At 37.2% G+C, this 65,000-nt stretch overlaps 3 protein-coding genes across 7 annotated transcripts; all 3 read right to left on the reverse strand.

Moving 5' to 3' along the window:
• Positions 1-14,468: 14,468 nt before the first annotated feature.
• LOC144970801 (large ribosomal subunit protein eL31-like) lies at positions 14,469-40,258 on the reverse strand. Of its 2 annotated transcripts, none has more exons than XM_078910825.1 (5): positions 40,230-40,258; positions 21,218-21,319; positions 19,911-20,036; positions 15,796-15,908; positions 14,469-14,522 (listed from the first exon to the last, which is right to left on the reverse strand). In XM_078910825.1, exons 2-5 carry the CDS (start codon positions 21,316-21,318, stop codon positions 14,491-14,493), a joined length of 372 nt encoding a protein of 123 aa, XP_078766951.1. In that variant the 5' UTR covers position 21,319; positions 40,230-40,258; the 3' UTR covers positions 14,469-14,490. The 2 variants fall into 2 exon arrangements, with proteins under 2 accessions (XP_078766951.1, XP_078766950.1); XM_078910824.1 differs by lacking the exon at positions 40,230-40,258 and adding an exon at positions 23,655-23,689.
• LOC144970799 (uncharacterized) lies at positions 24,042-29,615 on the reverse strand. The gene is made up of 3 exons (XM_078910819.1): positions 28,930-29,615; positions 27,901-28,061; positions 24,042-27,548 (listed from the first exon to the last, which is right to left on the reverse strand). The coding sequence occupies exon 3, from the start codon at positions 27,453-27,455 to the stop codon at positions 24,582-24,584; it is 2,874 nt and encodes a 957-aa protein (XP_078766945.1). The 5' UTR covers positions 27,456-27,548; positions 27,901-28,061; positions 28,930-29,615; the 3' UTR covers positions 24,042-24,581.
• A 12,967-nt stretch (positions 40,259-53,225) lies between the features above and the next one.
• LOC144970800 (uncharacterized) lies at positions 53,226-61,793 on the reverse strand. Of its 4 annotated transcripts, none has more exons than XM_078910822.1 (2): positions 61,705-61,793; positions 53,226-54,883 (listed from the first exon to the last, which is right to left on the reverse strand). In XM_078910822.1, exon 2 carries the CDS (start codon positions 54,869-54,871, stop codon positions 54,197-54,199), a length of 675 nt encoding a protein of 224 aa, XP_078766948.1. In that variant the 5' UTR covers positions 54,872-54,883; positions 61,705-61,793; the 3' UTR covers positions 53,226-54,196. The 4 variants fall into 4 exon arrangements, with proteins under 4 accessions (XP_078766948.1, XP_078766946.1, XP_078766947.1 ...); XM_078910820.1 differs by lacking the exon at positions 61,705-61,793 and adding an exon at positions 60,811-60,991; XM_078910821.1 differs by lacking the exon at positions 61,705-61,793 and adding an exon at positions 60,674-60,801.
• Between the last annotated feature and the right edge of the window lie 3,207 nt (positions 61,794-65,000).

Genomic DNA, 65,000 nt, shown 5'->3' on the forward strand with positions numbered 1-65,000 from the left:
TTTAAAAGTCGTATCAACTTTTTAATTGCCTTGTTTATTTTGCATTTTTTCAATACTATTATTTACAATATCTGACGTTTAAATTGGATAACATTGTTTAGATTGAATAAGTTCGTGTTCAATTTTTATTCTTGATTCTTGGAGGGTGGGGGGGGGGGGGGGGGAAGGAGAATTGTGCTTCTCCAGCTGACTGTTGTGTTCCACGTCCGTTCTCATCTTTCCTATTTCTTTATTTTTCCCGGATGGGGTCTTCTGACCTCCCATGGTGGAAAGAGAGGTCACTCACTGTGTCTTTTATCTCTTATCTCTTTCCCTTTCCATGTTGCTCTCTCATGGTGAACAGGTCACTTGCTGTGTCTTCTATCCCCTATACATATAGTTTTTATGAGTTGCTTTCTGTCCTTGCCTTTGTCTTGGAATGGGTTCACTTGGTTCTGTCCTGATCCTCTCCGGAATCCTTGGCTGAGAGGGAAATAGTCAAAAGTATGCAAGGATTTTCATTGTAAATCCTCTCTCTTCTATGTACTGATCGTTACATTTTTTTGTTGAAAATATCTTTTACACATTTGAATGAGACTTTTAGGTACATTGATGGTATGCTTTTGGAATTTCTTGGATACTTTAATTTTTTCACTATCCCATTTCTTTCCTTTTTTTTTTTATTACTGGCGCTGATATAACCTAAATGTTTTGCAAGCGCCATGAAACCTTTTTTCTGGATTGAGATTGCTTGGTGTTTTTTTCCCTGGTTATGTCCGAAATCTTTAGCTGGGAGGGAGACTGTCAAATGTATAGTACCCTTTTAAAGAGATATTTTATTCCATTGTTAATCATCTAACTGTTATTGTTGTGTGGTCCTATCATTAGTTTTGGATGGTTGGCTAGGTGGTCTTCAGATTGGAAGGCACAGGGCTCGATTCCTACTGTGAGCGGCGTATAGTTGAATCCTTAGAAGAGCTCTCTACTCACATTCTCTCACCGTACTCAGGTGTACAATGAGTACATGGCTCTTAACAACGTTGTTTCTGTCCTAAATAATTGTATTAATGCCTAACCGGCGTTATATATCGTCCTACTTGTTGCTGTTGGCAAGGGACCCATTATAAAGCCCTTAGAGCGTGCTTAATGGATACTGCGCTGTTATAGTATAATAATATAGTGTGGTCAGAAGTAATTTTATTTTGTCGACCCCAGGAATGTCTTGGTGGATTTCGTTCCATGCCATGAGTAGCATTATGTGTATATTAACATGCTATGATAGGGACACGATATTATGGTGTATACATCTACTGATAATTTGCATAAGACATCTTTTTTTCCTTTAATAATCATTGTGTTAACCATTAAAACTCTGAAAAAACCATGAATTCAAAAAGTTGGCCAGAAAACTGGTCCTTCAAATATCGATCGATTTAAATGAATTCTTTTGGCAAAAACTCTCAAACCTGGGACCTCACATGGGTCCTTTAAATCGATGAATATGTGAAGGAAGAGTTTTCTGGCCAAATTTTTAAAAGCATGTTTTACTAGAGGTAGAAAGTTAATTGGTTAACAAAATACCATAGGAACCATCAGCTCAACGAGCAAAATGTAACTATTACGATCAGAACAATCGTATTTATTTTTAGACATATCAGCTGGTAATCTGTGTGCTCAACTGTTTTAAAATAAATGAAGTAACAAAATTCGACTTTTGCCTTTTGATCAAAGGTAAAATCAATAAGGACAATACAATGCTGATTTGTATTTTCAAATTATTCAATTTAAAAAATCAAATAACAACAGAAAGAAAAGAAAAAAAAACATTAAACGTTCAAAGCATGACATCTATTATATAGGTATTATATATATATATATATATATATATATATATATATATATATATATATATATATATATATATATATATATATATATATATATATATATATATATATATATATATATATATATATATATATATATATATTTTTTTTTTTTTTTTTTTTTTTTTAATTTTTTTTTTTAATTATATAGATTCATGTAACTCGGAAACAGACCTCGTTATTCCCGAGTTACACTGTATTATTATGATGTATAGATGTACTTGGAAATATAATAATAATAATAATAATAATAATAATAATAATAATAATAATAATAATAATAATAATAATAATAATAATAATAATAATAATAATAATAATAATAATAATAATAATAATAATAATAATTTTAATGATATAATAATAATAATAATAATAATAATAATAATAATAATAATAATAATAATAATAATAATAATAATAATAATAATAATATAATGATAATAATAATATTTAAAAAAATTTATGAGCTTTTCTACCACATAAATGTTAGGAATCCATGCATTTGTATAAAAGTGTTGTTTTTTGGGGTTTTTTCAAAATCTCCTGGTGGCATCCCATCCCCTACTGTATATACCTGGCATATTTCTTTTCTGGGTATGCAATGTCAATATCAATGTAATTTAATGTACACAATACTGTATACGTGCGGCTATGTGGTCTGGTGGTATGACACTCGCTTTCGGATCCAAAGGTCCTGGGTTCAAGCCTCGCGCTCGGCGCATAGTTGAGTCCTTGGAAAAGGCTCTTTACTCACATTCTCTCACTGTACTCAGGTGTAAAATGAGTACCTGGCCGTTAACAGCGTTGTCTTTGTCCGAAAAATTGTAATATCGCCTAACAGCCGTCATGTCCCGTCCTACATGTTAAATGTTGCTGTTTGTTAAAAGTATGTTATTAAAATATATATATGTATTATTAATATTATACAATGTTATAACCTCAACTTTGTATTACTTGCTCCTTTATATATTATTATAATATGTTCCTTGTTATTAATCATGCGAATTTGATTTGTCACGAATGTTTTGGTTCCATCAATAAAACAAGGGACTTAACTCTATCCTGTCTCAACCCTTGCAGGAAAACTAAAACACAGACTTCATTTTTATTGTGCTCCTATATATATCGTCATTCATCAAAATTAATATCCTCCAGCCACCCAAATAAGAACCGATTCTTAACAGGTTATGGGCCCAGAAACCTTGGAGAAGTTATATTTTCAACAATAGAATGGCAGGTAACCTATCAAAATAAATACAAATCAATTAAAGACAAACAAACCTATCAACGACAACCATAACAATGGCTCTCAGAATACCAATATTTTCGGGCGACGGACGTCAATATGAGTTATGGGAGATTAAATTTCTGGGTATGATGAGGATCAAGAAACTCCACACAATATTTGAAAATGATTCTGGTCCAACAACGGAAGAAAACGCCGAGGCCTTTGCTGAACTGGTACAGTGCTTGGACGACAGATCCCTATCACTCATTATCCGAGAGGCAAAAGATAAAGGGAAAGAAGCACTTACAATACTAAGAAATCATTACCAGCCTAAGGGAAAATCAACCATTATCTCGCTTTATCAACAATTGACCTCGCTCACATTGGCCCATAATGAAACCGTTACCGACTTCATCATCAGGGCAGAGACAGCAACCACCGCCCTAAGACAGGAGAGAGACCATCTCTGACTCGCTTTTGATATCAATGATATTAAAAGGTCTACCAAACACCTATCAATCCTTTGTTACTGTTACCACACAAAGAGAATCTCCACAAACATTTCTTGAGTTTAAAGAAAGCTTGAGAAATCAAGAAGAGTCTGTTAATAAAGACAACTCATCAACTGTAATGTCGTTTTACCAAAACAACCACAAATGGTGCTCGCACTGCAAGAGCACAACACACACAACGGATAAATGCTTTAAAAGGCAATCTGCAAGCAACACCAACCCCGGTTCAGGTAAAAATCCAAAAGCAAATGAAATGTTTTGTTCAAAATGCAAAACACGCTCACACACCACATCTTCATGCAAGCGCTATTGTGACATCCATAAAACGGATACACATTGGACAAGTCAATGTCGAAGCAGAAACCAACCAACTCATCATCATGCCAAACAGGCAAATCTAAATGACTCCACACACAGCGGCTTCGCATTTTCGTTAAAACACACATTCAACAGTGATAACAGTGCTATCAATTCACTAGAACTAAAAACAAAACATTCAGGAAGTCTTCTAATCGACAGTGGTGCTTCTATACATATCATCACCCAACGTCACTTATTCACTAATCTAAATAGCGCCTCCACACAAAACCATTCAATCGAATTAGCTGACGGTGGCAGGACTCAGGGTGTTGTTGAAGGACATGGTGACGCAATCGTCGAATTGACCGACACAAATGGAAATTCCAGACCGGTACTCCTCAAAAATGCACTCCTGGTACCAACATTCCGACAGAACATATTCTCAGTATCTGCTGCTACATTAAGCGGTGCTACAGTAAACTTCACTAAAGAATCTGGAACACTTCAAATTAATGGTCACACGTTTGACATACAGAAATCAAAAAACTTGTACTACATAAACACCATAAAGAAAACTTCTGCTCCATCTAAAACTCTTGAAAAGTGGCACAACATCTTAGGTCACTGCAATATCAACGACATCAAGAAACTCGCAGAAAACGGCGACATTACCATTTCAGATAGTAATTCAACACTACAATGCGAAGTATGCCTTCTTGGAAAGATGTGTAATGAAAGGAACCGACAGCCTGATGAAAGGGCACCCTCGCGACTTAGCAAAGTTCATTTGGACTTAGCTGGACCCATAGAACCAGCTACCAAAGACGGATTTCGATATGTGCTCATCTGCAATGATGATTTCTCTGGAGCCTCTTGCGTGTATCTTCTAAGGAATAAAAGCGATACACCGAAAGCATTTAGAAAATATCTCGCTGACATTTCCACCCTTGGTGTTGTAAAATGTGTTCGTACGGATGGTGGTGGAGAATTTATTTCAGGAGAGTTTCAAGATATTCTGCTGTCAAATAAAATCAAACACGAAAAATCAGCGCCGTACAGCCCGCACCAAAACGGAACAGCTGAGAGAGCATGGAGAACATTATTTGAGATGGCCAGATGCCTCCTAATCAATTCAAAACTACCTAAATCATTATGGTGCTATGCTTTGTTTATGTCTGTGTATATTCGCAATAGATGCTATAACAGAAGATTGGCAAGGACTCCCCTCGAAGCTCTTACAGGCAAGAAACCTGATTTTGAAAATTTAAAAGAATTTGGCCAAACATGTTTTGCCTATGTACAAAACCCAAGAAAATTAGATGCAAGAGCTGAAAAGGGAATTTTTGTCGGATATGATAGAGATAGTCCAGCTTATATGATCTACTTTCCTGAAACTGATATCATAAAGAAAGTAAGAAATGTTAAATTCCAAACCACTGATCAGAATCCAAATACTAATTCAAATTCAAATGATTTCATATATGTTGATGATAAACAAAATAAACCTGATCAAGAACAATATCCATTATTAACACCTCCATATGATGATAATTCACATGAGGACATTATTTATCTTCCTCAAGCTCATTCAGATGAAAATAGAGATAATGAGATAAATACAAATGATGATGAGACAAACTCTAATGATGAAGAATTAAACCTTGAAACAGAATCACAAAATATTTCTAACAAAAGAACAAGAAACAAACCTAAACGTTTCAATGATTATTACATGTATAATGACAATGACTCGTTGAATTATGTTCATTTTTGCTATAATGTTTCAAATGTTATTCCTTTGCCAATGTCTTATGATGATGCTATTACATGCAATGATGCACATAAATGGAAAAAGGCAATGGACGATGAAATGCATGCTTTGGGAGAGAACAATACCTTTGAATTAACTCACCTCCCTGAAAACAGAACACCAATTGGTGGACGTTGGGTGTTTACAACTAAAAATGGACCCAATGATGAAGTCCAATATAAAGCTAGATACGTAGCGAAAGGATACTCACAAAATCATGGTATTGACTACCAAGAAACCTTCTCCCCCACAGCACGCATAACATCTGTCCGAACAATGGCTCAAATTGCTGCTCAAAAGAAAATGGTAATCCACCAGCTGGATGTAAAATCGGCTTATCTCAACGCTCCAATAGATTGTGAGCTGTATGTCGAACAACCGAAAGGTTACGAAATGAAAAGTAAGTCTGGTAAGAAACTAGTATGTAAATTGAATAAGTCACTGTATGGTCTTAAACAAAGTGGCCGAAATTGGAACAATTTGCTCCATTCATTTCTATCCGACTTAGGATTTCAGCAATCTCAAGCAGACCCATGTGTTTACACTAAACTTTCAAATAATGAATTCACTATCATCTTATGCTATGTAGATGATTTATTGCTAATGTCAAAATCAAACACAATGATTACTTTCATTAAAGATAAACTTAAAGAAAGATTTAACATGAAAGACCTTGGAAGAGTATCAAACTTCCTAGGAATCGATTTCATTCATAGAGATGATATGATAATAATGAGCCAGGCAAACTACCTGAAGAAATTACTTGTAAAATTTGACATGCATAATTGCAAACGCAAATTCACCCCCAGTGAATTAAATGTTAATAAATTTGAAAGTGAAGAAGAAGTTGATGAAGCTGATGCTACTAGATACAGGGAAATAGTCGGCGGACTAATCTACGCCATGACATGCACAAGACCTGATTTGAGTTTTATTGTAACCAAACTTTCCCAGCATATGTCCAGACCAAATTCGAACCATATGGTAATGGCAAAACATGCCTTAAGGTATGTAAAGGCAACACTTGAAAGGCCATTGATTTTCAAGCGATCCGAAAACCCTCTAAAATTACTTGGCTTTTGCGATGCAGATTGGGCCAATTCATTTGACAGAAAAAGTGTCACTGGTTTTACTTATCAGTTATCAATTGAGGGACCTCTGATTGCTTGGAAATCGAAGAAGCAAAATAGTGTTGCATTATCTACATGTGAAGCTGAATATATTTCTATGTCCACAGCTGCACAAGAGGGTGTATTTCTGTTATCACTTCTCAATGACATGTCCCCTAATTCATTCCCTTCATTTCTTATGAATTCTGATAATCAATCTGCTATATCTTTAGCCAAAAATCCTGTGCAAAACCAGAGAAGCAAACATATTGACATAAGATATCATTATGTAAGAGATGTAATCAATGATGGTTTCATGGAAGTTTGTTATGTTCCATCAGAGCATAACATTGCTGATGCATTAACAAAGCCTATGACTAGAGTCAAGATTGAGCGTTTTAAATCCCTTGCTATGGGATAGATAAGATAATAATTATAATGTATCAATATTTCCTTACCTAATTTTATTTTAGTACTATAACTATAACAGAAACTTTTTTTTTTAAATATATTTTCTTTAAACTACAAAGCTGAGTTTAAGGGGGAGTGTTAAAAGTATGTTATTAAAATATATATATGTATTATTAATATTATACAATGTTATAACCTCAACTTTGTATTACTTGCTCCTTTATATATTATTATAATATGTTCCTTGTTATTAATCATGCGAATTTGATTTGTCACGAATGTTTTGGTTCCATCAATAAAACAAGGGACTTAACTCTATCCTGTCTCAACCCTTGCAGGAAAACTAAAACACAGACTTCATTTTTATTGTGCTCCTATATATATCGTCATTCATCAAAATTAATATCCTCCAGCCACCCAAATAACAACCGATTCTTAACACTGTTGACCAGGGACCCCTTGTAAAGCGCTTTGAGCACATTTAGTGGATATTGCGCTATATAAAGCTCAATTATTATTTTATCAATAATACATACCAACTAAAATTGGTGGACTGTACTTGTCATAGAACTAAAGCAAGAATAAATTATTGTGCGCTGTTTATTCTGTCATCTGCATTTTTTGCGGCCGCAAATATCAGGGCGATCCGCAAATTTTGGCAAATTTCCCAAAATTGGCAAATCGTGGCAAATTTTGGGAAAATTGGCAAATCGCGTGGCAAATTTTGGGGGAAAAAAAGAAGCGAAAACAAAATAACGAAAGAAAAAAAAGGGCGATACTTGAGAAATGTTGCAGCTTTGCCTGGGCCCAAACCAAGGGAAGCTACTCTCTACGGATAATGATCCTTTGATATCTTTGCAGTGATGCCAAAACTCCGGTCTGGAGCAAAAAATTCCGGTCTCCGGGCAACTTCCGTCAAATTCCGGTGAGGTCAATTTGTTCCAAGGATACCCCCCCCCCCCCCCCCTCCAACCACCACATCATCATCATTGCCACTAGTATTACAACCATCATCACTACCACTACTACTGCAACCACCACCACATCATTATCACTACCACTACTACTACAACCACCACCACTACATCTCACTACCACTACTACTACAACCACCTCCACCACATCATCATTACCACAACTACTACAACCACCACCACCACATCACTACCACAACCACCACCACCACATCATCATTACTACCACTACTGTAACCACTACCACCACCACATCATCATTACTACCACTACCACAACTACCATCACCATTACAACCACCACCACCACCACATCATCATCATTACCACTACTACTACACTCACGGCACCACATTATCACTACCACTACTACTACACCACCACCGCCACATCATCATCACTACCACTATTACTACAACCACCACAACCACATCATCACTACTACTACTACTGCAACCACCACCACCACATCATCACTGCAACTACCACTACCACCACCACATCATCATTACCACTACTACTACAACCACCACCACCACATCTCACTACCACTACTACTACAACCACCTCCACCACATCATCATTACCACAACTACTACAACCACCACCACCACATCACTACCACAACCACCACCACCACATCATCATTACCACTACTACTACAACCACCACCACCACCACATCATCACTACCACTATTACTGCAACCACCACCACCACCACATCATCATCACTGCAACTACCACTACCACATCATCATCACTACCACTACAACCACCAGCATCACATCTTCACCACTACAACCATCACCACCACCACTTCATCGTCATTACCACTACTACTACAACCACCACCACCACATCATCATTACCTCTACTACTACAACCACCACCACCACATCATTACCACTACTACTACAATCACCACCACCACCACATCATCACTACTACTACTGCAACCACCACTACCACAACATCATCACTGCAACTACCACTACTACAACCACCACTACCACATCATCATCACTACCACAACTACTACAGCCACCACATCATCACTACCACTACTACTACAACCACCACCACTATCACATCTTCATCATCACTACCACTATTACTACAACCACTAACACCACATCATCCTCACTACCACCAGTACTACAATCTCTACCATTAGGTTTTGGCGCTTTACTTCATTTAAAATAAGGAAACTTTGGGATCGTATTTGGCAATGTGTATATGTATTATAATATAATTCTAATCTATTAAGAACTATACAATATGTAAACACAATATCAAATACCATTCCAATTCCTTTTTCTTGTGTGCGGAAATTCCTCTTTCGGCATTGAAATTCCTACGTGTGGTGTCTGAAACTCCTATGAGCCGAATTTAAAGTTGGCGTCTCTGTCTTTGTAACAACTTTGTAATAAATGTAGCCTCCTTAAATGTAATAAATTGTCTTTTATATATATTTTTTTCTGTATCGCGTGTTAATTTTTACTGAAACGCTTAGTTCTCCTCGGCAAATTTTTTTGGCAAATTTTGGTCTTTTTGGCAAATTTCTTGGAAAATTTTGGGGTTTCTTTTGGCAAATTTTACTAAAATTTGCCAAAAGAAAAAAAAAAAAAATTTAAAAAAACCTAAAATTTTTAGGTCCCAATTTGGCAAAAAATGCAGATGACAGGTTTATTGAAAACAATGTCTTAAATTTGCAATTTTTGGAATTTTGGGTGCAATTTTTTTGGTTTTCATTTGCAATTTTCCGCGGGGACAGCATAACAGAGAGATGATTTACAGGGGAAAAAAAATATCTCCCAAAACAATAACTATGCATTCGACTGTTTCCCTCCCAACAGTGACAAGTAATCTCATTCCAAGACAAAGACAGAAAGCATGTTGGAAAATAGATATAATAAGGGCGGGTGGTTGGATGGGAGCATCACCCTTGAATCATATACCTATGACTATGATGTTCACATGGGATAGTGATGTCGTTTCTTCTTCTCTTTACTAGCCTATCCTGCTTCTTTGGTTTGTGATTGTATTTTTGACAGGGGATTTTTTTTTCTTCTATAAATCTTCTGCCTGTTTGTTCTTGGTTATTTATAATTTAGCTTATGATATCTTTAGGTTATGATTTAGATTTACATTTGTACTATTTTTGTTAGATTGCTTGTTTTTTTTTTTTGTTTCAGCGGTCTCTCATATAACCTCAATTGTGTTGGAAGAGACCTAAAGCAACAAACAAACAAAAGATATAATAAGGGGATAGAAGACACAGTATGTACACCCTGCCCACTATGGGAGGCCAGGATCCCCACCCAGTATCTTTATTTAACTGTATCTCAAGCCAGTGACACGACAGTCTGAGTTTGTGTGCATGAATGTGTGTACTACCAGTACCAGAGGGAAAATTTAACTGGGTTTCTGATTAAATTATGTAGTAACGCACTAACTAGAAAGGTTTGAATCAGTCGACCGGGTTTCCCCATGATATGACGCTACAAAACTGTATGCACGGATCTTTTTCTTTGTTCAATGCAGATGTAATAATTTGACCAATAGTGTGTAAATAAACATGGAGTCTTCTGCATTCCGTCAACTGAGTTAACTTTGGACCAATTAGAGGATACACATTCTGTGGCAATTATTTCCTTCAAATTCAGAGGGGCAAAGTTTACCCTTGAGGCATTTCATAGCTTACAGTACAGTAGAAAACACTTTTAAGTATTCAATTTTTTGTGCAATGTGTAAAGTACAGAAGCGATTTTGGAAAACGCATTTTTTTTTATAGCTAAACATTTTCCTCCCATGGCCATGACTAAAATCATTATTTCTATAATTTAAAACAAACAAAAAGGCTTCTCCGTATCATCTTTAGAATCTACCCGTGTTGAACAAAGCGAGCAAATTGGGGGTAGATAATAATCTTGCCCGAGAAAAAAAAAAAAGAAAAGAAAAAGGGGAGTGCCTTAAACAGGACTCGAACTAAGGACCTTCCATATCACTGTGCAATGCCTTAAACACACAATTGGATTCAATAGTCTGATGTCACGCGCCCGGCAACGGCGGCCATCTTGGTTCTAAACAAAGAAAATCATTACTTTTTATTCTTCATGCTGGCTAGAACTTTTCATTCCCTTTTCATATGCCTGTGATCAGAATGTGTAAAAGTCAATACATGATCAAATTGATGGGGTTTTTTACCTCTGGATACGCGTTTAAGCTCGCCGGGGAAATATTTCATACGGCGTCAGCCATTGTTCCGATAGTTTAGAGCCAGTGTTACTAAGTTACCATACGTCATTAGGAAGGAAGTGACAGTACGACTGTTGAAGACTATTAGGGCATGGATTTAAAAAAGGGGAAATAAGCGCCCAGTACACAGCTGACAATAATAATAACTCCACTCAACATAGATGAACAACAATAACTTTTTAGGATCACAGCGCTTTTTTTAAATAAGGAAGAACATTGAAAAGAATAAGATATCAGCACCCATGACTCTCTTGGATCACAAGCGCCTGAGAAGTAAAGAACAAGACCTTGTCTTATGATTGAGATAAGCCGGACTCAGTATTACTGAAAAAATGCACCCAAATATGCATCCTAAAAAATAATAACTCCTTTTTTGACATAAGATTCCGCCAAAATTGGGCTAACCCACATCATCCCATGAAAGATAAGGACAAAAAGTGACCTGGAAGGACTAAAAGTAAAAGACAGACAGCAAATCTACATCCACCAACAACAGTCAAATATAATTGTCGCTCACACATTTTTGTATCTGTAACTGTAAGGGGACTTGTTTTGTTTGTTTTTAAGGGTTTTACGGCACTTGTAACATATTTAGGACATATCAGCGCCAGTAAAAAGGGAGAATATGGGATAGTAAAAAGTTCTAGAATTACAATTAAAGCACCAAGAAAAGGTACGACAAAGGGGAATGGTACAATTTTCTGTCATCTGCATTTTTTGCCAAATTGGGACCTAACATTTGCCAAAATAAATCCCAAAATTTGCCTAAATATTTGCTGAGGAGAACTAAGTTGTTTGTTTTGTTTTTAAGGGTTTTACGGCGCTTGCAACACATTTAGGTTATATCAGCGCCAGTAAAAAGGAAGAAAATGGGATAGTAAAAAGTTCTAGAATTACAATTATAGCACTCAAGAAAAAGTAAGACATAGGGGAACTGGGAACAAATAGGGATCAGATGTAGATTCCAAGAGCATACCAGCAATGCACTTAGTTTGAGATCACCTATAAGTCTCATCCAGACACAAGCACAAAATCCAACAAAGAAGAACAGACTCAAATGCTTGCATTATACATTAAAAATAAATATAAGAACACATAACAGAGAGATGATTTACAAGGAAAAAAATATCATCTCCCAAAACAAAAATTATGCATTTGACTGTTTCCCTCCCAGCTAGGACCAGGACAAAACCAAGTAATTTCATGCCCAGACAAAGACAGAAAGCATGTTGGAAAACAGATATAAGGGGAATGAAGACACAGTATGTACCCCCCCTGCCCACTATGGGAGGTCAGGATCCCCACCCAGGAGAACTAAGCTTTGGGTCCTTATTTGAAGGGTTTTTGACGAAACGACCCATGACTGAAGTTGGAAGTGTAAGTGACTCGATTTATTTGATTTGAGAACTGAAATGACTGTGAATAGCGTTGTTACAAAGATTTTAAAGGATTATTATCCGTAGAGAGTAGCTTCCCTTGGTTTGGGCCCAGTCAAAGCTGCAACTTTTCTCAAGTTTCGCACTTTTTTTTTCGTTATTTTGTTTTCGCTTCTTTTTTCCCCCCAAAATTTGCCAATTTTGGGAAATTTGCGGATCGCCCTGATATTTGCGACTGCAAAAAATACAGATGACAGTAGACAAATAGGGAATTGGTGTAGATTCCAAGAGCATACCATCAATGTACTTAGTTTGAGATCACCTAAGTCTCATCCAGACGCGAGCACAGGTCCCCATTACGAGGAACACACTCAAATTCAAATGCTAACATTATAAATTCAAAATAACAAATAAAATAATAATACTACATAACAGATTTACAAGGAAAATAATATCTCCAAAATCAATAACTATGCATTTGACGGTTTCTCTCTGTTGTAGATCTGAAGTTAAAAGCCCCAAAGCAAGACAAAGGGGACTGGTTCATAAATAGGGATCAGAAGAATCCATGATCAATCAACCACTGTGCCTATTTACTATTTTGACAGTAGGCAAAGGATCCTGCTACGATGGATACACTCAAATGTTTACAAAGCACAATATGTAATATACAATATTCAAAACTAATGATAATAGAACATAACAGGAACAGAGATGATTGACAAGGCGAAACATTTGTCAAAAAAGGTACATGTACATTAGACCGTCTCCCCACATAAAACGTAGGGGAACTGGGAACAAATAGGGATCAAATGTAGATTCCAAGAGCTCACCACCAATGTACTTAGTTTGAGATCACCTATAAGTCTCATCCGGACACAAGCACAAAATCCAACAAAGAGGAATACACTCAAATGCATATGTTATACATTCAAAATAGCAAATATAATAATACATAACAGAGAGACTATTTACAAGGAAAATAATATCTCCCAAAACAATAACTATGCATTTGACCGTTTCCCACCCAGCTAGGACTCCGGCCAGGGCCAAGACAAAACCAAATAATCTCATTCCAAGACAAGGACAGAAAGCATGTTGGAAAACAGATATAAGAGGATAGAAGACACAGTATGTACCCCCCCCCCCCCCCCCCCCCCCCCCCCCCCCACTATGGGAGGTCAGGAACACCACCCACTCAATCCAGTACAAAGACAGAGCAGCATGGGAAAGGAAAAACATTGGGGATAGAAGACACAGCAAGTGATCTCCTGCATACCAGAAGACCCATCCATACTCACAAATGTAATGCACGAATGAAAATCACAACTTGCTGGAATATAAAGGCATCTTAAAATAAACCAAAGCTGTGAGAGAATGACTGTTTTGTGGAGCTCAAAATCAGCTGTTGAAATATCAATATATAAATGACAAGACTGCGGAAAATTTGTCATACTGCAACAACTGAGACTTTGGCGAAAAGGACAGTATAACAAGGTTTCAATGCTAAAATGTTACTTATATTCAATGAATTTTAAAAAATCAGGTGCCCAAATATAGAAAGCAAGGTTGTGAACATAGAACTAGAACACATACAAAATAAAATAAGTCTAAAGTCTGAATAAAATTTAAGTTCTAACATCTTTATTCATTATCAACGTTGATAGTGTGTTTACCTGGGGAAAAAAAGAGAGAAAGGAAAATAAGTTGATGGGTGGCATTATTTTTTTAAAAAGATGTGTGACAACCTGTAATTATTAAACCAGTCATTTTTGCACGAAAATTTGTAATACATTTATTATGCATTCCAACATTCTACTCTAGCAATTTAGTGACTAAATAAAGTATACAATTACATTAAAAACATTATATATGAAATTATTACACTCTGCAATCAAGGCAAATAGATTTTCAGTACCTAATCTAGATCTGCCAAATATTCAAAATGCCAAACTGGGAAATTAAGATTTTTCAAATTCAGGTCTGTCATACATCGACAACTAATAACAAATTTTAAAAAAAGGTGTAAGATATAACTGCAACAAAGGACTAGGTATCTTGTTAAATGCATGTATTCTTTCTCCACTTCAGTATGCTACTGTTGTATGATGTAATCCTATTGCAATTGCTAAGGTCCAAGTCCAATGAGGCAACATACAGCTATACCACATATCAAACGCAACCCACTATTATTCTAACATTCTCTTTTTAAAGATACCCAATAAGGGTTAAAAACGTTATACAAAGGTGCCATTTTAAAATTCGGCTCAGACTCACAGGATTTTCAGACACCACTCGAGGAATTTCTGTACACAAAATCTTATATATATACAGAACTATTTATCAAACAATATCGAATACCATCCCAAAGTCATCTTTTTTTCTTCCTCTTTCAAATTAAATAAAGCTCCAAACCTAATGGCGTTGGCTGTAATAGAAGTGGTAGTGGTGATGAAGTGGTGGCAGAAGTAATATGAATGGTAGCGATGATGTGATAGTGTCTGTAGCATTAGTAGCAGTAATGATGTGGTGAGAGTAGTCAGAGCAGTGATAGGAATGTGGTAATGGCGCTTGTAGTAGTAGTGATAATGTATGGTGGTGATTGTAACAGCGGTAATGAAAATATATTGATGATAGTTGCAGTAGTGCCGACGGGACTCTTGTCTTGTCATTATAGCGCAACTCCATGCTGCGAAGACAATCACGACTGTGAGTGTGGTGAGAACAAATGGTAATAATAAAGGAGAAGGTGGGAGCAGTGGCAGTGAAATTGATGGTGTGGTGTTTGTGATAAAACTCAACGTGGAAGGGGCTATCCTTGAAACCACAAGACATCAGAAATTGATAGAAGTTGCCAAATAACCCAAATATTTCTCTTTGCTCCAGACCAGATTTTTGGGGGTTGAAATATACCAATATTGGCAATTTTAAGAAACTAATTAAATTTACCCTTGAAGCTGGGACAGGGAACGTATGTAACCAACGTGTACAGTCTGTGAGGGGAGTCTTCATCTTCATTCCTCTTACGAGCCAACCTGATACGTACACGTTTGGGTGGATGTCTGCAATCAAAAATAGACTTGATTGAAATAGGGAAATGAGGACTACACAAGACATTCACTGATATGTCTAATCTGACATTAAAAAGTCCCACCCAGACTAAGCGAAGGATCCCGCTATAAAGGATACGGTTAAGCATTTACAAAGTAAAATATATTCAAAATAAATAACTATATGATAGAGAGAGATGATTTACAAAGATTAAAAATACAGATCTCGCATAAAAGATACATTTGACTGCATCCCTCTCAGCTAAGGAATCAAGCCAGAACCAGATAAATTTGTACTTGTGCGTAACAAGTCGCAAGTCTAATTTTGCAAAATGCACCAGAATTGCTACAAGCTGGAAAAAAAAAATCTGTATGAGGAAAACCATACCTGCCAACCCATAGTGAAAAAAAATAGGATGCTTCTTCAAAAAAAATAGTTTAGGGAAAAAAATAGGGGTAAGTAATGTTAAGAGGGGAAAAAAACTTACCCTAGGCGTAGCGGCGCATGCATCTATAAATTATAACTTGCAAACAACAATTGTTGAGGTGGACTGGTATGAGGTATGAATGTGCCAAGGTGAGGTCTGAATAATTGTGTGTAATTGTAAATGACATTCCTTTCCTTCAGTCAGGGAGAAAGCAAAACTGATTCTATAAGGCAAGCAGGTGGCTTCCACTGATTTGCCAAGTTTATCAAATTCAAAATGGTTAAATTTACACACACAAAATATATATGTACAAGCTTCAAATTTACAAAGGCTTCTGGTCCAAATCATTGTGAATTCGTAAAAAAAATATACAGACTAAATCTTAGTACAAGTTCCAAATTTACAAGGGCTCCAAATCATTGTGAATTCATAAAATATATTTAAACACTAAATCTATATGTACAAGCTTCAAAAATTAATTCGAATTTGCAAGGTGTTTTGTGGTAGCACTTCTTGCAAGTTTCAACTGGTCAGCTGTCAGCTCCACTTCATAGCACTTTTTGTTCTGACTCAACATATGAACTTTTTGAACTATGAGATTGGATAATACTCTGGTTGACATGGAAGCTCTGAACTCAGTCTTGCACTTTCTGACCAGACTAAAGACACGCTCACAGTCAGCATTACTGTGAGGAACAACTAAAATCCCCAACACAATTTGACTAAGTTCCTTGTACTTAAAATTTCCCTCACAAGTTTGTAGTTGTCCAATTAATGTCCAAGCCTTATCCACCCTTTCACAGTGTAAAATTTCAGGGGTGAGCCTGTCCACCTGGTAGGTCAAAAATTGTGTTTCAATTGTGTCTATTGAAAAACCCTGCAACACAGAAGGAAAAGCCTTCATCAAAGCCTCTAAAGAATAAAATCCAAAAGAAGTTCTGTTGTTTGGGGCCATAACTCCTGCATGTGCAAGTAATGTACTGTCCATTGGCAGCTTACCAACAATGTATTTGCATGCCTTTGCAAAAAAATGCTTGACGTCAGAATAAAACGAACGTTCTTCATCTGTTGACAACTTGCCATCTGACATCTGACATTCAATATAATCCTTTGCAGCCCTTCCAACCACAATATCTTGCCTATGCTTATGAAGCTTCTTATCATTAAAATCAATCTTTAAAAGACTTCTGCATTCGGAAATTGCTTTTGGGGTCAAGAACCGAATGCAGAGAGACGTCAATAGATCAAAGATTTTATCCTGCATGATGTGGAGCTGGGGGTCCTCTTTTGTAAAAATATGTTTGCATCAACAAAGAGTGGCAATGTCGATGTCAAAAATAAACAGTATGCCCTGCTAAGGGGATTGTTAAAAAAGTCCTGCAATCGTTTGACTCTCTCCGATTTGTCTGCCAGGCCCAGAAAGTAAATACTAAGAGTGTCAAACTAAGAAACAAGCCTTTCAACACAACGTAAAAGAGAAAGCCATCTAGTGACGCCATGTTTCAAAATTTTTCTCACCACCTCACCAGTCTCCTTACATAACGAAATAAATTCTTGGTTACGTTTGGTACTTTTATCAAAATAATAATAAATATCCATCAACACCTGATCCATGTCAACAGAGAGTTCTTTACATCCATACTTAGCAGCCAAGTGCAACAAATGGCAGGGGCATCCTTGTATAAGAATATTTGAATTCTTTTGTCTAATATATGAAGCAACTCCTTTGGCTTGGCCCACCATAACATTAGCATTGTCACATCCAAATGACAAACAATTGTCCCAGCTAATTCCCCTAGAAGAAAACTCCTCATCAATCAATTGAAAAATATGTTCTCCAGTTGAGGTCTTGTTGCATGGAGCAAGAGTCAAAAGTTCAGTAACAATTTCACCTCTACTTCCATCGTATCTACGAATGACGATAGGATACAGTGTTTCAGAGCCCTTATCATTACTTCCATCAGTTGAGACTGAAAACGGCTGAGACTGAATGGATTTGGCAATATTACATGAAATTTCCTCCCCATAGGCATTGGAATAGCACTTGTTTTTGTACGTCCAGATCCATATGACGAAGCTATTTTCGAATCAGGAAAGGCACGTCTAATGACATGACCAAGGTGGTCGGCAGCAGAAAGGGGGATGTTGTGTTCAACGAGAAACTTTAAAAAAACGCTTTCCGCCAGGATCACACTCGAATCACCTGAATTTCTACTCACTGTGTGTGAAGAAAAATAATTCTCTAGACTTTTCTTCTCTTCACTCAAAGCTACAGCTCTCTTGTGCTTTTTTACAGTCAAGTGTTTCTCAATGTCATTAGCCCCACCATGATTTACTTTCACCACAGAATGGCACACTGTGCACTTAACGACACTATCATCAACTTCAATTGGTAAAATAAACGGCCAACGCTGAGTGTATTCAGGCATATATTTTTGATTATGTTTTTTTGGCTCTTTTTCACGTTTGCTTGTGGGCCAATTGCACTAACACAGTCACTGTTTTCTAACTCAACACTAACTTCCATTGGAACACTCGACGACGACGCAACGGCACTCCGTTCAGAATTTACAGTCATTGAATCTGATACATCAGAACCTGCACCACTGGCACATTCAATCCTTGGTCTCTTGCGTACAAAACGATCCATTATTGGTTTGAATAATGACCCTTTTTGAAATAAACAACGTGAACAAAGGTAGAGTAGATGTCAAGTAGATGGCATGAAAGGACGCTTTGACTAGACAGATCAGAACAAAAGAACCGCGTGAATGATAATAAATGATGACCAACAAACCCGGGCACCCAAACCCGATTACTTCATTTTTTAAAAAGCCTAATCGATACTTGACCTTCGCCACTTTAGTATCATCATTTACTGAAACGGAAACTACTAATATCGATACTGACTTTTTAGGTCGCCCATCTGCAATATGATTACTACCTCCCCGCATAGAAAAGTGACGCTCATCGTAGAAATTTATTTTCGTAATTTTTTTTTTTTATCAAAAATAAAAATTTTGAAAAAAAAAAAAAAAAATTAATTAAATAATTAAAAAATCGGAGTTTCCCAAAATCCGGCGGGGTGAGATAAAATCAAGAAAAAATCGGGGTAAATCCGAATTTATCGGGGTACTTGGCAGGTATGGGAAAACCCATATTTCAAGGAAACAATGCAAGATTTCAACCCCTATCTCTAAGAATTTATACATCATAATGCAAGTTAATATAACTCAGATCCAATACTCCAAAAACCAATTACATCTCAATTTATATAAGAAATGTTCTAAGAATTCTAGATTTATATATAAAGTTCCTAAAACATCATCTTACCACATCCATTTCCCCTATCCTGTCAACCATCACTCTCTACAAGATAACTATTCTAGTGTCAGTTTTTGACACTTTGCACCAGCCTGCCAGGGTTCACGTAAGTAACATGGTAGTGCCTACATAATTCATGTCAAATTATGACATGAAACAATCACATCGATATTCGCCATTCGTGAAATATTACAACAAACTCGGAAAATAAAGCATACTAAAGAGAGGCTTATGTAAATATTTCAAAAATAATATAATTTACCTGACACCTTGATTCCAAATGTGTTTGTTGAGTCTAACATCAATACGCACATCTTGGGTTCCCATCATTTTTTCAGCAAACTTTCTGATCACCTTGATTGACCTGGGAGCCTTCTTTTTCAAATGCCTGCAATGAAAAATATAGGTGAAAAACTGATGCATTATGTGATCACAATACATAATATTTCAATGCAGGCTATTATTTTGCCCCCAACTTGCAATCAATACAATAATAATCTAAAAACCTATATAGTGCATCATCTCATTAAAGCAAACTCTTAACGCTTGATCAGTTGGTAGAGTACTCGCTTCAAACTCAAGGGACCGTGAATGACACTGGGAGCAGTCCAGATTTCTTTCGACCCCACCCCCCTAAGGGTAGCTGGGTTCGTCAGATCTGAAGAGAAGTACACTGTGATAGACTAATGTCCTATACAAAGGATAGTAAGCAATACTCTAGTCTCCATGGGCAAAACGAGGGACTTTTAACGCTGTGCAAAATCTAAATTTTACACCATGCACCTGAATCATTTAGTGCAGTTATCAAAGTTAACTACAGTGCAACCTCGATATAACGATATCGTCATGACCGGGAAAACGTGTCGTTATAGAGGGATGTCATTACAGAGAGGTTTCCTATGTGTGTATATCAGGAGGTGTTTTGGGTCTTGTGCAGTGAATGTATACTTTTTCATTTTCCCTCTGTAGTTTATCTGGGCTTGGGACCGGCAATGAATGGAGAGTGGACAAAGGATTTATAAACAGTCCAGTGTTGACCTGTCACAGGCATTCATTGGGTGAAAGGCGAGCCTTCTGATTGGTGAAAGGCGAGAATTCTGATTGGCTGCGGTGTTGTACAAATGTGACTATTGATTGGCTGAAAAAGAAGCTTTTTCATTGGCTACAATAAGAACTAGCTCTGGGCTTATTACGAGTAGACAACATACATAGAATGGAAGATACCACTTGTAACAGTTACGAACAATTTCATGGTAGACAAACACCTTCAAGGTTTGTCGGACCAGACATGTCGTTATACAGGGGTTTTGCTGAAATGTACGTCGCTATAGAGGGTTTTTTATTACTAATGATATATAGTAAAATAAAATGGGACCTGAGTACCATGTCGTTATACAGGGAATGTCGCTATAACGGATGTCGTTACACCGGGGTTGCACTGTATTTAAAAATCAATTTGCCAGCGAATGAAAATTAACATTCTGAAAATATAAACACAGTAAGTCGAAAGCCATTGAACAAATGTCATCTTTTATTCATAAGAACCTCAACCCTGTATCTTCTACTTACACGCCATGAATCCTTTTGCTCATGTGAATTGTGCATTCTTTGGTGATAACTTCATTTGTTACAGACTTCCTTTTGTCACGACTCTTGCGTGGGGGAGCCATTCTGCAAAAGAACAAAAATGAAAAATTGGATGAAAATAATAACATTTGATGTTCTAAAACACGTGCCTGTCAATTATTATGAAATACCAAGCATGAGTGCCAATCAGAAAACTCAATGCCCCTGAAAATGAAAAATTGTCCCCCATCACTCCTGAACAATTATGATTATAATACCAGGAACTGGAGTCGAGCAGCAAGTAATCCCATTCCAAGGCAAATACAGAAGGCAGTGTCTACGTACACGGTAACCGGACACCTAGCCTCAGGATCTACATACACAGTAGCTCCGGTAACTGGTTTGCTGCTACAATACAAGCAATGGATGGACCCCGTTCTGTATGTGTGTGTGTTATTTTTTAAAAATCAAACAATACAATTTAACCCATTAAAGGCGAGATTCAAGGTTACTGTGTACGTAGATCCTGAGGCTAGATTCCTGGTTAGTAACGAAAATAATGATACCAAAATAACTGCGATAATCCTATTTAAAACAAAGACATGCATCTTTCATTGAACCCACGAAAACTTTTAGTAAAAGCGAACGGCAATTTCCAGTCACAACTTTATGGGCAAGTTGGGCCACAATTTGACCCCCACTGCTGCTGCTCACTAAACGGCCTAAAGTTACTGTGTACGTAGACACTCCAAATACAGAAAGCAACTCAAAAATAGATATAGGGGGATAGAAGACACAGCAAGTGACCTCCTGCCCACCACGGGAAATCGAAAGACCCCATCCAGAGGTTTGAAGAAGCGATGACCTTGTGGTGTAATGTAATTATTTCACCCATGCAGCATATTTAAACTTTTAATAAAAGAATGTATCAAAGGGAAAGGTCAATTAACTATACGACGAACTAAAAATAAAATAAGAGTAATAAATTTTATTTTTTTTACACTACAAGAAAATTTCACTGCAGTCCCATGAAAAATTCAAAGATGGGGAAAAAGAAGGAATCGAAATCAACAGTGACACAAGTGAACAGCCACAGCGTGAATGCTAGAGCGAAACACTGGCAGATAACCAATTTGCGCGGGAATTAATAATTTTCTTATAATCAGGTAGCTAATCGGTGAAGAAAAGGTCAACCAGATTGCATACTACACGAGGAAAGATGTTTTAGTTCTAGCAGTAACCAAATAGACTTTCGATCTGAAGAAAGCGTCTATATGTGATGTCGCGCGACGGTTCAGTCCGGAAGGTACATCTGGTTGAACTGAGAAAACAGCCACTATATCTGATAAGTGACTGAAAAAGTCAAAATGCTTTTTTTTTTTTCCAATTTGTGACTATTTAAGGTATTTTTCTATCATAAAATCGTACCTTTTTCATGAAAACGGTCGTGAAGTATATAAAATTAATTTTTAAAGAGAGTAAGTATCCTGCTTTCACCCATTGAAAGAGGGATCATTTTTACGTCCATTGACGACTCTTTAAGCTGAGCACAAGGACGCCAATCTGGCGACCTGTAACTCTTTCTCAAAGGGGAACTCCATTCCTGCCTTCGCAATGCTATTTTTAGCCCCTTGACCCCATCTTGTGGCCAAATTATACAGTTCCAGGGGAATAGCGAGAAGGGGTGGGGCTGCATGTTCACTCTCCTTACGTCCAGTGCCACTAAAAGTAGTAAAAAGCTGACCCTACACAGGGATGAGAATAGCGAGAAGGGACGGCGGCTAGGCGAGGCTACCCTCCCTACCTGTTGGTTAATAGGGATGAGAATAGCAAGAAGGGACGGGGGCTAGGCTACCCTCCCTACCTGTTGGTTAACAGGGATGAGAATAGCGAGAGGGTGGGGGGTTGCTAAGCTGACCCTACACAGGGATGAGAATAGCGAGAAGGGACGGGGGCTAGGCTACCCTCCCTACCTGTTGGTTAACAGGGATGAGAATAGCGAGAGGGGGGGGGGGGGGGGGGGGGGGGGGGGGGGCTAAGCTGACCCTACACAGGGATGAGAATAGCGAGAAGGGGCGGGGCTGCCTCTATTCTCACCCACGGGATTAGAATAGAGGTAGTTGCCCCTTCTCGCTATCCTCACCCCTGTAACCAACAGGTAGGGAGGGTAGCGTAGCCTAGCCGCCGTCCCTTCTCAGAGAATAGCGAGAAGGGACGGCGGCTAGGCTACCCTCCCTACCTGTTGGTTAACAGGGATGAGAGGGGGGAGGGGGTGGTGCTAAGCTGACCCTACACAGGGATGAGAATAGCGAGAAGGGGCGGGGCTGCATGTTCACCCTCCTTACGTCCAGTACCACTAAAAGTAGTCACGAGAGAGATGATGATGATGATCAGGTGAGAGTAATTAGGGAGTTTAATAGAAATTCTAAATGTAACTCACACACTTGAAACCAATGTCATATGAAAGAGCTGGCAACACAGATTACAAAACAGTTTGAATTTTGCTTCTATCTTGATTAGAAATGGAGTTACGGGAGTTCAAAGTCTGAAATTTTAGTAGGTACACCAAACCAAATTTTGAGTTAAGAAAAAACCAAAAAGTCTATGTTTCATCACATAGTACTCAATTTTCTAAGAAGTTTGATACCAAAATGAGCCCTCTAACTCAATTATTAAGGAATTTACGCAATATTGAAGATTCGAAAAATATGCGCCTTCGCGCAACTTGCTCTGGTGTCAACTTTGCGCTATTGTAAAATGAAAAGTAATCAAACCACATACCTAAAACTTGCTAGACAGACAGACAGCAACACAGGGAACACGCCTATTTTTTTCCAAGCATATTAAAGAACTTTATTTTACTTTTAAAAGGTCTTGAAAATGGCTCCGAAGCCAATTTCACATAAAACGACAAGGGAGGTAAAAAAGAGCAATTTGAACGATTTTTAAAAATTCATTAAAAAATAATAAAAACATGTACACATTCATGTGATACATCAAATTAAAGTTCATTATCCATACAATGACAAAATGTAAATAGCCAAAGTATGCAAGCCACACATTGGTCATTAAAGAACATGAAGCAAGACTGAAATAATGAAATCACAAAAATTTCACCTAATAAAAAAACTCACAAATATGCAAAATGTCAGGATATACAAATAAAACACTTCATACGTACAGCATGAATAACGTACAATTCAGAAATAGTATGATCTCCTTAGTAAAATAAATTAGATAACTTCAGCAGCTTCAGACTAAGCTATGAAAATTGAGAGAGAAAAATAATCCGAAACCGAGAAATCACCAAAAAAAAAAATGCACATTACATCATTAATGCTTGAAAAAGAAATTAAACTCAATCAGGCTATATAACTCTTCGCTTCTTTGATGGGTTCTCAATGTCACCAGAAACAGAATTTGATTTTAAAAAAGACTTTAAAGCATCCAACATAAAATCAACATCACCAAATCTTAAACTCCTTCCGCCCGACATACATTTATGAAAACGTATTTCACTCTTCAATATATCTTTTATCTTTGTCATTGAATAATTTTCAACTCTAAGCCTGTCAAATAAATCAATTACATCTTTATCTGTTCGACAGGGCCCACCGTGTAATTCAACATCTCGTTCAACCTTGGAAATATTCTCCATATCCTTTATATGCTTATCAATCTTCTTCTGTTGATTCTCTACAAATTTCAATCTTATATCATTATCTACTTTATCTTTTAACATCTTACTCTCATTTCGCATTTTCTTCCCATGCTTTCTAGCTACTTTGAACATGAGCCCTTGCTCTTCAACAGACTTTTTAGATAAAAACGATATTGTTTTATTGCGTTTGACAGCATGAATGGTGGACCGATTATGGAGTGATGCATTTCTCCTTTTACTAATGTCATAATCGAAATCACCAAATGCACTCTCACCAACCAAATTTGTAAGAGGACAATGGCTCAATGTTCTTTTCATTTCATCACTGACGTGAGCATAATAACCATCATTTAAAAAATCTTTCAACTGTCTCTCAGTAACAGAAGAAACATCTTTGCATAATATTTTTAACAAATCAATCATTACAACATTATTAAATTTGTCAATTTGACTATGTACCATATCAAATGCAGGGGATTTGGAAAAAGGGAGAGCATCTCCAAAAACAGATGTAAAAGAAATATCAAGTAATTCAGAGGGATCATCAGCCCATTTCTTAAAACAGTCATGCATCATTTGAACATACATAAAAAAATCAGTATACTTCACTGTATTACTCTTGACAAGAAACCAATAAGGCGAAGTGACTTTTAAACAAAATAGGGCAATACAACAAACCAATGACATTAACCTTAAATCTTGAAGGTCATGAGTAACACTCTTAATCAATAAATTTGGGTTATCATGTAAAATACCAGAAGTGAAAAAATTCAATAAATTGTCATGGTGGAATAAAATAGAAACAGCAGCTTCAAAAAAGCAATTAAACCTGTTGGACTTAAAACTAGGAATGAGAACAACATTGTGAGTATCAGAACAAAAAGTAATCCACTGTGGACGACATCCATTTTTCTGGTCACCCCTGGGACCCAACAAATTACAAGTACATCGAATTATTCTATTTGTCGCAGACTCTGAATCTTTGCTAAAAAATGAAAAGGCCCCATCTTTGTCCCTTCCTAAATACTCATCGTCCTGAGTGATCAACTTTCGTTCAAAAACTGACAATGTCTTTTCAAAGGCAGAACTAATTCCTAATAGAAAATGTGCATTACAATGCAAAAAACTGATCTGAAGGGAATCTCCAAGCTCAGCGTTTAGTTTATCTGTAAATTTATGACCAAAAAGAATATTGGGCGCAGCCCTATCAGACATGACACTAGTAATTTTAGAAAGAATTTCTCTTAAAATAATATCAGGAGAAATGGAGTACACATCTTTATAGCAATCAACTAAATTACTAATAACAATCATAGCAATATCCAAAAGAGTGTCAGAATTTTCAGTGGCAACAGGCAAAAACCCCAGATAAAAGGTTTCCCCACTATCTAAAGTGAACTGATGTCCCACTATCTTTTTCTGATCTCTTGATGTACCATCAAAATGAAACGTAGCATTTTCAGATTTTAAAACATTTTCAACAGTTTGCATATTTGAAAGGACAAAAGCCTCATCACACATGTTTAAAACTGTTTGAGCACAAGGTAAATTTTCAGAAAATACATAATGAAAAATATTGCTTGATACAATATCAATTACTTTTTTTACATTTTTAGCTGAGACACCTGTCTCACAAACTAAGGCGATGACAGCTTTCCTGACATCATCAGAATATTCATTATTTTTAGAATTTTTAATTTTAATTTCAAATGGATTAGCTTCTAAATTTTCATATCTGATGATCTCTTTCTGTAACTCATCTGTAAGGTATTTATTTTTTGACTTCATTTTCTGTAAGGACAAATCTTTCTTATTTAAATCACTGTGTAAAACAGATATAGTTGAGCAATAATCTTTACAAATTTTGTCATGCCCAGTTTTAATTTCTTTTAACTTTAAATCTTTTTTCTTTAATTCAGCTTCAAACTTTTCTTCTAATTTAGACACAGTAACTAAAGCTTTATCCTCAGCTGAACTAAGTTTCTCTTTCAGTCCTTTTACCTCCTCCAGTAGAGAAAATTTCTCCGATTGAATATCACGTAGTGCAGATTCAACAATTAGAAGTTTTTCATTCAAAGACTGAATCAAATGTAACTGGTCATCTTTCAGCTTTGGAGTAGTTGGAGTTGGACTAGATCGTAGTGGGGTGGGTGGGCGAGGCGTAGGGTGCACTTGTAATGGCAATGATGAAGGCTGTAGATGTGAGGGTGGTTGTGGAGACGAAGAAAGGGAAAATTTTGATAGCAGAAATTGCTGAAGCCTTTCAGGATGTTTGGTCTTGTTGCTCCTGAGTCGTTCATACTCTTTGAATGTTTTTTTTAGGACACAAAAAAGTTTAGAATTGATGCTCAGTCCAGATAAATGACAAACCCATTGAGCCGTTGTGTTTGAACTTAATCCCATATCCCTCCTGGAAAATTCAATATCAATAACTAATCCGTTATCGATGTGTTTCAAATCCAGTGAAGATGCAGGCGGAAAGGGCAATGAAGCACGGGTGATGCCAAAACTCGACAACTTATCCGAAATAAAGTCGAAGTCAACCCCACATTCCAGGAACGACAGATCATGCCGTTGCATGCAGAATCTCTGGTAAGCACGCTCCACTGCATGCCTTATCCGTGATCTGTGTGATGCAAGGTCTGGGGATATCCGTAGAAGACAGTCTTCAATCTGAAATCAAATTATTTGAAAAGATGAGACAATGGCAATACAACACAATTTTACATTGTCAATTGTTACCTAACTCTGTACCTTTCTCGTTAGCAATGCTTACTCATATGTACAGTGAATCCCACTAGGCACTGAAATGCACCAATACCCCTTCATATGATCCTCACCGAATTCTTCCTGTAACAAAACATCTTAATCTTAGCCAGCAAAAAAAAAAAAAAAAAAAGCGGTCAGAGAACAACTGTCTTGACTTTGCTCACTTCTTGACAATGGATGATCACATGATAGCTTTGGGAAACTTCTCTGAAAAAAACGTGATTACATATAAATGACGAAATAAAAATATAGTCACCTCCTTCCAAGATTTTTTTTATGAGCAGTTCTCCGATTCCTGCTTCAAAAAATAAAGCTGTACAAGTAACTTCTGGTTCACTTTTATTGGTGGCAAATCTGGTCGTCTACCTCTCCCAGATACCAAAAAGGTATTTTTTAACCCTTGGTAAACATCATCATCTGAGGAAATATATCAAAAATGAAAATTACTAATTTTATCATTAAAATCAAAATCTTCCTTACACAAACATTGAAATAGATACACGTTATTATAATCCCCAATAAATAAAAAATACCAAACAATAATCTGAATCTGATGAAATGGCAATAATTACAACATGAATATGAAAAAAAAAGTCATTTGCCATGGTAATAGCTAGTAATAATAAGTACCAGGCAGTCTGGTAGCGCACAATTAATATTTGATCTACTGAAATTATATTGAAGGATCACAATAGTCATATAACTTTATAAACAGATCAGTCCACATCCAAATTATTGACAGGGGTCTGAGCCCATCCAAAGCAAAGTTTCATAACAATTTTTTTTAAAAAAAGCTTACTATTGCTGTAAAGTCACATACGCCTCTATAATAATAATAATAATTAATGATAATGTCTTGACCAATAACCTTAGAACGCATTCGAACTAAAACAAAACTAATGTGAATCTCGATAAGTTGTCCGCAATGGACTCGTCCGAAACCTGAATTGAGTGTCCGCCATTTTGAAATCAAGATTTCATCGCCACAAAAGTCTAGTGTATTAAGATGACAAAGTACAGCTGTATTATTCATTAAAATAAAATTTAGATTGGTGTCATATAAAATTAGATAACTGATTAAAGTCTTCCTGGTATTTGTTTAGGGGAAAATATAACATAAAAAAATACAAAGTGCCACAAAGTTCCCAGTTGCTGGATACGAGGGAATACCGCAAGTGAAAGAATTTTAAAAGACACTGCGTTTACGATTTTGACCAAAAAAAACTAATATAAAAAAAGCAATATTTTCAATGATCAGAAAGTAGATTTCAAACATATAACTTACCTATAATGAGCTTTGAATCCATTCCTGAATGAAATCAATCAATCAATCACACCTTGTTTACAACTAGTCGCGAGTCGACTAACGTCAACTCGGCTCCTTCGTTTGAATGACTTCGCCGGGCATGGTCGTTCTTTTTAAATAGCCAGCTTGCGGACGCTGTTCCATAAAATAGTTTCGAATTTTTACCATGAATAGAAAATTGAATACTTTTTCATTTCATGTAAGTTTCGTTTCAATGTTCTCATATTTCGGCATTTTTTTCGTCAAAAACTTCAAAAAAATCGATTTTTAGAGAGGAATATGATTTTATACAATATAAAATTATATACCAAACGAAAGAGAATTCAATTCTGCTTCAAATAACACCATTCATTTCCCGATCTCATAAACGGCGCTCGCAAGACATCCGGTTGAAAAAGATAAGGTCATAAAAACTGACCGTGAGCATTCCGACCAACCGTTTTCTACACATTTTTATTCAAATCTATTAAGATTACTTATTGAACAAAACCATTTTCTTTTTTCCCTATCATAAAGAAAAAAGGATGATCTTTACAATGACACCAAGTGTAATGCATACATTTTACACATTATTTGAGAGTAGCAGTGTGAAAGTGATGAATTTTCCCGATTTTCATCACAATTTTACCCGATAGTGGCTGGTTTGGAGTACCTAATTTTAGACAGATTTTTACCCCAAAATTACCATTGCAAAGTTGTGACCGAAATCGCGTGATTTAAATAAAAAATGGATAAAACAGTCAATATGGAGTTCTTATCATAAATTGTATACCAAAATGTTCGTCTTATCGAGGACAATGCATTTATATTAATAAAGAGGAAGATAAACATTTCAAATTAACACATTATTACATAATATGTATGACGCAAAAGTTACATAATCAAAAACTCGGCTAGACGTAAGAGACAATTTGCTATATCACTTTCGGATTTATCTCCAATATCTCACTGAAACAATTGCAAACAATTCCCCTCTTTGATTTAATACATAGAGAATAAAAAAGGGTTTGAGAGTATTTAAATGAAAAGATATAAACATCTTGCGTAATGACATATAATAAATTTATTATTACCTCTGGCAATTTAATTGAATATAAATAAAATGATAGATTGAAAAAGTTCAAATAAATTGAAACGGATTCCCTATTTTAATTAGAAGGAAAATTCTGGCTTTTAATACTTTAAAATTCTGCTGAACCACTTTGGGTTTATTGCTATTACATAATTTGAACTGACAATTAATATAATTTTATTCCCCCACTCCACACCCCCCCCCCCCCCCCCCCCCCCCTTCACTCATCAATGCAGACGCCAACTTTAAATTTGGCTCACAGGAGTTTCAGCCACCACTCGTAGGAATTTCAATTCTGAAAGAGGAATTTCCGCGCACACAAAAAAAAGGAATTCGAATGGTATTTGGCATTGTGTTTACATATTGTATAGTTCTAAATAGATAACTGATTAGAATTATATTATGATACATAAACACATTGCAAATTACAATCCCGCAAAGTTTCCTTATTTCAAATGAAGTAAAGCGTCAAAACCTAATGGTAGAGATTGTAGTACTGATGGTAGTGAGGATGATGTGGTGTTGGTGGTTGTAGTAATAGTGGTAGAGATGATGAAGATGTGATAGTGGTTGATGTTATAGATGTAGTGGTAGTGATGATGATATGGTGGTGATGGTATAGTGGTTGTAGTAGTTGTGGTCGTGATGATAATGTGGTGGTGGTTGTAGTGATGTTGATGTGGTGGTGATGGTGGTTGTAGTACAAATGGTAGTGATGATGATATGGTGGTGGTGGTATAGTGGTTGTGGTCGTGATGATAATGATGTGGTGGTGGTTGTAGTAGTGATGTTGATGTGGTGGTGATGGTGGTTGTAGTACAAATGGTAGTGATGATGATGTGATAGTGGTGGTTGTAGTAGTAGTCGTGGTAGTGATGATAATGTGGTGGTTGTAGTAGTACTGGTCGTGATGATAATGTGGTGCTAGTGGTTGTAGTAGTAGTGGTGGTGGTGATGATGATGATGATGATTATGCTGATGCTGTAGTGGTTGTTGTTATAGTAGTAGTAGTAGTAGTAGTAGTAGTAGTAGTAGTAGTAGTATAGACCTGTAAATGAGCTCTATAAAAATTGACTGAAACTGAAACTCTTCTTCGTAATTCGTCGTAGCGGTAAAATCCAAAGAATCAAAATGAAAGGTAAACAGCAAGCTCACTTGAGCAAAGCAATGGCAGAAAACTAATTTGCGCGGGAATTAATTAGGCTACTTACCATTGTTCCTTATAATTAGGTACCCAATCAGTGAAGAAACTTAGAAACGGTCAACCAGTTTGTTTACAACATGAGGCAATCGAGATGTGCTTGTAGCAATCATTTAACTTTCGATTTGAAGGTGTCTACATAACGAACTTCCGGTGTTTCGAATTTTTCTTTCTCATACTTTTCCTGTCCTTCAAGTAAATGTGGTCAATTTTGGCTTAGACAAATGAGTGAAAGTTATCGCTCGGCGGCTCAGTTAAAATTGGCTACGACAGGTTTCGAAAGTGAAAAAATAATTTCACGAGGGCTGTGTGAAAATACACTGGGGTGTGTTCAGACACGGCAATTCTAAAAAGCGTCGCTTAGCCTTGGCAATATATATCCATCATTAATATAAACGGCCCATGAGCTATGCGTGGCGCTGTGGAACATTCCTAGTTAACTTAACAGTCAATCGACTACGATTCATGAATTCTTTCTACTTTCTGTATTCATTTCTTTCTTCCCTTTTAAAAAAATATTTGAATTTGACGAATTGCCTGATTTCAGTTGACTGAGAATTTACAGGTCTAGCAGTAGTAGTAGTAGTAGTAGCAGTAGTAACAGCAGTAGTAGTAGTAGTGGTAGTAGTAGTAGTGGTGATGATGATGTGGTGGTTGTAGTAGCAGTGGTAGTGATGATGATGTGGTGGTTGTGGTAGTAGTAGTGGTGGTAGTGATGATGTGGTGGTGGTGGTTGTAGTAGTATAGACCTGTAAATGAGCTCTATAAAAATTGACTGAAACTCTTCGACAAACTGAAGATTCAATTATTTTTTTAAAAATAAGGGCATCATTGGAGAGGAGAGTGATAAATACAATGCATTAAAATAGTGGGTGTTATTTCTTACTGGAAGTATGACTGCCATAATTTGATGTAGAAGGAATGCTAAATAAGCATGTCATTCATATAGGTAAAGATGACCATCAAAGTCATATTCCTGCCTCTGGAATTTTTTTTGACATAGAAAAATAATCACCATTATCATCTTTAACTTCTAGCCATGACCAATTGAATTTATTCCTCACACTCACATCTTTAACTTTATCGATGCTCGACAAGTCTGAATTGCGATCCACGAACAGCTCAGCCATTGTGAGAACATTAGAATAATGTAGCAATGAGCAAACTTGATTTTCAATCAGTAAATGACAGAGAAAAAAAAACTTAAATAAATATGACTTCTGGCCAATACACTGAATTATTAAGTAGAAGTGAATTATCAAGAAGAAACTTCGGCAGGCGTAGCGGAAAAATTCAAAGAATCGAAATGAAGGTAAATCGCCACAAAACAGCAAGCTCGCTTGGGCTTGAGCAAAACAATGGCAGAAAACGTCCTGATTTGCACGGGAATTAATTAGGCTACTTACCATTGTTCCTTATAATCAGGTACTCAATCAGTGAAGAAACGGTCAACCAGTTTGTTTACAATGTGAGGTAATCGAAATGTGCTTGTAGCAATCTATCCTAATCTAACTTTCGATTTAAAGGTGTCTCCATCATCTACTAGAGATGTTACTTCCGGCATTCGCATTTTATTTTTTTTTAATACTTTTAAAACCCAGCTTGTAATTGTGGTCAATTTTGGCTTAGACGAAACAGTGAAATTTATCGCTCGGCGGCTCAGTTAAAATTGGCTTCCGTTGGGATCACGACAGGTTGGAAAGTGAAAAAATAATTTAACGAAGGCTGTGTGAAATTACACTGGGATGTATTCAGTCACGCCAATTCTAAAAAGCGCCGCTTAGCCTTGGCAATAAATCCATCGTTAATATTAACGGCTCCCATGAGCTATGCGTAGCGTTATGGAACACTCCTAATTACTTTACGGTCATTCGACTACGATTTGTGAATTCTTTCTTTCCTTTTTTTTAAATATTTGAATTTGACAAATTGACTGATTTCAGTTAATTGACTGAGAATTTACAGGTCTGGTAGTATTAGTGGTAGTGATGATGTGGTGGTGGTGGTGGTTGTAGTAGTGGTAGTGATGATGATGATGTGGTGGTGGTTGTAGTAGTATTAGTGGTAGTTTTTTTGTTTGTTTGTTTGTTGCTTTAGGTCTTTTGTTTGTTTGTTGCTTTAGGTCTCTTCCAACACAATTGAGGTTATATGAGAGACTGCTGAAACAAAAAAACAAGCAATCTAACAAAAATAGTACAAATGTCAATCAAAAGCATAACCTAAAGATATCATAAGCTAAATTATAAATAACCAAGAACAAACAGGCAGAGGATTTACAGGAAAAAAAATATCCCCTGTCAAAAATACAATCACAAACCAAAGAAGCAGGATAGGCTAGTAAAGAGAAGAAGAAACGACATCACTATCGGATCGTACACCCATGCGAACATCATAGGTATATGATTCAAGGGTGATGCTCCCATCCAACCACCCGCTATTAGTGGTAGTGATGATGATGTGGTGGTGGTGGTTGTAGTAGTATTAGTGGTAGTGATGATGTGGTGGTGGTGGTTGTAGTAGTAGTGGTAGTGATGATGTGGTGGTGGTGGTTGTAGTAGTAGCGGTAATGATGATGTGGTTGTGGTGGTTGTAGTAGTAGTGGTAGTGATGTGGTGGTGGTGGCTGTAGTAGTAGTGGTAATGATGATGTGGTGGTGGTCTTTGTAGTAGTCGTGGTAGTGATGATGATGTGGTGGTGGTTGCAGTAGTAGTGGTGGTGATGGTTTTAATACTAGTGGTAATGATGATGATGTGGTGGTTGAAAGGGAGGGGGGGATCCTTGGAACAAACTGACCTCACCGGAATTTGACGGAAGTTGCCCGGAGCCCGGAATTTTTTGCTCCAGACCGGAGTTTTGGCATCACTGTCAATGTGTAGGGGTGTCAAATTTATAACTAATAGAACTTCTAACCATAATAATCATTAAGGCTAAGGCCTTTAGAATATGGATACAAATGATAACAAACATATGGGAAAGAAACTTGATGGCAAAATAAAATAATATTAAAGCAATTGGTATTTTTAAAATATCGATATTATTAATATCGAATTTCACAAAGAGAAGAAATATACAAACTTTTAAAACAAAAACCACAAAATGCCCATAAAAAAAGGTGGAAATTATGTATTAAAAATAAAAACAAAGTAAATAATAGTACTGAAAATATTATGGACTCAATTCAAAATGATACAGAACTAAATTTAAAATATCGATATAGTCGGGCAGCCATGATGAGAAGATAATGCAAACATGGCATTTCGGCGCAGAGTTAAAAAGTGTCTGCGCATCGATATAGAGCCCTGAAATTTGGCATGAATAATAAAGTTTAGATGTTATTCTAAAAACAAACGTTTTTATTTTAAAAACACATGCGGTTAAATAAAAAAATAAATCCATTTGAAAATTGCCAAATTTTAACTTCATATAACTTCTGTAATTTTTAATGGATCTTTCCTTAATTGGCACTATTTAAAAGGAAATTGAAAGACGAAAATAAAGATACCACAATATCTGCGATATTCCTCTTTAAATAGGTACTTTGGTAAACGTCCATTTGGCCCTCCAGCAGGGAGCCGATAAATGGCCTAGTGGCTGTGACCCGATATTTTGGACTTTTGAGTGATGGGTCTCAGAAAAAGTTCCATAGATTTTTTGTTTATGGATGGATTTTAATGATTGATGTCTTATTTTCTTCAGGAGAAATTACTCTATCGTTTGGTGTAGTTTATTTTAAAACCAATGACAATTTAGTATAACTTTTGATTATGGATAAAATAGGGTATAATTTAGCTTTGGATAATTAAAAGATTAGAACTTGGTAAATCAAAATTTCATGCTGGCACGTTTATATAACATCTTAACTTTTTTATAAAATTAAATTCAGGGCAAAGTTGTATACCGCATCCATGAAATTCGTTCCAGTAAAATCCTTACTCAAATCTTAGCGGCCATTTTAGACCAGTTTTGAAATCCAAATGGTGGTTACTACCGGAAATGCAACAATTTTCAGGTCACAAAGTCCGTCAGTAAATAACAAAGGCAAATAGAAGACCATTTTTCAGCCTTTAAACTAACATAACTTTTTTTCTGCTTATCTGATTTTCACAATTTTGGTATCATTAGAATCGTGTTGAAAACCACTTTAAAATGATGTAGGTTTCATTGAGCTCAATCCAATTTGAATTTTTTACCAAAGTACCTACTTTAAAACGAAGTTATGCATCTTTAATTGAAACCCCCAAAACGCGAACGGCAATTTCCAGTCACAACTTTCCTATGGGCGAGTTGGGTCACAATTTGACTGCCACTGCTCATTAAACTGCCTAGAGTAATGAGGAAGGGGGGGGGTGTTAAGCTGACCCTACACAGGGATGAGAATAGCGAGAAGGGACGGCGGCTAGGCTACCCTCCCTACCTGTTGGTTAACGGGTGAGAATAGCGAGAAGGGACAGCGGCTAGGCTAGGCTACCCTCCCTACCTGTTGGTTACTACAGGGGTGAGAATAGCGAGAAGGGGCAACTTCAACTACCTCTATTCTCATCCCGGGAGTGAGAGCAGGCACTTTCATGAATTTTTCAAAGGGGACTAAAGGAAATAAAACCATGTTATTTGGATAGAGTTTGAAAAACCATTTAAAATGATATATGATACAACACTGTAGCTCAATTGGTTCAAAAGTTATGGATTTTTATATCGACAATTTCTCCTTATATAGCTATATAAGAAAATATTCTTGAAAATTGTGACCGAAAAATTGATGAATTTAGAGTTTCTCCCTTTTAGAGAGCAACTATGTTAAAAAAAGAGCATATTATTACATGTTTCACCTAATATAATCAATAGAGGTACTAGACCAAAGGAAATAATGCAAGAAATTAATCACGCAACACTGTTATGTAATGATTATGTAACATTACGTGTGATTGAGCAATGGCGCTGTACCGTATGCGAAAACCCGATTTACAAATCGGACTATAAAAACTGTCCTATTTAACAGATATTGACAAATGATATATCATTTTAAAGGTCTTTTCAAGCTCTATCCAGAAATATGAAAAGGTAATAGCTAATTTCCCTTTGTACCATGTAACCGAAGTCTATAAAAATATTTTGTTTCAAAATCATCGGCTGATATTTTTTTTAAAGTTCGGGGTCACTGAGGAAACAAAAGGTAAACCAAATTAAAATGACAGCAAATTAACATACCTGGATCCACAGCAAGGCAGAAACAATTCTTCAAGAAGACAATATCAGAGTCAAAGGAAGTAAAGATCCTCTGTCACGATATCAGTGATGATGTCTACAACTTTTACTCTGAACTCTGTAGACTCGTCCTCAGACTCTTCCTCCCGCCAGTAAGATATGGTAAAAATATCCCTCTTCTTGGACAATTTGACAATTCGACCATTGTAAAGAATATCTTCTCCCTCAACATTCCAGGTGTGAATAATATAGCATCCGATGACCTCTTTCGGCTGATCGAAAATTTGAGTTAAATATCCAAGAAGAGGCCCTTTTACATTTCTGAAGATAGTATTTGACAATCCAGATGAGTCCTGAAGCGCACCGGTGACATCATTTGCAATTTTGGCTCTTCGCACTCTGTCCTTCTTTTGTTGCTTTACCCTCTGCCGTTTCACCAGCTCCATTTGCAATGCAGACTGGCGTAGATTAAAGCTGGACTTATTCTTTATGCCCTGGCACCTTGCAAACAGGATGATTTTTGATTGCTCTTCAATGGACTTGCTGTCTAGCCAATCAAGTGTTCCGTTGGTCTTCACCTTGACTTTGGCATCGATATAATCTAGAGCAGCATTTGGGGCTCGCCTCATCTGTTTGTCAAGAATGCCCAGGGTTCTCTCTGCCCATATGTTGTGTGCTGGGGCGGTGTCAACTCTTCCAGCCATGACAGCTGCAGAATTTGCACCCTCAGGCATGTACTCTTTCAGTTGTCGTGTCAGAATAGACACAAACTCCTGAAGAATACATTCTGTAGACAAATACAAATCAGCCTCATCTCTATCAACTATTTTTAAAGACTGAAGAACTGTGTCTTCTTCCATAAAGTGTCGACCGAACACATCCTCGGTTGCGGAGTATAGCCGATCCGGGGCATGGGCGAGTGTCTGAATCTTAGGAATGATGTTGATCAGAGAATGAGTTATTCCTGCATGGTCCCTAACAGAGGACGAAGTGTAGCAAAGAGCCATCCATGGTGCTGTGATCGATTTACCCACCATCCCCAAAAGTTGCAGGTCATTGAGAATTTTCGGATTCGACAGATCGGTGGCGAGGCAATTTGCAAGAGTTGTTGCACTGCACTGTGTCCTCAGATAGGTGACCAATTGGTGGCGATAACGATAAATAGTTCCAGCCAGATGAAAAAGAATGTGGAGACGATTCCCAACATACCTCAAGAACGTTCCTGGTTTTAAATCCTCCGACTTAAGAAAAATTTTAAAACCAAGAGGGTCACCCTTTTCCTTGTATCGAATCTTGTAAATCCCCTGAATAACACTTACAACACAGCTTGTTCCTCCAAGGGTTTTCCCATGAAGATTTCTCTTACTGTCCAGCTTTCTAAGAGCTGAACGGGCGCCATTTGCCAGGCCATCCAAAGGGTGGAGGTTGCACTTGAGATCCAACAAGCTTTTGTTCAATTTCTCCTCCAGCAGCACCACGGCAGCATGATTGGCAGCAGCCCGATCTGTTAAAGTACATAAAATTTTTCCTTTTATGGCATCACACACATCAATATGTGAGATACCTTTGTAAGAAGCATAAGCCATCCCAATGTTGTCCAAAGTGTCTGAAATATGATGTACATAATCCTCTGCACATCCACCAGGCAATTGAGCTGCATTAAGGGTGAGTATTGATGACTTTGTTGAAATATGTATTTCATTGATGTGTTGTCCATCAACCGTTGTGGCATCCCATGATAAGGTCATTGCATCAGATGACAGAATTGTTTCAGCAGACTGAATGTCAGCAATTACTCCCATCTCACGTGCCATTCTGGTAGCTGTCGATATGTTTGGGACTGACAATAAGGAAGAACCAGTGAGACACTGAACTGCATATTTTACAACTGTGCCAGTGGTAGCTGCTGGTACCTCATTTGACAGACATTTGTATATGACCTTTCTTATGGAGCAGGAGTAACTGTTGCCAGTTTTATTTTGGATGATAGAGCAAGATGGCGCTGAAGTCTCTTCTAATAGAGCGATATAATAATCAATTTGAATATGGCAATCCTTCAGCTCTGTTTTTAAATCTCTGTTCAAGGAAAAACAGTTGATTCAGATCAGATGTAATTTTTTTATTTTCTTTTACTAACTGTTTGTTCTCATTGGTCAAGGCCAAGTTGGTGTCTTTAAGAATCTGAATAGAATGATCCTGATTCAGATTTTTTTCTCCAAGTAGGAAATGAAAATAATATATCCATGACAAATATTATCAGGATCTGGAGGGAGATACTGAAATGTTTTTAATACATCAATTAAGGTAGACACAGGATCCATTTTGATTTCTTTGTCAGGTTGAAGTTTTCAAAAGCTGTATTGGAATGCTGAATCTGAGAGGGAAGGGGGAAAATACAACCACAAAAAATAATTGAGACAAGAGCCAGAACTATTATATTGTCATTAATTAACAATTATTAATAACAAAGTAATAAGTGGTGATGATATGAAGATGGTGATAATAATGATGGACGATTATGATGTTGGAAAGTTGGAAGAGATGATGAAAAAAAAACACAAAAGTTGTAGACGAAGACCCATTCTAAACTAAAATTAAAATTCTAAAAACACATTGTTTTCACTTCAATATAAGTCAAATTAAATTAACATAGTGGAAAAATATAATAATCATAAATAAAAACGAGACCAAGTTTCATTTAAAATGAACAAGATCCCCATCTATTACGATAAATTTTAAAACGAAAGTAGCTTAATAGACACAAAGAAGAAAAAACCTATTATCGATAGATTTCCGCTCGACTTCAGGTCTGGTGGTATCAGACCGCCTTTCTTTACGGTTCTAAAAAACACATTGCCGGTGGATGAAATGAGATGAAATTTGGAATACAACACATTGAAATGTTAAGCTTTAACTGCAATAAAGTTTGAAAACATTATATTTTCAACAAAAAAAATTGTAAATCAGTAAAAACTTGCCTTTCTTCACTCTGTTGTATCTTCTGAACCAATGAATGGATCTCGATGAAACAAAGACTGTTGAAAAATGCGCGATCTCCAGAAAACAATGATACCTGATACGACCCCGTTCATTTATCAAAAAACACAAAAATACGTAGATATCCGTAGGCCCCCTCCGCAGGACCGTAAAAACCCGGTCACAGCTTCTCGAGGCGATAGCGGCGTCAACGACGGCAGTGAAAATCGTATCGGTGAAAGTGCCTAGTGAGAGCTCGATCGCTTTTCTATTCTAATCCCGGGGGTGAGAACAGAGGCAGCCTAAGAAAAATCCCATTGAAAAAAAAAAACTAACTCTACTCTACTTAGCAGGGACCACGTTAATACGAAAGTACCACAATTTCAATTGCAACATTACCTAACTTTCAAAATGACTTTCTCGCAATATATGATAGTGCAGTTTCTAATAATTCTAACATTAAAATGTAATTTTCATGTCTTGTAATGCGCCATGGGATACGTTCGGTGAAGATTGGCGCTCTATAAATATTATCTATTATTTACTTAATATAATATTGTAGAAAGCCTTAAAGTTGTCTTGAATTCGTTAACCCGACCGTGACATAAGTCCATCTCATCTCTACGTGAAATCTAGGTTTGTTTGTGGGTCTTGGCTCGGAATATGCTATAAAATCTGGAAGGCATTACGCTTCCATCCAGACACATGAGACAAAAATGTAATTATGAAAGAATACATTTAATAACAAGCTGTTATCAAAGACAAATGTAGTGTATTTTCAATGATTAACACAGATATAAGTTAGTAGGAAAATTTAGTCTATCTTACATCTCTATGGCTTTTTCGGAAAAGGAAGTTTCGCTTTTGTTGATTTCCGCTTTTGCTTCAGAAATGTTTTCAAAGAAAAAAGAGTTAGATTGTGTAAAGTGGTTCCACACCCGAAACTCGAGTACGCACACAGTATTAGTCGTAGTAGTAGTAGCTGTTGTTGTCGTAGTAGTAGTAGTAGTAGTAGTAGTAGTAGTAGTAGTAGTAGTAGTAGTAGTAGTAGTAGTAGTAGTAGTAGTAGTAGTAGTACTAGTAGTAGTAGTAGTAGTAGTAGTAGTAGTAGTAGTAGTAGTAGTAGTAGTAGTTGTTGTTGTTTTTGTTATTGTTGTTGTTATTGTTGTTGCTTTTGTAGCAGTAGCAGCAGCAGTAGTAGTGATAGCAACAGCGGGCATTTTTTAAATTATTATTATTATTATTATTATATTATTATTATTATTATTATTATTATTATTATTATTATTATATTATTATTATTATTATTATTATTATTATTATTTTGTTGCTGCTTGAAGCACGAAGGAAAAAAAATAAGATAAGTATTGAGTTGTATGCTTGAATTTATTAGACGAAGACAGATACTGTGGACGTTTCGGGTTTCCCTTTATCAACAAAACACGATGATGTGTGAATTATGTAGTTAAGGTGAATAAACAAAAACAACGATGGGGCAGGAAATAGAATGCTCCTTTGTAAGGAAGCATGAATTAAAATATGACAATAAATTAAAGTAAATATTGATAAAAGGTTTGCAATTCAGGAAACCATTTTAAAAAAGGAGGATGTGCTGTGCGAGTGTAAAATATAAAAATTAATGTAGACTAGATCTATTTGAATATTGATAAAAAGGAATTGGAATAAGTATTCGAAACAGTTAGGGATAGTAGTATATTCAGCTCTTTCCGAAGTCAGGGAAGCACGTACATGGGTTGCCGGGACTTATTTCGGCTCGAAACGGGGGCACCGTCCATTATCCGCTTGAGATCTTTGATCTCCTATCTAGTTGTTGGTGGGGAGCTTGAGGCATCGGGGGCAAAGGCGTAATTCCGGTTGACCGTCACGAGACCATCCCGGATGTCGGGACTATAGCGGGCGTCTTGAACGGCCCGCCCTGACATGTGACTAATGAAGATCTAACCCGGTGCTCGAATGGCCTCGGCCATCCCGGGCTCCACACTACTATGTTCTTAGATCTGGCAGCAGCTTCTAACGGTGCTCACACTACTATGTTATGACGATCAACCCAATCAGCAAATTCTTTACAGCACTCGTGCACCGTCGCAAACCCGCCCGGAAGCTTCGTCACAACACATCGTTCAACTAGCTGCTCTGCGGTTTCGGGCTCGTAACCACAACGGGTACATATTGGACAGGTGGGAAGTCCCCACTGATGAAGCGATTTTGCGGTTAGGCAGGTTCTCGACCGAAGCCGATTCACTGCCACCAGTGCCTCCTCTTGTTGGTGGAGAAACCTGGCAACTTCTCCTCCAGTTTCGAGGAGTTTATGTCCCCTGCCCCTCAAAGGATTACATTCGTCCAAACCGACTTCCATCTCGTATATGCATCTCTGTCCTTAGGAAATCTGCGTACAAGAGTTGCCGGGACTTCTTTCGACTCGAAACGGGGACACTGTCCATTATGCGCTTGTGAGGGGTACCCCCATTACCTCACCTCTCTCTTCGATCTTATTAAGCCAGCTCTTTGTAATCGTATCCCTCCGGGGTGCTGGATTGCTCTAGGCGGTGTTGCTAGCGTTCCAGACATTATGTGCATCGACTTGCGAAGTTTAACATCTACCTTTTCAACGTTCCCTCTTCTATCCAACACTGGAGCGCAATACGTCGCGCCAGAATAACATAGTACCAAGGGGATGTTCTCAGCGGCGCTTGATTAGCATCCCTAGTTGATTCCGCCAGCTTCCTCAGAAAACTGTTGCGTTTCTCTATCTTCCGGGCAACTCCTTCGAAATGCACCCGATAGGTAAGGCTGTGGTCCAGCGTCACCCCCAGGTATTTTGGATGCGGCTCATATGGGAGTAGCTGGTCTCCGACGAGGAAGTTCAGTTTACAGTGTGCCAGCCACTGTATAGGTGGAAAGCAGTGGCCACGGTTTTTGAAGTGTTCATCTTCAGGTACCACTTGTCGAAGTAGGCTTTGAGTCTGGTGACGTCCTCGCTGAGGACACTCTCGAGACGGGTCCACACTTTACTTTGAGTAACGAGTGCCCAGACATCCGAGTATCCCAGCCTCAGGGAGTAAGTATTCGCTGTGTCCCTAATGTAGACATTATACAACATCGGCGCCGGAACCGAACCCTGGGGGATCCCATTCTTCAATTTCCTAACTTTACTCGTAGCGTCTCCCGGCGCGACGTGGAATTGTCTTTCCCCTAAGATTGAAGAGCAGAGCTTCAAGGTCTTTTTGCACCTTATGATCTTTGCAAGTTTGAGTATTAATCCTTCGTACCAGACCGTACCGTATGCCGTCGATAGGTCTATGGATACAGCACCAGTTTGCTGTTTCCTCTCGAACTCTGCCTCAATGTGCTCTGAGAGGGCAATGACTGTTCCGTGGTGCTCGGGTGGCAGTGCAGCGTCTATGACCGACACCCATCGCTTTAATAGAACTCGCTCCAACAATTTGATTAGCAGCTCAGAAGTGATATTGGTCTGTAACTGTCGACCTGTAAAATTTCCGTTTGCTCTGTGGAATGGAGCGGTGAGCGCTCTTAGCCAGCAGCCTGTTAAATCTCGGACTTGGGAGGGATGGCAGGGCAAACCTGCTCGATATAGGAACTGAATTCCTGTGACTTCCTGTGAAGTTCCATCTGCAGAGTGGGAGAGACTGAACTCTCGGTATTGTCACCCCGCTCTGGCATGAACTGACCTCTTCTGGCTATGCGGGAAGTCGCCGAGGACTGTCCGCTTCACCTGCAGCGGTTCACCGTTTGCTCCCTTCGTGAAGAGGGTGAGGTCAGGAGTATAATCCTTCTTATGGCGGGTGCCCCTAAAGGTACACTTGGCTGTAAGATCGTACACTAGGTGCGGCTATGTGGTCTAGTGGTATGGCACTCGCATTCGGATCGGAAGGTCCGGGTTCGAGCCTCGCTCGGCGCATAGTTGAGTCCTTGGAAAAGACTCTATACTCACATTCTTTCACCGTACTCAGGTGTAAAATGAGTATCTGGCCGTTTACAGCGTTTTCTGTGTCCGAAGTAATATCGCCTAACAGGCGTCATGTCCCGTCCTATATGTTAAGTGTTGCTGTTGGTGAGATTGAGCACGTTTAGTGGATATTGCGCTATATAAAAGCTGAACATTTTTTTAGGTGCTGATCGTTCCAGTCCATCCACGAGTGGAGTTGTCTACCTGCCTCGTTGCAGTCTCAGTAGCCCCATTCGTGAAGGTGGCTATTAAACTTTCCCAGACAGATGGACGGACGGCTAACCACCGGTACCGGTGGTGTAGTCCAAGTCGCTCTAGGTGCTTTGTAAATGTTGTGCAAAAACAGCCCACTGCTACGGAAATGCTATTCACCCCGTTGCTGTCCGTTGCGCTCTCAATGACCCTTACTTTCGATGGCTTTTTAGCGTAAACACTAACCCCTCCTTTGAGCTTCGAAGTGTCCTCTCGCTGGACCACCGTATAGCCTGGGATCTGGAATCAAGAAGATTGCGCGCCTGATTAAAGATGGGTCTCCTGTAATAGGAGGATATCAACGTTATGGACGGCCAGTAGCTTTGACAAAAGCTCATTTTTTGCCATACTCTGGCTCTCGATATTGATTGGATAATATATGCGTCAGGTCGCTAACCCTTGTATCGCATTTTCCAGCTGAAGATGTGTTAGGACGTTCGCTTATTTCTCGACCGTACCGACGACCCTGCCGACCGCTTCGTCATTGAAGAATCTGTTTCCTGGATATAATCATGTGAACATAGAATTATGGAGCCCGGTATGGCTGAATCCATTCGGGCACCGGGTTGGACTCCTTTAGTCGCATATCGGGGCGTGCCGGTCAAGTGGCCCGCTATAGGCCCGACATCCGGGGGGGGGGGGGGGGGGGGGGGCTCGTGACGATTAACCGGGATTTACTCCTTTGCCCCTGGTATACCTCAAGCTCCCCCACCAACGACAAAGTATGCGATCCACGAGGGAGTTAGATCTGGCGAAAAGTACTTTGCGATAAACATGTGTCCTATCCAAAGGGTAGCAAGCAATAACTGTTGTCTGTTTAACGCTAAAGAAACCGGGATAAATTCGTTCTATGGGCTTCATGGCGCTGAAGGACTATTATTATAGATAACGAAATGTAAAAATTCATAAAATATTCTCAAAAACAGGTTAAGGCATAAAAGTTACCGGAATCATTACAACCAATGATTGAAATAAAATTTAGAAAAATATAATTTGCTTCCAATGTCTATTGTGGACTTGTGGTATGATACCGGCCTTCGGATCGGACGGTCCAGGGTTCAAGTCCCGCTCTGAGCGGTGCACAGTTGAGTCCTTGGAAAAATAATTTTACTCAAATTCTCTCACCTCATTCAGGTGTAAAATGAGTACCTGGCTGATAACATCGTTGTCTGTCGAATATAGATAGATAGAAAGAAAGAGAGAGAGAGAGAGAGAGAGAGAGAGAGAAAGAGAGAGAAAGAGAGAGAGAGAGAGAGAGAGGGAGAGAGGGAGGGAGAGAGAGAAAGAGAGAGAGAGAGAGAGAGAGAGAGAGAGAGAGAATGGTAATTTAATCGTTCTTAGATCTTTCTTGGCGAAAGCAGTTAGATTCAAAATTAGAATTAATTATTTGGGAGAATCTTAATAAAAACTTGAAAAAAACATCAAATATAAATATGCACAAAGCCCTTCACATGTCTCTCATATTGTCGAATCAAGTCACTCAAGCATATTGAAGGGGATGACAATGTATACATATTTATTTGCGGGTCTGATAACCCAAGTGGTTATGGGCTCATTGTTGCACTGGAATACTCTCAAACAAATCAACGCAAAATCTGAACAAGTGTGTATGAAACAAAGCAAGAAAGAAACACACAGGAAAAATAAACCATCCCAAAAATCACTCCACCTTGACTATGGATCGAATCTCAGACCTTCTGTCAGTATAACAAAGTTAAATCAAGCCCATAATTGCTTTCGGCTATCAGACCTGCAAATACGGGCGGTGTGATATATACACCCTTGTGCAAAATAATTAGACAGCAGTGGATTTACTTATAATTGTCGGATGGGTTTTAAGGCATTAACCTGGATAATGTGGGGTTTGTATTAGTTTTTAGGGTTTTCTGTGACACTCCTGCGCACATTTAAACCCTAATCATCAATGTATTGTTTTATAGAACATCCATTTTTGATGCGAGTGTCCTTCAGGCAGTCATATGACAAGTATAAATTTGCATAGTGTTAAATGATAGATAGCTCACCAGAAAAAGCAGGTATCCTGACATTGAAGAAAAACACAAAAATAAGTATTTGGCCTATTGCAAGAACGCTTAATATTAACAAATCCACAGTGGTTACATTTTGAAATAACATAAAGCCACCGGTAGTGTCAATTCAAAAAGGAAGGGGAATTGTGACCGAAAAAAAAGTAAGCAAGGCCTCGAGTTGATGCTTTTTTGTTGAGAGAGAGTGTGTGTGTGTGTGTGTTTAAGACCATAAAAAGTCTAGTGATGAGCTCAGACAAGCCGTTCTTGAGCACGGTGTCACTATGTCATCCAGCACTGTCATAAGACGTCTTCTTGCAGCAGGTCTACCGCCTAGTATCACCATTATTACTTGCTATCAGCAGGTCATTCACAATCTTCAAAAGGGCGGTTTCAGTGCTATGATGCTCTCGGTAAGCAGACTGAAATGGTTCGATAAGATTATTTGAATCGAGATGATTCTTTAGCTGCTTTAGTACTACTTTTTTCCAGGAATTTTAGAAAGAAAAGGCAAATTAGATACAGGGCGGTAATTTTTCAGATTTACAGGGTCTAAATTATGCTTTTTGAAAAGAGGAGTGACGATTGCTTTTTTGTAGCAATCTGGTACAGCCCCAGACTGCAATGAGTTATTTGTGATTACAGTAATATAGTTCTAAAAAACAGTCAAGACATGTCATTAAAAGATTAGTTGGTATCGGGTAAAGGGAACAAGATTTGGATGGTGAGGCTAGGATAATTTCTTTCACTTCACCAGATGATACATGATTAAAAGTACTAAAATTATGGATACGTTTTGGGGGTCTAACACAGTCCGAATTTCCCTCATCGTTTTGAACAGCCGATTGAAGACTTAGTTTGTTTCTTATAATTTTCACTTTGTCTGAAAAATACTTGGAAAAAGCGATAGGAGGTTTTCTTCAGGAATCTTTTGGTAAATGGTTATTATCAATTCTATTCTTCATTTCTATAACTGTTTGAAAAAGAACACATGTGTTTTTACATGTGGAAATTCTATCAGTTTTTCGTTCGTTTGATATGGTCTCCTTGACTATGGTAACTTGATCTTTATAAAATTGACGATCTTCGTTTGTGTGGGACTTTCACCATCGCCGTTCAGCAGCTCTACGGCGTCTTTTTTCAACCATGATTTTGTTCATTGAGAATGTGTAGGTATCATCAAGCAGCGCCTCCACAATCATGACTGTACAACCCTAGAGAAGCTCAAGAAGGCAGTTTTTCATGGATGGTACAATGATTGTTGAATCATCGAAAGCTGCCAAAACCTCCTGGAGCCAATACCAAATCAGGTACATGATGTTCTGAAGGATCACGAGGATACATTAATTACTAGTGGCGGCAATAAATTTTATCTAAAATCAATAATCTCTCAAAAAATCTAGCATTATATTCTTCTGATTACTGTCCTAATTAATTTGCACAAGAGGGTTATGAAGTTATGCAAAATTAAGTTAACCTTCTCCTTGTCAACTGTAGGAAAATCGTCACATGTGTTACGATACAAAATAATTTTTCTCATTCAGATGTCTTTTGTCCGTAATAAATTTGAAAAAAAATATTGTTATTGTTATGTTTTTTTGCTAGAATGTAACACGCCTGACCGGCGAGTCTTGTTTTCGTTTTGCTCTTAGAATTACGTGTTTTGAGTGATTTTTATCTGACATTTCGCCTGGATTTTAATACCATCTAATTTGTGATATTCTTGTGGTTTAATTGATATACATTTTAATGATTTCTAACAGAGGATTTTTCTGAAATTTTAAAATTTTAAGTATGGATTTTCCAAAGTCAAACATAGTTTTAAACTCCTATTTGTTTACAGCCATATTGGAAACTTTATTCACTGTGGTCTATTTTACAACTTTTAACAACTACACTGTTCATAGATCTATTTATAATACTTATTTTATGAAAAGATTCAGAGGGGGTAGACGAAAACAACGCCCTATTACCACCGTCATTGGTCACCGGCCAACCCCACGCCCGCTCCCCCTACGACCTCGATCCTCGCTTCAATTTATCAACACTCGTCCCCCATCAAATCTAATGACTTCAATGAATACTCCTCACCGTTCCTTGTCAAATGTCAACACTGTCCGTGACAATCAGCATGAAATTAACGACCACCATGACAACAACTCTCAGCAACAGCACCGCTTTGAGTAACAACAACAACAACAACAACAACAACAACAACAGCAACCTGCAAGTAATGATCATACCAGTTTAAAAATTGGATTACTAAATGTTAGATCGTGCCGTAACAAAACTCAAGATATAATCGACATTATTGAAGATCATAAAATTACTATTTTTGTCATCTTGGAAACATGGCTTAATCATTTATATGATGACCCAGTCCTGAAAGCAATTACACCCGAAGGCTTTTATATTAAATCATTTCCACGCATTGGTAGGAAAGGAGGTGGAATTGCAATTATTTACAACATGTCTCTCCTTGATAAGATATCATTCCACCACGATGATTTTAGAAGTTTTGAGTACGCTGAATTTGCCATTCATACAAATAATTTTAAAAAGTTGTTTCACTGTATCTACCGCCCACCACCAAGCCAGCAAAACAACATACCAACAATTGAATTTTTATCAGAGTTCGGAGAATTTATGTCTATTCAATCCATTAACAAAAAGCATAATATTTTTATGGGTGATTTTAACATTGATTATTTCGGAAACAAAAATGAATCCAAAGTATTCCGGGAGCTTATTGATTCAAACAATTCTATTCAACTCGTAAGCGGTCCTACAAACAACCATGGCCATACAATAGATCATGTCATTACAGACATTGAACATTCTCTCTCTTCACCTGTCTTGAATATTGATAAATTAATATCGGACCATCATTTAATTGTGTTTTGCGTTTTATTCCCAGTGAAGCTTGAAATAAAAAAGATAATAACATCTCGGAATATGAAGAATATAAACATGAACATTTTTAAACAAGACCTTGACCATAACGTTGAAAATAAACATGATGCATATGGTCTCCAGGAGTCGATTGTTGGTACGGTGGACAAGCATGCTCCCTTAAAAACCAGAACAGTAAGGGTGAGATGTCAAGCACCCTGGTATAATACCGAAATGAAATTGACTGGATTAACCAGGAGGCGGGCAGAAAGAAAATGGCTCAAGTCCAGAGATGCTGTTGACAAAAAATTGTACATCGCGGCTTGAAATGATGCGAAAGACGGCTCTCTTTTTCTTGTTGCCCCACTCCATGCGAGATGACGTGCGACAATGTGGGGTATGATGGGGACCATCCCCCCCCCCCCCCCCCAAAAAAAAAAAAAAAACAACTGATACTCTTTACTGCTAAAATAACTAGGTCAGGCCGGCAAATTTAGTTTTGCATACCTTGAGGCCTGACTTGAGAGAAATCAAAACCATATCAGTTTTATCATTGGAAGAACAGGTTTGTTGTAATCAAAACATACGGTTGAAGAAAATTACAATAAATATAGATTTTATTGCTATTCGTTTTGTTCAAATGGATTGTATTCACCAAAACGAATATTACACAAATAATTCACCGAGTAGAGCCACATGATACTTGATACTATAAATAAGAATCCCAGTCCATTAACCAGACAGAGCAGTTCAACTTGTAATTGAAATGTTATTGTCTCTAATAAGTAGTGCATTGAGGGTGGATTTTCTATCCTTCTATTAATGACTGTTATCACAGTTGATATTCAAAGGAAGAAATTTTATATGGCAGTCTAATTGCTGTTGTCATGCTGTTCTTTAAAAAAAATGATATTCACAAATCTCAATGCACAGACGTGCAATACCAATACAACTATGAAAGGATCCATAGAATTCAGTGATCGGGTGATATACAATTTTTTTCTCTAGAGAAAGGTCGACAAATGGACCTCTTTTACATATGCCCGTCGTAAATGCCAATTACGTGAGTACATCTCTTTAAAATTCTAACCACCCCCCCTCCCTTTACACAGAATATACAAACATTCTAAAAATTAAAACCACTAGAACCTTGATATTGCGCAATATCCACTGAGTGAGCTCAAGACACTTGGAAAGGGCTGCTCCTAAGCCAATAGCAACATGAAGACGAGACATGATATCTTTTTGGGCGAGATAACTTTTCCTCCACCACTGTTTCCGGTCAGGTACTCATTTTACACCTGAGTACGGTGAGAGAATGTTTTTGATCCATGCAAAGAACCCCCCCCCCAAAAAAAAAAAAAAAAACCCTGAGTGTTTATATAGAGCAATATCCACTGAAAAAAGTGCTCTACAGGGAGTCTATAGCCAATAGCAACATTTAATGTGTAGGGCGAGACATGAAGCCTGTTAGGCGATATTCTGATGGGTTTTTTTCGGACAGAGACAACGCTGCTAACGGCCAAGTACTCATTTAACACCCGACTATGGTGAGTTATATAAATAAAGAGCCTTTTCCAAGTACTCAACTATACGCCACTCAGAGCCGGATTCGAACCCAGGACCTTCCGCTCCGGAGTGAGTGACCACATAGCCACATAACCTCACCCGGATTCGATCTCGATCCATTTGTGTATGAAGCGCTTACTCTATAATCTACCAACTGAGCTATTGGGACCCCGCAAAAATTAATTTTAAGCTGAACTTATAAAATTAGTGTTAAAATAAATGCCTTCATTGAGAAGAGGGCGTTTATTTCTTCAGTTTCAAGAATAACTCGCAAAAGTACACGTAGCATGCATGCTTTTGAATATTCGGCACCCCTTTTCTGGAACTCCCTTCCAGGATATATCAGAGACAGTAATGATGCAGATTTCTTTTTTTTTTTTAAACACCTTTTTAATATGTAACACCGCAGAATTATATTGCTTTGCTTCTTACTGCTTGTTTGAGTGGTTCTATGTTTGAGTGAACGTTATCACGTTACTGTTAAGCGCTTTGAACTTGTTGAGATTCGGGTTAGGGCGCTATATAAAAACCATATATTATTATTCAATCTCCTATTAATTTTTATTATTCGACTAAGACTCGGTTTTATCATCAAGTTCACTCCGATACAATACCGATTTGACGCTATGGGACACATTTCCCTTTCCGTAATGATACAAAACAAAGATTTGACAATAAAGTGCCAGAAGACAATAGAGAATAAAAATTTGGCGGCGGCGATGGGGGCTCGAACCCGCGGCCTTACTGGTACGAGTGGTGGATAGCTCAGACAGTAGAGCCACGCTCTCCCTGGCCAAGCGGTTCGAGCCCTCATCGCCACGGCGAAATTTTTATTCTCTATTATCTTCTGGCACTTTCCTACTCACTTCATTTCTTGTAATTATCAACATAAGTGCCTGCTCCACTCACTTTTCGGAAAGATTTGATTACCGAAAATGGGATGGATGGTGTTTGTTGTCAATTGATTGTTTTTCTTGATGTGTCCAACACAATGATTATTATGATGGGTCCAACTCTCACGAAAACAACGTTTGAAAAAATGCTTGAAAAACTCTAAAAGTATGCAAGGCCTAGAAAATTGAGCATTTATGTTATCGCAATATCCACTTAACGTACTCAAAGCGCTTTACAATGGGTCCCTAGTCAATAACAATACTTAACATGTAAAAAGAAATAATTTTTAAATAAAAAAATTGAACTTTATATAGCGCAATATCCATTAACTGTACTCAAAGCGCTTTACAAGGGGCCCCTGGTCAACAGCAACATTTAACATCTAGGACGGGACATACCGCTTGTTAGGCGATATTACAATTATTTGGACAAAGACAACGCTGTTAACGGCCAGATACTCATTTTACACCTGAGTGCGGTGAGAGAATGTGAGTAAAGAGCCTTTTCCAAGGACTCAACTATGCGCCGAGCGTGAGGCTCGAACCCAGGACCTTCCGATCCGAAAGCGAGTGTCATACCACAAGACCACATAGTCTTACAAGAAGAGACATGACCCCGTTTGGCGATATTATGACTTTATCCGACAAACAATATTAACGGATAATTAATCATTTTCCATCTGAATACGATTAGAGAAGCTAAGTAAAAATCCTTTCTCGAGGATTCAACTATGCGCAACTCAGAGTGGGACTCGAACCCTGGACCCACCGATCCGTAGGCGAGTGTCATACCACTTGACCACAAAGACGCATACCTGAGATAACCATCATGTAATGATCTTTAATCAGGGGATAAAACAGGCAACAAATGCATATCAGTGAGACCACATCTTTAATAAAGCTTACGGGGAGGATCGAGTCTCGCTTTGGGAGGCGCAATGTTGAGTCGCTAGAAAAGGTTCTAGAGTCACATTCTCTCACCGCACTCGGGTGTAAAATGATTTGTGATCAGTGAGAAGGAAGTCTCTAACGACAAAAAAAAATGCTATAACTCATTACAGGTTTTATGGCTTGTCCTAGTTGTTTAGTGCTTGTATGACACTTGCTTTCGGATCGGAAGATCCTGGTTCGAGCCTCGCTCGGCGCATAGTTGAATCATTGAAAAGGCTAACTCACATTCTTTCATGATACTCATGTGTAAAATGAGTACCTGCCCGTTAACAATGTTGTCTCTGTATGGAAAAATTGTAAAATCGCCTAAAGGTGTCATGTTTTGTTCTACATGTTGCGTGTTGCTGTTGATTAGGAACACTTTGTAAAGCGCTTTGAGCACTTTAAGTGGATATTGCCCTATATAAAACCTCATGTTTTAAATATTGTTTTAGTGTTGCTGTTGGTTTGGGATTCCTTGTTAAGTGCTTTGACCACATACAATCTTTTTACTGTGTTTTGTTTTGTTTTGTTATTTTACCACCTTGTTCTCACCATGAGGCTTGTGACCGACTGGTTATGGCATTGTACTGTGACCCGAAAATTTTGTATGTAACGGACAATATTTACCGTACATTTTAGAATATTTCCATCACAACAATGAGCCCATAAAAATTTGGGTTATCAGACCTGCAAATAAATGTATTTACATCAATATGAGAGCTTTAAAGAAAAATGAATCAACAACACCACATTGTAGAGGTAGTAGGTAGTCAATGAGCAGTAATCAAAGCATTAGATTTACTGTAAAATTTATTTGTAATCATTCTGTCCTCACATTTATGTATACATGTAACTAGCACAAATAATTAAAACATTAAGTACTATAAAATAATATGACTATATATACAAGAGAGCTTATCATAACACTATATATATATATATATATATATATATATATATATATATATATATATATATATATATATATGTATATATATATATATATATATATATATATATATATATATATATATATATATATATATATATATTGCTTCTGTTCAAACAATTCAGGTTTCTGATGATGATGATGATGATGATAATGATGATGATGATAAAATAATAATAATATACTAATAATAATATTAATTATCAATAATAATAATAATAATAATAATAATAATAATATAATGAATAATAATAATAATAATAATAATAATAATAATAATAATAATAATAATAATAATAATAATAATAATAATATATAATAATAATAATAATAATAATAGTAATAATAACAATAGCTATCAATTCAATAAGGGTCATTATGACACTGTCTGGCTGGTCTCCTTGAAGCCTTTGTGGACGTGCAATTCACAACAACAGCATTTAAAATCAACGATGCATATCGTAATATAATATACAATGCTCTTCAGACAAAGACCCTATTGATTTCAGCATTTAATTGATGAATTTCCTGACTGGTGCTTTGTTCTGTCAGGCTTGGTTCTAATTCTACAGAATTGATTGATTGATTGTAGCTGTCATTTAAAAAAATATTCTTACAGGCTGAGTTCGAGTTTATTTCCACATGACATCAAATCTCACCCTTTCAATATAGATAATGTACAAAAGATGAATACAGCAGCCTCGAAAAATCACATAATATGTGCTATTACTCTTATGTAGCCTAAGTAACATGCAGCATATTCTGACAATGAAGAAAATTTGAATTGAATTGAATTGAATTGGGTCACAAATAATGATAGGTGCGTTGGATTTGAAAAAAATCCCGTTGTTAAAAGGTTAAAATCATATTGATTTGATAAAATAAGTAGCCTCGTTTACTTTTGTCTTAATTAATTTGTAAGTCATTACGCTTTAGCCAATGGTAAATATTCATGATAAAGGATATCTGCTAAGTAATCATAATAATGAAATCGGAATAACATGTAGGAGGAAACTGAAGTTTTTATTAATATTGTATTAGAAAACAGAACCTTCCTCCGCCCCGTCCAATGAGCTTTATGATTTATGTCTCAACGAAGAGACTATACTCTTGAAGTTAGTGATCTAAACCAATGACTCTTTTGGACGTTGTATTCAGATGGAAAATGATTAATTATCCGTTGCTTCTTATTCTTCCTTCTTTCAATCGAGCTAAAGTTTATCAGAAACATTCATTTCAATATTTTACGAAAACTATAGTTATTATCATTAAGAATTTTTAAAAATTACAAGTCAATTTGCAGCAACAGAATTTGCACCTGCAACAGCCGCAGAGTTTCCTGTTATCCTGGGAACAGCCAAATTATTTGAAACACCTGATCCATTTCTAATATTACCAAAATGGGCCGGTACTCTCCCGCTACTCGTGTTACGAATAAAAAACGACCTGGGCACAGTTTGATGATGCGAGGGACGAGACTGTCTTGTCAAGAGTGTGGTCCTCGAACGCTCAAAAGAGGGTCGTGGCCGAAGGACAGCGCGTCGGGATTCACATCTCTCCGAAACGAACCCTGAATTTGAAGATCCTACTGCTCTTGACTTGTTACCATTATTATTATTATTATCCGCACTGGACAGAACTTCCCTTCCACCTGATCGTGAGACTGGTGGCAATACATTCAGAGGTCGTATTTTGCAAGAGCTCTTTATTGTTCCGTTTGGGGTCCACATACATTGTTTACAGTCGTCAAAAAGTTCCATTTTGGACCAGGAATGAAATCCTTTGTCCATATATCCGTCGAGCTTCCAGAAAAGAGACTGACGATACCGGGCGCTCTCTGTCGGACGAGAGATACGGTTGACAATCTCGTCCTGTTCTTGTTGAGTAATAGATGACGTTTCTTTCACCCTTTCTGCTGGTGGCGCCGATTCTGAGCGTCTCTGGTGGTACCATGGTGTGTTCCTCATCTTGGGTTATCACTGAAATGAAAATTATCAAATCTAAATTTCATTCCACTTAATAAATATAAAACCTTGAAGTTTATTAAAACATAAATCCATGAGTCAAACTTAGTTTCTCACTCCTATATGTAAAGTGCGATTGATGTTGCCAGCGTAACACTATTTTGAAAATCCTGGTCCCTTTAAAACACGATTGCGTATTGTTGCTGCATGATGGTAGTAGTCACGTTTTCAACTCCAAGCCGACCACCAGTTCCAACTTTTGTCTGAGGAGCACGCGGTTAACTTTAGCTTTTATATACATTTTCTTCCTTCTATCGGAGGCAGATGGGCATTATTGAGGCCTTCCTGCTGTAAAACAATACTGTTTTTGTCCAAAAACATCACATTAAAGAGTTACTTTTGTACTTTATTGTCATACAAGACTATCGTCAGGTCAACCAATTTATGCAAGGAGAAGATTCGTCTTTAATTCTCCAAGTTTGAGCTATGACAAAAAATACACTCTTCCAAAATATCAAAATGAAAAAATCTAAGGCAGATATGAGCTGAGAAATTTATTGAATATAATGGAAGAGCCCTCACCACAAATTGTTCTGACCGCCGCCCACAACTGGACTCAAAACCGGGCCTTATATATCAAAATTTGAGTGTCATGCCACTTGACCACAAAGCCACACACTATATTATACAATGGAATCCTGATAAAGCGACCACTGCCTGACCAGAGAGAAAGGTTGACGTTATCCATTATCTACGGAACACACTTAGATAGATAACAGGAAGTTTTGAACCAAAGAGAGATGTTGACTTTAAACAGAAGTTACCTTGAGAGTGTTGACTTCATGCGGGTTTCACTGTATTATAATTGGGTGTACGTGTTTGTTGTCTAGCATTGAGTAATACGTGTTTTTAAGTATGAAATTAGAACAAGGTAACAGAAACATTGGAAATGAGTCTATACAGTTTAATCTTATTTTAGTTGTTGATAACATCATCAAAATGAAGACAGAATGTGCGTAATGATTCATAGTAGAATAATCCACAGATCTTTTTTTTTTCATTTTCATAAATATTTTCCGATCAGGGAACGAACCTGAAATCGTCTGCTTGACGTTAATACTAGCAATATTCTGAACATCTACGTTTAATTTGTTGTACGTTGGCTTTCTTATTTAGTGATTGGTTCATTTCGTCAGCTAATGGCGTGCCGAAAAGACATTGATCAAAATTGATTTTATTCTTTCCTCGTTTATATTGGAGTGTTGTGGTTGCCTTTGTTTTCAAAACGTGGGAAAGTGGTGTGACAATTGAGAGAGCGAGGGTGGGGGGGGAGAGAGAGAGAGAGAGAGAGAGAGAGAGAGAGAGGAAGGGACGAGAGGGGGTTATGAGGTAGAGGGGTAAAGTGATGAATGATGAATAAAAAGAAAGATATATTGATTAGAATATTGAGAGATAGATAGATAATTAGATAGATAGAAATAGTAGAAAGAGAGATAGATTGATAGATAGATAGATTGAAAGAGATAGAAATGGAAATATGAAGGCAGGCGAATAGATACGGGGTGGGGGGGGGGTGGAAAGAGGAAGATAGAGAAGACAAAATAGAGAAATACAGATATATATATATATATATATATATATATATATATATATATATATATAATATAGAGAGAGAGAGAGAGAGAGAGAGAGAGAGAGAGAGAGAGAGGCAGACAGACAGAGAAAGAAAGAAAGCGAGAGAACGAGAGAGAGAGAGAGAGAGAGAGAGAGAGAGAGAGAGAGAGAGAGAGAGAGAGAGAGAGCGGTAAGACTGAACAAGATAGAGAACGATGGGGGGTGGGGATGAGGAGAAAGGTGTTGGTGTTTCGGGGTAACAGGCAGGGTGTCCAAGGGTTTTAAGCAGTTTGGCGGTATTTATCTCACGTTATGCTTTCAATAATTTAATACAGGTCTACCCAGACTAGATCAATACTTTATATTATCTCTAGGTCCGTCACCGCCGCTGCCGTGTATATTGCCATACTCTGAAAAAACACATTTTAAATATTTTGGCCAGAAAACTCGCACCTCAAATATCACTCGATTAAAATAACCTTCTTTTTATCAAAAACTCTCAAGCCCTGAGTCCGAGGTTTAAGAGCTTTTGACAAGATGAGGGTCATTCTAATCGATTGATTTTGAAGGACAAGTTTTCTGGCCAAATCTTTTTAAAACGTGTTATTTCAAAGTTTGGCAATATAGTTACCTTTCTTATCCATGAAGTGGCTTTTGGAATATCATAATGTTCCAGACATGATCAAGAGAGAAAAGCTATTGATATTTAGAATAATAATTTCAATTGGGACACGTCGTAAACCTTTCATAAAGTTGATGTTATGATCTTAAAGTTAACTACTTCTTTTAAACACAGGAGCAATAAATGAAATAATGAATTGACATTCTTTTTGACCTAATTATGATGAAGTGAAAAGTCAAATGAATGCCTTGTAAGCTTAAGATTACGTGCGGCTTTGTTATTCTCGGCCACGACACTCGGCTTGTGACCTAAAGGTTGAAGGTTCAAGTCCCGCTTTTGGCTAGAAACGATGAGTTACTGCCTTTACTCACATGTACTCACCATACGTAGATGTGAAATGTATACCTAGCTGGTAAAAGCGAAAATAAGTTATAATGGCGCCTTACAGGCATTTTGAATTGTCTTACATTTTCAGTGATGTCAGCTTCGGACTCTTTGTAAAGCGCTTTGGGCATATTTAGTAGATGTGCGATTTATAAAATCTCTCATAAATGAACCAAGTAAAGTAATAGTTTACATGTATGACGTAAGACGTAAGAGAGAAACAGTTAGTGAACCAAGTAACGTATCAGTTTGCGAAAGCATATGTATGACGGAAGACGTAATAGGGAAACAATAATACTTATATCGAAAAAAAAAACATTTCTAGACCAAGCTTGATATTATGTAACATTTTTGGTGTGACTTTATGGAATGCCGAAAATAAATTCGTTCCATCCAACAAACGTAAAATACAAAATGAGAAGATTTGAGGTCTTACAGTAAATTCCCATAATCGAGGGAATACGTTTGTCTAACCCCGTCCTTGATCTTCATTTGATCCTCATTTGGGACTAGTTTCTCTGAATTATGGCTTATTGCTTGCTTTATTTTGTAGGATTTGTGACTTTACTCCACACGAAGGAACCATAAACCCTAAAAGCATTGTATACGTGTGCGTTGACCTTATTACAATGTTCACTATGTTGGACATAATTAAGGGACACAATCAATGGAAAACGTATTCCCTTTATATCAAAACCATGTTGTACAAAATTCTCATCAAATCAGAACTTGACCACAACTGTCACACCTGGGTTTGAACCCAATGACTGTAATGCACCATATAGATAGAACGAAGCTGACGTCAATCGAGTCTTTGTTATTGTTTTCTGCCATCCACGTTTATCAGTAATTCTCACTAAACTGTATTATCCAGACTATAAACGTTCTTGGTTCACATAGTTTTGTGTGTTGGTCCGTTATACTTCCGGATGGCAATGTTGTGAGCTTCTTAGCCAAGAGCATACTATCTTTATGTTATACTGAATTCAGCTCTGCTTGCGGATAAATGTATAGACATATAGAAAGAACGAAATTGACGTCACTCAGCTTTTTGCTTTCGTTTTCAGACAGCCATTTTAATGATTAGATCTCACTAAATTATATCAATCAACCCTATTGGATCTTCTCCCATTTGTGTGTGAAGCGAGTGCGCTACCAACAGAGCTATCGGGACCCCCATAATAATATAAACCTAAAGATGAATGAGGCATTGCCGTTGTGTGAAGCCATTCGCAAATCAGTTCTAAAAGCATTTTCTTCATAATAAAACCAGGTCTTGCTTATTTTCTGACACACTACTTAGCCAGGAGCCAACATTTTCATCTTTACACCTAACTAAAGGCCTGAACTAGTGTTAAACACACTTCCTCCATTATATAAATCTGGAGCTAATAATTTATGCCTTGCAGTTGGCTGAAACCAGTAGGCAAATTACTCCTAATACTCGAGTCATTGCTCCTGTCTAAAGACACGTACTAGTTAGTGTTAAGCACATTTCTTTCATAATGTAACTCAGTCCTTATTGTAGCTGGACACCCTACTACGACAGTAGACAAATCTTTTTAGACAGTGGAGTGTTAAGCACATTTCTTTCATAATGTAACTCAGTCCTTATTGTAACTGGACACCCTACTACGACAAATCTTTTTAGACAGTGGAGTCTTAAACTACGTTAAACACTTTTTTTTCACAGTATATATTTTTAGTCATGACTAATTAACTTGTAGTGTTAAAAGACAAACGTTAAACGCATTTCTTCACACTATAAAAATCAGGTCTTGATGTAGTCTGACACCTTACTAAGCCCATAGCCAAATCACTCCGAACACCCCAGTCATAAACTAACGTTAAACCCATTGCTTTCATAATGTAAATCAGGTCTTGATGTAGTCTGACACCTTAGTTAGCAAATAGCCAAATCACTCCAAACATCCCAGTTATAAACTAACGTTAAACCCATTCCTTTCATAATGTAAATCAGGTCTTGCTCTAGTCTCACACCTTACCAAGCCAGCAGCCAAATCATTCCCTTACTCCCGGCTCAAGGCCAAGAGTTAAACGCATTTCCTTCATAATGTAAATCGGGCCTCCCTGTTGTCGACGTCCTACGAAAGTAGCCAAATCCTTCCTATCACTTGAGTCTTTACACCTGACCACTGGCCTGAACTAGTGTTAAACACATTTCCTCCATAATATAATTCAGGCCTTGCTGTTGTCTGAAGCCAGGAGCCAAATCACTCCTAACACTTGAGTCTTTACACCTGACTAGTTCTAATAATTCTACAAGAAGTATTATGACTCTCTGATAATCCCCTGCTGTACAACCAGTCACTCCCCCCCCCTCTCTCTCTATCTCTCTCTCTCTCTCTCTCTCTCTATCTATCTATCTATCTATCTATCTATCTATCTATCTATCAATCTATATATCTCAATCTCATTCTTTCTTTCTTTCTCTCTTTCTTAACTCTCTCACCCTCGTTTTCTCTTTCTCTCTCTTTAACTCGCTCGTTCTCTTTCTCTCTCTTTAGGTCTCTCACTCACTGTCTCTCTCTCTCTCTCTCTCTCTCTCTCTCTCTCTCTCTCTCTCTCTCTCTCTCTCTCTCTCTCTCTCTCTGAAGAAGAAGAAGAAGAAGAAGAAGAAGAAGAAGAAGAAGAAGGCAAATAATAAAATTAATAACAATAATAGTAAAAATAATAAGATATAATAAAAAAACTAATATATATAATAATAATAATAATAATAATAATAATATAATAATAATAATATAATAATAATAATAATAATAATAATAATAATAATAATAATAATAATAATAATAATAATAATAATATATAAAATTATATTATTATTATTATTATTATTATTATTATTATTATTATTATTATATTTATTATTATATTATTATTATTATTTTATTATTATTATTATTATTATATTATTATTATTATTATTATTATTATTATTATTATTATTATTATTATTATTATATTATATTATTATAATTATTTTTATATTATTATTATTATTATTATTATTATTATTGTTGTTGTTGTTATTATTATTATTATTATTATTATTATTATTATTATCATCATCATCATTATTGTTTGCAGAAATAGTGGTATTATTGTCACTATAATCATTATCATTATTATCACTAAACTAACATAAATAATTGGCTCACCCGATGCTATCTTTGACCTATCATAAGAACCTATAATAACAATGTGACTGTCAACACTGCCAAAAACAAACACAAGAACGATCACAGTATCACCACAGCTATTGAATTCATAATTCATTTTTTAAATTTTATCTCACCTTGACTCTTCAGGCAGTTCAGTAATTCTAATAAAATATCATTTGAAATTCTGTTTCGTCGATTACGGTAATATTTTCCTCACACTTGAAAACAATCACAAAAGAAGTCAATCTGTCTCCCCGATTACTTCGATAACCAAACCACAACTGTACAAGCTGCCAATAAACTATATATATTACCCTATAGCGCGGGTGTTAAGCCCTGCATTTATTAAAACCAATCTGACTTCTCCGCTTGGGTAGAATCGTCGCTATCAATAAAACTGTTAGGAAAGACTTATCTTACAATTTTCAAAATTTTGTGCGATAATTTTATGAAATAAGATGGGATCTTAATTTTCGCAAGAAGATTGCGTTATCTATTGTACCCTAGATCTATTTGCTGTTGTCATTAATACTTACGTACACAAAATTCTTTTTTTTTTTTTTTAAATCGGCACGTCCGTCCATTGTGCCGCTATTCATATGCATTATTTGTAGCAGAGCGGGTAAATAGAATGTTCATTGATTAAAGTAATGATGCAGACAAGAAACATTTGATTTGTTCCAGCAACCAAATGCGGGGTTAATATTGTTTGAGTAAGAAAAGAAAATGTCTGAAATTGGGTTTGTACTCGGGGTCCTAGGTTATGGTTCAATTCTTATTCGACTCGACTATTTCACTCCACCATCCGGTTTTAACCCACACCAACAATAACATCAACAAACAAACAAACAAAGCAAATAAATTAAAGTAGATATTAAGTACTCTCTCTCTCTCTCTCTCTATATATATATATATATATATATATATATATATATATATATATATATATATCATCCTTCTCTTCCTTACCCGTTTCCCATCATCTCTCTTTACAGAGCATTCGCCAATCGACTTCTCTATATACTTACCAACTCCTTTCCAACACTCCAATGTCTTACACATTTACTGCTACAGGCTTGATATGAGACGTCCACCTTTAATAAATACTAAAAACCAATCAATCAGTGCAAATGATCGATGGAAGTCGATAGCCTGCAATATATACGCTGATCGTTAATCGCGGTTCGATTCACGCCGGGGTGAAAAAGCCGACAGAAACAATTATAGTGCATTAGCCTGGCCTTAGGCTTGGTGACCTAAGAAACAGGCTGTTACGTCATCAATACGACTAGATTTATGTGGTGTTGGAATAAGTTGTATTAAGTATCAAGGCATGTGTGATCAATTGTCTCAAGACGGTAATATGGGCGACCTTATACAGTTATACAAAATTGGCCACCGTTTTGACCAAATTGACTACAAAACACTCTCAGGTAAAAATTTACTGGCGGAGACAAATACAAAAAAAAAAATCATCACACATTTCAAAACTATTCTTTCATTGTCAGGTCAAGTAATATATGGGACAATTTTACAGATTATAACCAAAGGCTCAAAAACTACAAATCAGTGTAGACAATAATCATGGGTTACCTTATACAATTATGCAATAATTGTCCCGATTTTACCAAATTGACCACAAAACACTCTTTAAATATATTCTCACGTAAAATTTACCGCCGTAGACAAATACTTTTTTTTATATAACACTCTCTTCTTCAACACTAGCCACCATCTAGTCGCAATATTCTGTTACTGTCAGGACAGTTAATACATGAAGCAATTTGACGTTCATAACCAAAGAGGTGTAAATAATAAGTTCAAAAATGCAATTGATAGGGAGCTCAATAACACAAGCTATAAGATAAAGATCTGAACAAGTATGGATGCAAGGTGCTAGACAAAGCAAGAAAGAAAAATAGAAAAAAAAAACATCCTAAAAAATCAGTCGACCTCGACCGGGGATCGAACCTCAGACCTTCTGATTACCCGTCAGATGTGCTACCATGGTAAGTCAGAAGTTCTGAGGTTCGATCCCCAGTCGAGGTCGACTGATTTTTTGGAAAGGTTTTTTTTTTTAAATATCTGGCTTTGTCTGCCACCTTTCATACACACTTGTTCAGATCTTTATCTTATACTAGTGCATGCTCCTTAATTTCTTATATTTGATATTAGCACAAGCTATGTAGAATTTGATAAATAAATGTTGATTGTTATAGTTATATTATTTAATTGCTCCGTATACACGTTACTCTATCCTCGAAATCTTACCATGGAATGTTTGACCTGAATCAAAGGGTACCTTGAGGTCATTTGACCAAAGCAACCTTATTACACGTTATATTATGTCAGTCTTGACCTGCTGCTAAATTTATTTTTAATGGGAAATTTATTAAACAGATTGACTTACCACGCGCAATGCGCTGCACGATGTTTTATTTATTTCCTCTGCAAGCCATATGGAACAATATCTCTATTTCATAGGGCATCAGTTGCCAGTTAAGCGACCTTTTTATACTTACACTCTTAAAACATCGGTCACTGCCTTTAGCCGGATACCTGTTTACACCTGAGTCAAGTGGGTTAATGGGTATAAAGTGACTTACTAGAATTTTACACGATACTGCCATCCATCCGATCACTGATCACGGTTTACATTGCTTAACTTTTGTGAAAAGACAAGATTCTATACTACTGAGCCACCGAGGCACAGACAATTGATATTTAAACTTATTTTCCAAATTTTGTATAGGGAAATATACACTAAACGCGCTCAAAGCGCTTTACAGGGGGCTACTAACCAACAGCAACACTTGACATGTAAATCTTTCCATGACGCCTACTGGGCGAAAATACATTATATTTTTTGACAGACAACGCTGTTAATGGCCATGTTGACAAATGAGTGAGGGAATGTGAGTAAAGAGCATTTTCCAAGGACAAAAGTATGCGCCACTCAGATCGGGACTCGAACCAGGACCGTCCAATCCGAAGGTGAGTTCCATACTGCTAGATCACATAGTCGTTTAAACTTTTTAAAAACCCAACTAATAAGTCCTTCTAATTATATATATTCCATATTCAATTTTCTTCATCTAGTTCAATCTGACAAAATACCCGATTACGCGGTGGGTCACATTTAACAGATAAGATAGATAAAATGATTCTTCTTTTTTACATCTTTCTGGTTGTTAAAGGTAGCTACGATAATTTAGTGTGTAAAGAGAATAAAGCAAGTATATTGCTAAACTACACAACCCTATTCTACATTAGGAGGGGTGGGGGTGAATAAACCATATGCTGAACGAAACTAAAACAAACAACAATTTCAATTTTTTTTCATATCCTGATAGCTTAGTCGGTATAGCACTCGCTCTCCGAGTAAAGGAGATATTTTTTCTAACACCCTGTCCAACCAGTGGTGAGTGGGTATCTTCGTCTATTTAATACGGTGGGAGTTTCATTGCAATAGACCACCGTCCTATCGACAGGGTAGTGAGCAATTGCTATTTCCTGTTTTTACGCTATAGAAACCGTAATAAACTCCGCCTCCATAGATTTTATGCCACTGAAGAGTTACTTTAAAATTCGAATTTTCTGTGTAGGTCTAACGATGACGTAAAGTCCGGTCTTTAATGTTAATCAGATTCATAGTTATTTTACATGATATAAAGCATCTAAAAAGTCAGAATTACTTTGGCCACATAAAAGGCATAATGACATCTTTAGAGCCATGGCATAAGGAAACGGAAAGGACAAGAGACCAAGAGGTCATCGCTCAAGATCACGGCTGGACGATGTCAAGGGCTGGACGATGTCAAGGGCTGGACTATGTTGACACCTGAAGAATGCAATAGACTGAAACAAGACCGGGAAGAATGGCGAGCCATTTCCAATCGGCCTCTTTTGAGATGACACAGAAAGTACGAGGGCTCTTTCATAATTAACCGAAAAATGCCTGTAAAATCCGCGTTTTTTATGCTATCAACAAAATTCTTGCACGTGTTCATACCTTGACTCGTCATTCATTTCTCTACGTAACAGCCAAGTCTGTCGACACACTTCTGCCAACGCCGCACCATGGAATAGATACCCTCTCGGAAGAAATTTCCGTCAAGGTTTTGTAGCCATTTCCGCACATGGTCAACAAGCTCTTCATCGACATCAAAGCGCTTTCCTGCCAGCTCACATTTCAGTGGCCCAAAGAGGTGATAATCAGATGGTGCGAGGTCTGGACTGTGTGGAGGGTGTGGCAAAATCTCCCATCCATATTTCTCTAGCCAACCTTGCGTCACTCGTGCTGTGTGGGGTGTAGCGTTGTCGT

This window comes from Berghia stephanieae, chromosome 4, assembly GCF_034508935.2.
Source record: "Berghia stephanieae isolate SIO BIC M18660-M18661 chromosome 4, UCSD_Bste_1.3, whole genome shotgun sequence".
Taxonomy (NCBI): Eukaryota; Metazoa; Mollusca; class Gastropoda; order Nudibranchia; family Aeolidiidae; genus Berghia; species Berghia stephanieae.

Excerpts from the sequence above, each read along its gene's own strand:
- LOC144970799 (XM_078910819.1), bottom strand. The coding sequence starts at position 27,455 with ATGCAACGGCATGATCTGTCGTTCCTGGAATGTGGGGTTGACTTCGAC.
- LOC144970801 (XM_078910824.1), bottom strand. The coding sequence starts at position 23,674 with ATGACATTGGTTTCAAGTGT. Across the intron at positions 20,037-21,217 it reads AGCAAAAGGATTCATGGCGT|GCATTTGAAAAAGAAGGCTC; the intron begins GTAAGTAGAAGA and ends TTTTCATTGCAG. Across the intron at positions 15,909-19,910 it reads ATTTGGAATCAAGGTGTCAG|ACATCCACCCAAACGTGTAC; the intron begins GTAAATTATATT and ends TTTTGATTGCAG.
- LOC144970800 (XM_078910822.1), bottom strand. The coding sequence starts at position 54,871 with ATGAGGAACACACCATGGTACCACCAGAGACGCTCAGAATCGGCGCCA.